We start from the raw sequence: 67,825 nt of genomic DNA, 5'->3' as shown, positions 1-67,825 counted from the left end.
CTCGGCCCGGATCTGGCCCCGCAGGCGAGCCAGGCGGCCCGGGGCGCGGGCTTCTTCAGGGCCTGGCCCGTTGGGCTGCGGCCCGTTGTCCCGTCGGCGGCCAGCGGCCCGTCGCAGCGCCTCGCTCGCGCCGTACACACTGCGCGCCTGGGCCCACGGGCGCCCGGGTTCCACCGCCATCCGTGCCGCAGCCGCCACCGCCACCGGCGCTGGGCCTGGCCGGGAGCTCCAGCCCGCAGCCTAGCGACCGCTGGGGCCCCGGCGACGCTCCGTGGAGAGGGCCCCCGGGATGGCTGTGGGAATGACTGAAGTCTCGTGGGGGTGGGGGTGGGGGGCGAGCAATCTGGCCTGGGCTCGGGGAACTCCGACAGGGCGAGAGGGGGTGGTAGATGGAGCGCCAGGGAACGCGGGGGTTTGGGCAATGCAGGCAACCTTGAGTGTGCTAGACCTGCCCAGGGGGACTGTGCTGTCGGTGGGTCCCAGCGTGGGTCGAGGAGCTTGGACCGGCTTTTGAGCAGGAGGTGACAGGACGTGGAATGAAGGCTGCAGAAGCCTAGGCGCCCAGACCAGAGTCAGGAAACAGGCTCACACCATATACTCCAAACTACTGTCCTGATCACAGTCAGGGGAAGGCAAGTGTGGTTATGGACCCACCTGTCCCCAGTCCTCCTCTCTGGCTAGGGCCACCACCTCCATACTATAGTTCAGGCCCCCCACCCCCACCCCCCACAGCTGCAGGAATCCATCCTCCTCACAGGTACCTCCATTCAAGCCCTTCCTGGTCTGGGTATCTCCCTGCTGAGCCCCAGTCCTCAGGAAGCCACTGGATGACCTGGCCCACCCCACACTATTCTGGCCATGTCTTCTTTTACCTGCTCTAATCCAACAACCTCCACCCCTCTGGGCCTTTGCTCAGGCCGTTTCTCTGCTGGGAATGCCCCCCGCCACACACACACACACACACACACACACACACACACACACACCATATACCTGGCAGCTTCCACTCATCCCACTTCTGCAGGGCAGCCTTCTTTGGCCACCCCAGCTTCCAGCAGGTGACTCAGGCCCCACACCCACAGCCTGTTTAAATGGCTTTCTGTTCTCTGTCCACCTGGATTCACAGTAGGGGCCCTGAGCACAGGATGACTAGGTCACTTAGTTCCCAGAGATACTAAACATGCCAGATGTTGGATGCAGGAGTAAATGAGTGAATGAGTCTGGGGCTGAGCATCCTGGGTGGGGCAGGGCCGTTACCACCCACCCTAGTCAGCCAACGCACCTCCTCAGGCCTGGCATTCAAGACCCTCATGGTCACCTGTGCTGGCTTTTCTGTCCCTGCCACCTTTTCCATTGTGTGGGAGCTCCTCACTACTGCACTCCAGTCTTTCTCACCCTGGTGCCTTCACACATGCTGCCTGTGTCCATCTCAGGGTCATGGGCAGTGCACTGTGGGCCCCTCTGGAGGGCAGTATCCCTCTACCCTGCATGTTGTTCTCACTGAACCCTAGGGGCTAGTTAGGACTCCGGGTGCCCTGGGAGCCTCCCCAGTGAATTGTGGGGAGGGAGGGTCTGGCGTGGGTCCTGGCTGGGCTGGGAGGGAGATGGCAAGGCAGCCACTGGGACCTGTGTCCCTAGATCCCACAGGGGCCTAGCCTCTATGCAGCTCTGTGCCTGTGTGTGTGTGTGTGTGTGTGTGATTGAGGATGCTGCCAACCCTGTTCTTTGGCAGTCCTGGCCCTGGCCACCATGAATGCTCCTAGATCCCCTCTATTCATTAATTCATTCATTCATTCGTTTGTTGATTGCAGCCTGTCTCTCTGGAAGGTACAAGGAGAGGTGAGAATTTGGCACTCTGTCAACCCCAGACAACCACCCCCCCATTCCTGCTGAGTCACCGGGCCCCCTGGGACCTCTAGCATCTGTTTCTGGTCCCTAGAGCCTCGTTAACGGTACTCTTGCCCTCCTCCCCTTAGTAATTAAAATACTGCAGGCCAAAATACCCTGGATTCCTTCCCCAGGCCTGCTAGAGTCAAGCTGTGTGACCCAGGGGCTCTGCCTTCTCTGAGCCTCACCTATGAAATGAAGGAGACCCCTAAGGTCCCTGGGAGGGGACAGCAGGAGGGCTGGAAAAGGCTGGGGAGAGCAGAGGTAGACAGACTTCAGATTGGTGATGTGGTATGAGAGCCAGGAAGGGCAGAGCTGGGCTGCCTGGGCGGGCAGGGCTGGGCTGCCTGGGGAGACAGGGGCTATGAGGTTTTCCCTGACTGTTGAGGCTGATGGAGAGATGTGATATGAACAAAGCCTTTGCTGCGGCGAGGAGTTCACGATCCTACAGGTGCTGCAGGATGAGGTCATGGCTGGTGGTAGAGTCCCAGAGTCAGGTTGTGAAGCATGACAGATTGCACAGGAGCAAGTGTAGAGTGGGAAGGGAGGCCCCAGGGACCCCGACGAGCCCTGAGGAGGGCTGCAGAGGTATTGGTGAGGAGTGAACAGGCAGCTGTGGTCAACATGACCCTGAAGCCCCTGAGGTCAAATCCAGCAATGGTCAAGAAATAGGTTGTGGTGGGCGCCTGGGGGGCTCAGTCGGTTAAGCGGCCGACTTCGGCTCAGGTCATGATCTCGCGGTCCATGAGTTCGAGCCCCACGTCGGGCTCTGTGCTGACAGCTCAGAGCCTGGAGCCTGTTTCAGATTCTGTGTCTCCATCTCTCTGACCCTCCCCCACTCATGCTCTGTCTGTCTCTGTTCAAAAATAAATAAACGTTAGGGGCGCCTGGGTGGCGCAGTCGGTTAAGCGTCCGACTTCAACCAGGTCATGATCTCGCGGTCCGTGAGTTCGAGCCCCGCGTCGGGCTCTGGGCTGGTGGCTCAGAGCCTGGAGCCTGTTTCCGATTCTGTGTCTCCCTCTCTCTCTGCCCCTCCCCCGTTCATGCTCTGTCTCTCTCTGTCCCAAAAATAAATAAAACGTTGAAAAAAAAATTCAAAAATAAATAAACGTTAAAAAAAAAAAAAAAAAAAAAGAAAAGAAATAGGTTGTGGAGACCCCAGCCCGAGCTTCATGGGTGGAGGGGCCAGCAGAAGCTGAAGATTAGAGGTGGGGGAATAGGTTGGAGAGCCCTTGCCCCAGGCTGGTTGGTCAGAACAGAGGTAGCTTCAGAAGGAATCGGCCAAGAAGGGACAAAGCTACTGAGCCAAGGGGACCAGCACACAGGCCTGCTTTCTGCTTCTGCTTTCTGGAATATCCTAATAGCCCAGCCTGCCCAGCTCCCTGCACTGTGCAGGGCCCAGCTTCTTCCCCACTCTGGCCCTGTCTGTGTGCCTGGGCCAGGGGCCAGGTCTGCTGGGGGTGAGGAGGCTGGCTGTGACCGTGGGAACACCAGCTCCAGACACTGTCCCCATCTAGGTTCTGTGCATTCAAGTGGGCCCTTCTGCACAGGCAGAGTTGGGTGATTCGTGGGCTTTGCCACTTATTAACTCATTAATGGTTCGGGGCCCCTGCAGAGCCTGGGGAGGAGGGAAAACCCTGAGGCTCTGCCTCTGCCTGGAGAAAGGGGGCGGCCTCCATGGGACTTAACTGCCGTCACCTTTACACTCTGTTACCATTAAACCCTGGCAGCCATCCAGAGAAGACGTTTTATTTTCCAAAGCCCGAGGACCAGGTGGCTTTGTATGTGGGAGGGGACCTGATGGCCTCAGAGGGGGCAGGGGAGCCTCACAGTCATCACGGGAGTGTCTAGAAATGCAGATGCCCAGGTCGCCCGCTCCCCTGACCCTGTTAGGTAGAACTGCTTCAAGGCAGGGTGGTATTTGTCTTTTTCCACCACTGTCTTCACACCAAGTTCTGGCCCATCTTGGGTCTCAGTGAAGGGGGCACACGGAAATGCAGGTGGGGGTCCGTGAAGCTGGCTCTGAGGGTCTGTGTGGGGAGGGAGACCCCTGAGCCACCAGCCATCCTGGGAAGAAAAGGGGTTAGCTTTGGAGCTGGTCCTGGAAGGGGCAGTGCAGGCATAGGGTCCAGGGTGTGGGCTGCTACTTTCCTTTCTGGTCACAGACCCTGGGCCTCAACATAGACTCCAGAACATAGGTGCCCACCCATTCTCTACTCCAGCTATGGCGCTTGCTCTAGGAGCCAGACTGACTAGGCCTTTGGCTGTGAGCAAGCAAGGCCAGCTTGGCTGGGACCTGGACCTTGGGCCCAGGGCGCTTAGGAAGGGAAGGCCGTGGTGCCTTTTTGGCCCCCAAAGTGCAGGCCATGTAGTAGAGGTTCGGTGGACTAAGCCAGCAGGTCTGGCTTGGGCCATTGTTCAAGACACCATTCTGGGCTGGTTTGTTCTGCCTTATGGGCTTCTGGTGGCCCTATTGCCTCGCCTCAGTGTTCCCCTTATCAGAGCCCAGGTAGAGTCTTTCCTGGCCAGGAGATGGTGAGGGTGTCAGAAGTGACAGATGTTGGGAGGTGTGCAGGCACCATGGGAGGCCTGTAGCCTAAAGGGCAGATCCGTCTACTCTGGGGCCCTGCTGCCCAGACCCCTGAGCTGCAGCTGTCTCCTCATTTAAAGAAGGGGCCAGAGGGTCCGGGGCTTCCTGTGGGGACTGGACTTGGGCACACTTTGCCCCTGAACACCCCCTGGCTACCAGGCCCTGGAACTGTGCCTTGGCCTGCTGGTGGCTCTGGCTACCTAGACATTCCCTAGGAACTGTCCTGGGGCAAGTGGCTCTGCAGGGGACAACTCATTACCCAGTAATGACCTTGTCTGACCTCAGTAATGGCTCATTACCTGGTAATGACCTTGTTTGCCTCATCCTGGCGTCAGCAGCCCTAGAATGTCTGGCCTGGGTTGGCTCTGACAAGTCAAGACCGTGGCCTTCAACCTCCCAACTTGCCCCAGATGAGGCATCAGGCCTGCCAGCATCTGTGTGCCCTGCAGGCCCAGGCTTGGCTTCCAGTGGGAAAATTCTGGGTTCCTGACCCTACCCCCACCTCAGCTGCACAACCTGGGCAGGTGAGCCCTTTAACCTCTGTGCCTCACTCACCCACAGGTGGGGCAAGAGGGTCCTCCTGGGGCAGTGAGGCGGGCTGCCTCTAAGGGACACGCTCTGCTCACACAGGGCTCCTCAGGGGCTCCCCTTCTGCCAGCTGGCTGGGGGCTCCAGTCAGGGCCATCCTCACAACAACTGGCCCCTGGGATGGCCCCTCGTCTTGCCATTCCTGGTATAGGAGACTATGAGGGGGGTATGAGGGGTGGGTCAGCCTGCTCCATCAGGGTCCCCTCCACCCCCTGTGGCCAAAGGTCACTTTTCTGTCCTCATCTTTGATCTTTTAGCAGCACTGACACAACTGGCTATGCCCTTCTCATGCCCTCCTGGTGACCCCAGACCCCGGCAGACACCTCTCACTCCCATGCCATCCCCCTGGACTCCCATACCCCCACCTGCCTCACTTCTCCAAGCCTCAGGTTTCGCCCTTGCCTTCTCAGTGGGAGCCCTTAGCCTTCTGGTTAAGACGCTCCTCTGCCCAACATGAGCTCCCACGTCACTCCTGCAGAGCCTGGGGTCCTGTGTGCCCCCAGGGTTTGGACCGGCCCCTCAGTGATCTGCTTCCTCTTGTCCACCCAGCCAGCATCCCACCTCCAGGCCATGCACGTCCTGCTCCCTCAGCCTCAGGTCCCAATTTACACAGCCTCCTAGAAAGGCCTTCCCTGACCCGGGGGCCCTTCTCCATGCTACCCTTGCATCTGTCTAGCTGGCACTCACCAAGCTTTGCAGTTCCACCTGGAATGTTGGGTCTCTGGTCTCTATCTTTCTTTGGGTTTGACTTCCAAGAGGGCAGGGGACACCCTTGCATCCTCAAGGTCCAGAAAATTGCCTGGCACAGCGGGCACAGCATAAATCCACTACCAGTGAGTAAAGGTGTCTGTACTGGGATTGGCTTTGAGTAAGCACTCAGTGTTGGCTTTATTATTTCCAGGCCTGCAGGGCTAGGGGTGCTCATGGCAGTGCCAGCTGTCAGGGCTGGCTGTGTCTCTAGTGTTCCCTGTCCAGGACAGGGTCCTTGCTCAGCTCAATCCTAGGGCCTGGAGTTGGCCCTGGCCAGGCTCTCTGCCCTCACCTTCCACATATAGAGGCTGTGTCCCACTTCTGTTCTGTGGCATGGTGGGATGGCAGGGGAGGGGATAGGGAGCACATAAGTGGGGGGTTTGCTGTTGGGGAGCAGGCCTGGGACACATAGGGGGAAGCAATTCAGGGTGCTATTCAAGCAGGGAGAGAGTGTCAGGGCAAGGAAGAGTTAGGGGAAACATGAGCTGGAGGGATGAACTGAGGGCAGTATGGGAGGGTGTATGTCACAGGAGGGGAGCCCTGGCTCCCCACCTACCCCACTGAACCCCCTCTGAATCCTTTCACAAGTCTAGCTGAGGGAGGGAGAAATGGGACTGTAGGTATAGACTACTTTCCAAGATTTGAACCGGGTCGTGTCTGACATTTATGTGTATCCTTGTAAGTAACACCCACATCAAGATCTTCCCCCCTACACCTTCCTGTCTCAAAATTAAGTTTGAAGGAAATAAATTTTCTCTTTATTATGTGTTTAATGTACTGTATAATAACACAAAATACCATGTAACGTATATACACTAGAAGCATCATAACAGAACAACTACCTGTGAATCAACTACCCAATCCAGGAATTGCTTCAGTACAAGTGACTCATCTCCTTGTCTCCAAAGGCACCTTCTGTCCTGAATTGTGTGTTTCCCTGGATTATATATATATATATTTTTTTTCATGTATGTACATTTTCATGTATATCATTTCATGTATATACGTATAAACTTTGTGCCATTTGGTTTTGCTTGTCTTTAAATGTCATAAAAATGACATTACACTGGGTGTGCTCTTCTGGTATTCATTACTAACATTACTTCTGAGATTCATTAGGTTGTGTGGTGTGGCAGTCATTCATTCTTTTTCAGTGCTGTATAATATTTCAATTGATTTATCCATTCTCCTGTCAATGGATATTTGAATCATTTGTGTTTTTTGCTATTAGTAACTGTGCCTCTGTGGACATTTTTGTACCTGTCCCCTGGGACCCATAGACAAGAATTTCTCAAAGGAATGTATTGGAGAATGGACCTGGTGTAGTACCATGCAAATATTTGAGAAAATGCCAAATTGTTCATGAATACCCACCCTCACCAGCCACATGGGAGGATCTCTGTTGGTTCACAAGTATCTAACACTTGGCCCGGACAGGATTCTTGTATTTTGCCAATCAAGTGGGTGTTAATTGATATTTCACTTTGTGCTTCCTTCATTACTGGTGAAGTTGTGCAACTTTTCATATGCTTATTTGCCATTTATGGTCCCGATTCTGTGAAATGCTTGTTCATGGCTTTTACCAGTTTTCCTATTGAGTTGTTTTGGGTTTCTTTTTTCTTATTGAATTATAGGTGTCTTATTTAATTCACTTTTTAAAAAAAAATATTTGTTTATTTTTGAAAGAGTGAAAGCGGGGGAAGGGCAAAGAGGCACAGAGGATCTGAAGCGGGTTCTGTGCTGACAGGCTGACAGCAGCAAACCTGATATGGGGCTAATATGCACAAACTGCAAGATCATGACCTGAGCTGAAGTCAGACACTGAACTGACTAAGCCACCCAGGTGCCCCTTAATTCATTTATTTTTGTCAAAATACGATTTGCAAATAGTATAGTGCGCATATCTTAGATGTACAGGTGTGTTTTTGTATTCATGTTCTCTCATTGTCTTTGTTCAGGCAGCTATAACAAAATACCATACAGCAGGTGGCTTATAAACAACAGAAATTTATCTCTCACAGTTCTGAGACTGGAAAATTTAAGATCAGGGTGCCAGCATGGTTGCCTTCGGACAAGGGCCCCCTTCTTGGTTCATAGCTCATGCTTTCTGCCTTGTTCTCACTTGGTGGAAGAGGCTAGAGATGTCTCTGGAGCTTCTTTTGTAAGGCACTAATCCTATTCATGAGGGCTCCCCCTTCATGACTTAAGCACCTCCCACAGACTTCACCCCCGTAATGCCATCACACTGGGGATTAAGATTTCAACATATGAATTTGGGGGCAGGGCACACAAATATTTAGACCATAGCATCCATGTAACTAACACCCAGATCAAGATGTACAACATTTATAGCACCCATAAGTCTCCCTCTCAGTCAGTACCCCCAAAAAGCAACTGCTTTTAAGTCAATAAACTTTAAGTATTTGGAATGCTCTTTTGTCTACTATGTGTATATGTGCAACTCTCTTTTCTATAGCAAATGATTTTGGAACTTTCTTTGTGGTGGTGTTTGATGAACAGAAATTTTAAGCTTTAATGTAATTATCAACCGTTTCTTTTATTGCTAGTGATTTTGTGTCTTGTTTAATAAAATTTTTCTTACCCAACAGCAATAAGATAGCATTCTATATTTTCATTTAAAAATTGAAAGTGTTGCTTTTAGGGGCGCCTGGGTGGCGCAGTTGGTTGAGCGTCCGACTTCAGCCAGGTCACGATCTCGCGGTCCGGGAGTTCGAGCCCCGCGTCGGGCTCTGGGCTGATGGCTCAGAGCCTGGAGCCTGCTTCCGATTCTGTGTCTCCCTCTCTCTCTGCCCCTCCCCCGTTCATGTTCTGTCTCTCTCTGTCCCCAAAATAAATAAACGTTGAAAAAAAAAAAGAAAAGAAAGTGTTGCTTTTAACATGTAGTCTCATATCTGTATAAAATTGATTTTTGTGTTCAGTGTGAGGTTGGGATTCAATCCTGCTTTTTTTCCATTTAGATAGTGGATTATCTCAGCAGTGTTTATTTGATGTACTACTTCTGTTATATGTACTTGTGTCTATTTTCAGGCTCTCTGGTTTGTTCTATTGGTCATTTTGTCTATCCCTGCATCACTATCAGCGTGTCTTAATTATTATAGTTCTATAAAATGTTTTGTTATCTGGTAAAACAAATCTTCCTATCCTATTTTTCTTCATGGATGTCTTGCTTTTCCATATACATTTTGAGTCAGCTGATCAAATTACACACATGTACACACCCACACTTGAAACTTTTATTGGAATTTTTTATTGGAATCATATTAAATCTGCAGACCAATTTGGGACAGCTTTATAGTACTGAATTCCCCAATCCACAAACATGTTATATTATCTCTTTCATTTAGGTCTTTTAAATATCTTTAAACTAAATTTTATAATTTTTCCATATAGTTTTGCATAATTTTTTCAGTGTTTTACTTATCTTTAGTTTCTGTTGTTATTGTAAATAGCATATTTTAAAATAGTATTTTCTACCTGCTGTATAATTAGTATATAAAAACTTAGCTTATTTTTATATCATAATATTATAGCCAGCTGCATTATTAAACTCTCCTGTTAGTTCTGGTAATATGTAAATTATTTTAGGCTTTGTAATAACAGTATAAAGGAGAGAAAATAGAGCTGTATGAAAGTTTTTGTATACTACTGAAATTAAATTGGTGCTGTATGATTGCTATAAATTAAGATGTGAATTATAATCCCCAAGGCAATCACTAAGAAAACAACTAAAATATTTGTGGTAAAAGAAACAAGACATTAGAAAATATCTGTTTAACATTAAAGAAGGCAATAATAGAACTGAGTAACAAATAAAAACATACAGGATATAGAAAACAAATGGCAAGATGGCAAAAGTAAGTTCTTCCTTATCTGTAATCTCATTAACTGTAAATGGATCAAACACTTCCATTAGAAGGCAAATATTGATAGAATGGATTTAAAAACATGATCCAACCATGTGTTGTCTCTAAGAGACTCAATTTAGGGGCACCAGAGTGGCCCAGTCAGTTGAGCATCTGACTCTTAATTTCATCTCAGGTCATGATCCCAGGGTTGTGGGATCAAGCCCACGTTGGGGTCCATGCTGAGTGGGGAACCTGCTTAAGATTCTCTCTCTCTCTCTCTCTCTCTCTCTCAAATAATCCAAAAAAAAAAAAAAAAAAGGAAAGAGAGACTCAATTTAGATTCAAAGACACAAATAGGTTGCAAGGAAAAGTAGGAGGAAAAGATATTCCCTGCAAACATATAACCAAAAGAGAACTGAGTGGCTATACTAATATCAGGTAAAATAGACCTGAAGATAAAAGTTGTTACTAGAGACAGGACATTATAGAATGATAAAAGAGTCAATCCATCAACAAGATGTAACCATTTCAAACATATAGACACACAATAAATACACCTAACAATAGGCACCCCCCCAAATACGTGAAGCAAAACCTGACACAGTTGAAGGGAGAAATAGACAATTCAACAATAAGACTTAGAGATTTGACACCCCACTTTCAATAATGGACAAAATAACTGGACAGAAGATCAGCAACGAAAGACTTGAAGGAGAATAGAAAGCAACTAAACCTCACAGAAAACTATACAGTGTTCCACTCAGCAACAGCAAATGCATATCTTCTCATGTAGACATAGAACAGTCTCCAGGATAAACCATAAAACAAGGTTCCATACATTTAGAAGAAATTAAGTAGGGGCGCCTGGGTGGCTCAGTTGGTTGAGTGTCTGGCTCTTGATTTTGGCTCAGGTCATAATTCCAAGATCATGGAATTGAGTCCCATGTTGGGTTCTGGGATGAGTGTGGAGCCTGATTAGGATTCTCTCTCTCTCCCTCCCTGTCTCTCTCTCTCTCTCTCTCTCCCTCCCTCCCCCACTCATTCTCTCTCTCTCTCAAATAAAAAAAAAAATGAAGTAATACAAAATATGTTCTCAGAACACAAAGGGATGGATTTAGAAATAAAACCCAGAAATTTGGAAAATTCACAAATATGTGGAAACTAAGTAACAAATTCCTACATACCCAGTTGGTCAGAGAAGAAATCACAAGGGAAATTAGAAAACATTTTGAGGTTAATTAAAATGAAAGTTCCAGATACCAAGACTTAATCGATGCAGCAAAAGCACTGTCTAGATAGAAATATATAGCTATAAGCACCTACATTAAAATAGAAGAAAGCTCTTTTTTTTTTTAAGATTTAATTTTTAAGGGGCGCCTGGGTGGCGCAGTCGGTTAAGCGTCCGACTTCAGCCAGGTCACGATCCCACGGTCCGTGAGTTCGAGCCCCGCGTCAGGCTCTTGGGCTGATGGCTCGGAGCCTGGAGCCTGTTTCCGATTCTGTGTCTCCCTCTCTCTCTGCCCCTCCCCCGTTCATGCTCTGTCTCTGTCCCATAAATAAATAAATAAATAAATAAATAAACAACGTTGAAAAAAGAAAAAAAAGATTTAATTTTTAAGTAATCTCTACACCTAATGTGGGACTTGAACTTACAACCCTGAGATCAAGAGTCACACGCCCACTGGCTGAGCCAGTCAGGCACTCCCCCCGCCAGCAGAAGACTTTTAAATCAGCAACACAAATTTATACCTTATTAAACTAGAGAAATTAAATTCCAACTAAATCCAAAACAAGCAAAAACAAGAAAATAATACATATTAGGGTGAAAATAAGTGAAATGGAAAATAGAAAAACAATAGAGAAAACAATGAACACAAAAATTGGTTCTTTGGAAAGATCAACAGAACTGACAAATCTCTAGCTAGACTGGTTAAGGAAAAAAGAAGACTCAAACTGCTAAAATCCAAAATGAAAGAGGGTACATTAATACTGACCAAATAAATGAAACAGACTAATTCCTAGAAAGACACAAACTACCAAAACTGACTCAAGAAATAGATCACCTGAATGGACCTAAAATAAGGGATTGAGTTAATGATCAAAAAACTTTTTACAAAGTCTATGCTTATTGTAATGAGCACTGAGTAATGTATAGAAATCTTGAATCATGGGGCGCCTGGGTGGCGCAGTTGGTTGAGCGTCCGACTTCAGCCAGGTCACGATCTCGCGGTCCGGGAGTTCGAGCCCCACGTCAGGCTCTGGGCTGATGGCTCAGAGCCTGGAGCCTGTTTCCGATTCTGTGTCTCCCTCTCTCTCTGCCCCTCCCCCGTTCATGCTCTGTCTCTCTCTGTCCCAAAAATAAACGTTGAAAAAAAAAAAAAGAAATCTTGAATCACTATATTGTACACCTGAAGCTAATATCACACTGTATGTTAATTTTAACTTAGAAAGAAAGAAAAAGAAAAGGGTGGAGGGAAGGAAGGAGGGAGGGAGGGAAAAAGAGAAAGAAAGAAAGAAGAAAGAAAGAAAGAAAGAAAAAGAGAAAGAAGGGAGGGTGGAAGGAAGGTAGGAAGGAAACTGGAGGGGGAAAAAACACTTCCTGCAAACACAAGCTCAGGATGAGATGGCTTCACTGGTGAATTCTACCACCTGTTTATAGAATTACTTCCAATCCTTCACAAACTCTTCCAAGGAATACAGGGGAGGGAAACACTTATCAACTCATTGTATGAGACCAATATCATCCTGATACCAAAGTCATCACAAGAAAAGAAAACTATAGACCAATATCTCTTATGAGTATGACAAGGGGCAGGGGGAAGAGGGTACTATCTTTCCAGAATGTCTCTTAGCTGATAGGGGGAGAAAGAAATGTTAGTTTAACTGGCAAGTGATTATAAGTATGGATGTGTTATAGATTACAAGGAAATGTGTGTGATTTTAAAAGAGACAACAGGGGCGCCTGGGTGGCTCAGTCGGTTAGGCGTCCGACTTCGGCTCAGGTCATGATCTTGCGGTCCGTGAGTTCGAGTCCCGCGTCAGGCTCTGCTGACAGCTCAGAGCCTGGAGCCTGTTTCAGATTCTGTGTCTCCCTCTCTCTCTGACACTCCCCCGTTCATGCTGTCTCTCCCTGTCTCAAAAATAAATAAATGTTAAAAAATTAAAAAAAATAAAAATAAAAAAAATAAAAGAGACAACAAACACTGGAAAGAGGTTTTCAACTTGCAGACACACATTGCCTATGGATCCTTAGAGGCCTGTGTGCAGCTTTCTTTGACAATAGGGCTAAACAAATGAGGAATCAACTTTCTGTTCTCTATCCAAAATTTGAATACTGAAGCCTTGAGGCCTCTGACTCATGGTACCATATTTTGATGTTCAGAGATCAGAGTCTTCTGCTCCCTGGGACATGTCACCATTCATTCATGTTGTAAAGGACCTAAAGGCACAAGAATGGAGGCAGGGCCCTGGGCTGACACATGCCACCAGCCCCAACACCTAAGACTCTTGTCTTTCCCTAGCAAGATATCAGGATTCCAGGCCTGATGTGATCTCCTGGTTGGACCAAGGCAAATTCCCATGGATGCTATGAAGGACATCTCTAGGGGGCCTTCTCCAGGTGAACAGGTGAGAAGAAGTTCTGAAGACTTACACACAAGGCCGTCCAGCAAGCCAGTGGTTTCTAGACATGTGGCCACAGAGCGTTCTTCCAGGGAAATTTGGGGCTGCTTCAGGAACACCAAGTTGCCTCAGCCTTGCCTCTGGGTGCCACTTTTTGAGCATGAGGTTTCTCATGGTCCTATTTGCTCTGTTCTACAATGCACATCCTTCCATCTGTGCTCTATAAATGGTGTCTCTTCCAGACTGCGCTTTTCTTCCTCTTGCATTTCTCTCAGGTCCTACTGTCATACCTTTGCAGACTGTCGCAGACTTTGAGTCTGGAGTTCTCTCCTGTCCAGCAAGAGAGTGGATGCAGAATTGAATATGAGAGAGGCTAATGTCCTTGTCCAAAGTAAGGGTCCTTGTTCTGTATTTATTAGGATCAGAAGGCTAACAAACCTGATGAACGTGCAGAGACAGTAAAACAGTGATCATTAACTCATGTTAGAGAAAAGGGCTAACGTGTGAGAGAAAAGGGCTTTCAAAGGTATGCAGTGTCAGGGGTTAGGGTGAATACAAGTCAAGGTCCCAGCGCCAAGCAGATGGCCATTTACTGCAGGCACCAGGCACTATGTCTATTCATCTTAACTTTTCTAGGAGCTAAGTCAGATAGAGCATGCTACCTCAGGGTTAACAAGGCATTTTTCTTGCTAATTAGCTCTGGGCATTTTCGCCCTGCTGTAGCGGTTTTTCACCTCTACCTGTTCTCGTACACTTTTGTCCTAAGTGGCTTTCTGCTCTAAGCCTTGTTAACCCATTGGTGCAAGTTCAGGGAATTCTTAAACTTATTCCCCCCAGCAGACTTGCTTAACTGTGCTGTCATCTCTCTTTGTGTTGGTTGGGCTGTGCCCTTCTCTGCCTTCTCTGTACTTAGTTCTTTCTGCAGTTCCCCCTTCCCCTGTCACAAATGTCTGTTTCCATGGCCCCAATTGTTGCCCTTCAGTCCTCCACGAAGTACTATTTTTATTTTCTGCCCCCATCTAATATACTTATTGGACCCTCTGTAACCACTTTTTATCCCTTGCTCATGTATCACAATGGCTCTCATTCTCAGTGCTCAAAATTCCAGATGTAACTCATATAGGTTATTATTTGAAAGCTGACAAGTCCCACTAAACTTACACATGTTACAATTAGTTTATGCTTCAGTTTCTCCATAGAAGTTTCTTCCATTACAGAGATTTTGCATGTGTAATTTCTTTCAGGCCAAGAAATAAGAACTTGAACCAAAGATTCAAGTCTGAACTACATTATTTCTGAAGACTTTTCCCCATAGAATAGCAGAAAAATTCAAGTCAGATGGCATTTTGTACTCCCTAAGTGAAGTCTCAGATTTTGGAGATTACTTAGGGTATCACTGGAGAATCCACCTGGTAAGCAATTTTTATTCATAAGAAAAAGCCTGATTCAGAATGTACTTAAATTTAATGAATTTGGGGAAGACTTTAGTCTGAATTCAAACCTTATTTAATGGAAGTGTACACCTGAAGGTTACATAGTGCACAACTGTAACAATGATAGCAATAACTTCACACAACCCAGAACCTAATCAATCAACAGAGAAGCTATACAAGTGAAAAACAAATATAGTGAACATGGGAAACACCTCAGCTGCATTACATATCTTCCTCAAATTCAGAAACATACTGGACTTGCAGAGATATACCGCCTCACACTGGAGACAAAACCTGCAATTGCAATGGTATAGGTACACATTCAATGATAGTGCATATCTTATCTTATTGAACATCAAAGACTCTCTCTATATATATACTAGGATATATATGTATATCTTATTATTGAATTATAATTAACATACAATGTTATATTCGTTTCAGATGTATAATATATCGATTCCACAATTCTATATATTACTCAGTGCTCACCACAATAAATGTAGTCACCATCTGTCCTAACCATATGTTATTATGATATTATTGACTATATTCTCTATGCTGTGCTTTTCATCTCTATGACTTATTTATTTTATACCCAGAAGTTTAAACCTCTTAATCCCCTTCACCTATTTTGCCTATCCCCCCAGCTCCCTTCTCTCCAGCAGCCATCAGTTTATTCTCTATATTTTTGAGTGTGTTTCTATTTTTTGGTTTCTTCATCTGTTTTGTTTTTTAGATGCTATATGATTTTTATATGCTATTTTTTAGATGCTATATGATTTTTTATGCTATTTTTAGATGCTATTTTTAGATGCTATATGATTCTACATAGGTGAAATCATATGGTATTTATCTTTCCCTGTCTTACTTATTTTGCTTAGGATAATACTCTCTAGGTCCATCCACCTCATCTCAAATGGCAAGATCTCATTCTTTTTTGATGGTTGAGTAATAGTACATTGTATATACAGTAAAACCTTGGTTTGCAAACATAATTCATTCCAGAAATATGCTGGTAATCCAAAGTACTTGTATATCAAAGCGAATTTCCCCATAAGAAACAATGGAAACTCAGATGATTTGTTCCACAACCCAAAAATATTCATATGAAAATGATAGCAATACTGCAATATAATGCAAAATAATAAAGAATATACAAAATACAAAGAAAAATGAACAAATTAACCTGCACTTACCTTTGAAAACCTTCATGGCTGGTGTGAGGGAGACAAGAGAGAGGAGGGTTATTGTGTAGGACAACTTTCACTAACACTAATGGAATCACTGCTGTCTGTTGGCTCAATGGAATGTTTTTCTTTTCATGAAACTTTAACAAGGAACCCATCCAATGACACTTGCTTTTGCCTCCTTTTGAGGATTTCACAGAAATGTGACATTGCATTGTCATTAAACAGGTTTATGGCTCACACTGCTACAGCCTTATTCGGGTGGTGCTTTTCTACAAAATTTTGCACTGTTTCCCACATTTTACACATCTCCCTAATCTCATTTGAAGTGAGGGAGTCCTCTGCCTTGTTCTCCTCCTCCTCTGCAGATGAGATCTCCTCCATAACCTCTTTTTGTTGCCCATGATGCAGATCCATCAGTTCATTGGTGGTCAGCTCTTGGCCATGTTCCTTCACCAGCTTTTGAATGTCGTCCTCGTTCACCTCCAGTCCCAAGGTCTTCCCCAAGGTCACAATTTCATTGACAACTGGCGGCTCCTGTTTATAAGCAAGCCCTTCTAAGTCATGTCCAAGAACACAATCAGGCCACAGTGTTCTCCAAACACTATGGCCTGAGACCAAGCATCAGAGATGATCACCCACTATCCTACAGCAAGAGAGAGTGAGAACCATTGGCTTTAGTTGTGATCGTGTAACTTTCGGTATAATATACTACTTGTATTGCAAGACATCACTCATTTGTCAAGTTAAAAATTATTAGAAATGCTTTCTCATCTTGCAGAACACTCACAGAACAAGCTACTCACAATCCAAGGTTTTACTGTATAATATTTCCTTTATCTATTCACTTATTAATGGACAATTAGGTTGTTTCCATATCTTGGCTACTGTAAATAACACTGCAATAAACACAAGCGTGCATACATCTTTTTGAATTACGGTTTTTGTTTTCTTTTTTATTTTACTTTTTTATTTGAGTCTAGTCAACACATAATGTTACATTAGTTTCAGGTGTAGGAATGAAATCTTATTAATGTAATAAATGTGAGAGAGCCTTCAGTAATAACTTCTCCTAATTAACATCAGAGAATTTGTACTGGAAAAATGTTCTACAAATGCTGAAATGGTGGGAAATCTTTCATAGATTTCACACATTATACAGCACACATGCAAAGAGACACCATATGAGTATAATGTAAATGAAAATCATTCAGCTGGCTGGGACTTATCCTTCATCCAACTTCAGAGTCATAGTAGGGAGAAACCCTATGAATGTAATGAGTGTGGCAAAGCTTATAATCAAAACACATCATGCAACATCAGAAGGTTCACAAAGTGAACGCCTATTAATATAATCAATGTGGGAAGGCTCTTAACTAAAGTACCTGTATTACTGTGAATCACAGAGCTCATACCGGGGTAAAGCTCGATCAATGTCATGAATGTGGCAAAATCTATAATCATAGGTTATCCCTTATTCAACACAAGAAGATTCGTACTGGAGAAAAACTATTTGAATATAAAAAATGTGGGAAAGCCTTTACTCAGAGCATTCAACTTACTTTATATCTGAGAGAAGTCCTATGACTGAACTATGCAGCCAAGCCTATAGTCATAAATCATAGGTCATAGGTCATAGGATCCTCAACTTAAGAGGATCCATACTGGAGAAAAACCTTTTGAATGTAATGAATATGGGAAAGTTTTCTGATGGAATACACATTTTACTCAACACCAAGAATTCACACCAAGAAAATCCTTATAATTGCAAAATGTGGTAAATCTTTCAGAAGTACATACCTTAATCAACATGAGAGAACTCATACTGAAGAGAACCCCTACAAGTGTAGTAACTGTTGTAAATCTTTTGGTCAGAGTGTGTATCTGACTCAATGCCAGAGGATGCATACCAGGGGAAAACCCTATGAATGTATGAAATGTGGGAAAGACTTCATCATAAGTGCCACCTTGGGGCACCTGGGTGGCTCAGTCAGTTGAGCGTCTGACTTTGGCTCAGGTCATGATCTCACAGTTCATGAGTTTGAGCCCTGCACTGGGCTCTGTGCTGACAGCTCAGACTGAGCCTGGAGACTGCTTCAGATTCTGTGTCTCCCTCTCTCTCTGCCCCTCCCCCACTCGTGCTCTGTCTCTCCAAAATAAAATAAACATTAAAAATTTTACAAAAATAAGTGCCACCTTATTCAACATCAAGGATTCATAAGAGGAAGAAGTCTTAAGAATGTACCAACACGAATTCAGACAAGAGAAATTCAACAAATATATTTTTTTTTAATTTTTTTTTCAACATTTATTTATTTTTCGGACAGAGAGAGACAGAGCATGAACGGGGGAGGGGCAGAGAGAGAGGGAGACACAGAATCGGAAACAGGCTCCAGGCTCTGAGCCACCAGCCCAGAGCCTGACGCGGGGCTCGAACTCACGGACCGCAGATCGTGACCTGGCTGAAGTCGGACGCTCAACCGACTGCGCCACCCAGGCGCCCCTCAACAAATATATTTAATGTGAGAAATATTTCAGCTACAATGCAAACTTCTCAACATCAGTGAAAGATAAATCCAAGAGAGATATTCTATGAATAATGATTGTGAGAAGTACTTCATAGTATGTCATTTATACAACATTATCTGTTTCTAATGAAGGATTCCTATGAATATGTCAAATTTGTAAAATATTGTAATGAATTTTTATCTCTTACTAAATATTAGGTAATAAACACTGGGAGAAACTACAAATAACATATTTTCACCACAAAATTAATCAATAAAGTGAGTCCTTTCTCCCAGTACTTTTGATTAACTTTCTAGAAAAATGTAAAAATAATGTATTTATATTTTTATAACATCTAGAAACAATGTTATAAATGAGGAGGGAGTTTAGTGTTACAGATATGATGCCCAGTTTTTAAGAGAAGTAACTTTGAATTTGGCAAATATTAAAACTGGCATGTCAAAAGCCTATACAGTGCCCATCTCCAACATTAATCTAAAATTAATTACTCTAGACACTACAGTGATCAACCCTATTATCTTGGATTTACCTTAATATTACAGTGTACTACATAGAGTTCTTTCCTATTTGGCAATTCCCAAACTATGCTGCAAAAATTAGAGAAGGGATTTTTTTAAAGACAATTTAATTCAGATGTTTTTCTTTGAAAATTATAAGTGACCCTTTGATACCATCTGGAATTGCCTTTTCTGGTTTTCTATGTTTGCTATTATGTTTAACAAACACAAGAATAAAAAAATCAAACTTCCTTTTTTCCAGCTGATTGGAGGGGGTAAGTTTTTGTCCTTTTTAGCTAATCAGATTAGCATTAACAGGTGTAGCTCAAAGAGATCTGTATGCAAATTTAATGAGACTTAATAGCTAAGATTCCTTTACTGCCCTTATTTCTTTTTTGCTTATTACTTAACAAATTCAAAACTCTTACAACTCCTACATTCAGCAAAAACAATTCTCTTTCTCACCCCAGGACTTTTTCCTTAAAAATAACATTTCAACTATTTGTAGAACATGGTTGTTTTTCCTTTATAAGCTTTTATTTTTTATATTTTTTATGTTAAAAAAATTTTTAATGTTTTATTTTTGAGACAGAGAGACAGAGCACGAGCAGGGGAAGGGCAGAGAGAGAAGGAGACACAGAATCTGAAGCAGTCTCCAGGCTCTGAGCTGTCAGCACAGAGCCTGACGTGGGGCTCAAACTCACGGACTGTGAGATCATGACCTGAAGCTGAAGTCGGATGCTTAACTGACTGAGCCACCCAGGCGCCCCTCCTTTACAAGCTTTTAAAAATTAATGTCTATGAGTTACATTATAAGGTAATTAAAACAATTTTCTTAACTCATACGCTGCATTTTATGCATCCAAATGGACTATATCCTTCCAAATGGCCGAGATAAAAGGGTCTGTATCAAATCCTGGGTTATATCCATTGCTCAAAATGCCTAAAATTCTCTTTGTTTTTAAATTGCCCTGGAGTACTTTTCAGGCCAAAAAACCAGCTAATTTCATTTCATGCCATGGATGCTTTCCAATGGTGCTTTCCAGATTTTCTCTTCCTGAGTCTCTTGACCCTTTAGCTACTCAGCTGAGGACAATTGAATAGTTTAATTTTGTTGGTGTGAATAACAAATGAATTCTCCCAGAGTTAACTGGAGTTGTATCAGTCAGCTAGAGCTACCATAACAAAATACCACAGATTGTGTTGCTTAAACAACAGAACTTGCTTTTTCTCACAGATCTGGGGGCTGGAAGTCCAGGAGCAGGGTGCCAGCGCAGTCGGACTCTGGTGAGAGAACTCTTCCTGGCTTGCAGACAGCTCCCTATTTGCCATGTCCTCACATGTCTGGTGTTCCTTCCTCTTCTTATAAGGGCACTAATCCCATCATAGACCCCACCCCATGACCTCACCTAAACTGAATTACCTCCCACTGCCAAATACCATTTCACTGGGGGCTAGGCTTTCAACATACGACTTTTGGAGGGAACACAAGCATTCAATCCATAGCAGGAGTGCTTCACTGTGTCCATGTTAGAGCTGACTAGCCCAGGCACATAGATTGTTAGTGACTTGTCGACACCATAGACACAGCATGTGGAGCCCTGAGGGTGTGCATCACCATAAGTCAGATTGTTGTGTGCCCCGAAAAAATGAACAATTAATGGACAAGATTTCACAAAGCCCATGTCTTCCAGGCACTTGGCTGCACATTGTCACTTCTTTTTGGCCATAAATTAAAGGGCAAATAGTCCTTCCAGACATTACGACATAGGGTTTATCATTTTATTATGAAAATGCTTCTAAAATTTGATAAGAAAGTAGTGAGGGGAAGACGGTGGTGGAGTAGGAGGACCCTAGGCTTACTTCCTTCCATGAATACAACTAGACAACTATGAAATCATTCTAAATGCCCTAGAAATCAGCCAGAAGACAAGCAGAGTAAACTCCACAACAAAAGGTAAAGAAGAGGCCACATCAAAGAAAGTAGGAAATACAGAGACAAAGTTTGAGAAACAGATCGTGGCCCCACAAGGGAAGGAAGTGAGGTCATGGAGTAGGATGAGAGACAGACTAGCACACAGGGGAACACAGGAAGAAAGCAAATCCCCACAGCAATTGGCTTGGAAAATGAGAGGGGCTGAATTTTGTGATTCTGGAAACCAGTGGAGCTTAAAGCCTGGAGTTTTAAAGGTCAGCAGAGTTGGCTGGGATAGAGCCTTGAGGGCATTGGAGCTGCTCTTGGGGAGAAGGCAGGCAGACAACCCAGAGATATACAGGGCAGAAACAGCAATCTGAAGAATGCCTTGGACACACAGTGGAAAGGTCAGTTGCTCATCTCAGAGTGTGTCCCAGAGAGGCAGTGTTCATGGAGAGACTCCTCCAGGAACAAAGGAAATAGCCAGTGCCATTTCTCTCCATGTCTCAGCATAAACACAGGGCCACTTGCAAGAGCTAGCTACCACTGACACTTGCTACCTATCTTGCTTACACCAAGCCCTGCCCTCCACACTCCAGTGGAATCGCCTTTCCCACACTTGCCTCAGTCCCAGTGTAGTGGGCTCCCTCCCCCAGAAGACTGGCCCAAACCCCTGCCTATACCACATCTCCAACCAGGGAATTTTGTGGGGCCTCGGTCTGGGCAGTGGTGGAAATAGACCCACACAAGCAGACCAGAGCACACATCATTAAAATGCACCACATTCAGGCCAGGTACCAAACACTGCCCACAACAAGCAAAGAGCTTCTGCAGACGACGGGCCTGAAGGATAAAGTGGCCAGGATAAAACAGCAGAGCACACACAGCACATGTTGGGGACACTCGCTGAAGTGCCAGGCCCTGGGGAACAGGAGACATTACACAGTAGGGTACTACAGGACCTTTCCTCATAAGGTCATTACCCTCAAGAACAGGAGATATAGCTGACTTTCTTAACACAAAGAAACAGGCACAGAGATTAGACAGAAGAATTTGTCACAAATGAAAGACCAGGACAAGGACAGGGCCAGAAATCTAAGTGAAACATATAAATAACATTCTTGATAAAGAATTTAAAGTAATGATCATAAAGGTACTCACTGGACTTGAGAAAAGAGTAGAAGACATCAGTGAGACCCTTAACACAGAGATAAGAATAACATAGCAGAGAAAGGGCTCAATAAACGAAATGAGAAAGATGCTTGATGGAATTAATTACAGTCTGGGAGAAGCAGAGGAACAAATTAATGACCTAGAAAACAGAGTAATGGAAAGTAATCAAGCTGAACAAAAGAGAAAAAAGAATTATGCAAAAACAATAATAGACTTAAGGAACTCAGTGACTCCATCAAATGTAATAACATTTGCATTATGGGAGTTCCTGAAGAAGAGAGAGAAAGGGGGTAGAAAATGTATTTGAAGAGATAATAGCTGAAAACTTCTCTAATCTGAGGAAGGAAACAGATATCAGATCCAGGGTGCACAGAGGACCCCCAACAAAATCAACAAAATCAGATCCACACCAAGACATATTATAATTAAAATGGCAAAATATACGGATAAAGAAGTTAAAAGCAGCAAGACAAAAGAAGACAGTTACACACAAGGGACACCCTATAAGGCTATCAGGGAATTTTTCAGCAGAAACCTATCAAGGAACTCACAAAATAAAGGTATATAAAATAAGACACCATATACCTAAAACATGGGGAGAGCTGGAGTAGAGAATGGGTTCAAACTTAAATTACCATAAATTTAATATAGACTTCTATATGCAGAAAAGGTTATATACAAATGGTAACCACAAATCAAAAACCACTAATAAATATGCAAAGAATAAAGAGAAAGAAATCCAAATATACCACTAAAGAAAACCAGCAAACCATGAAAGAGAGAAAGACAAGAAAGGATCAGAGAAAATCTTCAGAAACAACCACAAAACAGGTAATACAATGGCAATAAATACGTATCTATCAATAACTACTTTGAATGCAAATGGACTAAACACTCCAATCAAAAGATATAGGATGACAGAATGGATAAAAAACCAAGACCTATCCATATGCTTCTTACAGGAGAACTCATTTTAGACCTAAAAACACCTGCAGATTGAAAGTGAGGGGGCTGGAGAAACATTTATCATGCAAATGTATATCAAAAGAAAGTCAGAGTGGCAATACTTATATCAGACAAAATAGACTTTAAAACAAAGACTAACAAAAGACAAAGAAGGGCATTATATAATGATAAAAGAGATGGGAATGCAAGCTGGTGCAGCCACTCTGGAAAACAGTATGGAGGTTCCTCAAAAAACTAAAAATAGAACTACCCTACGACACAGCAATTGTACTACTAGGCATTTATCCATGGGATACAGTTGTGCTGTTTTGAAGGGACACATGCATCCCCATGTTTATAGCAGCACTATTAACAATAGCCAAAGTATGGAAAGAGCCCAAATGTCCATCAATGAATGAAGGATAAAGAAGATGTGGTATATATATACAATGGAGTATTACTTGGCAATCAAAAAGAATGAAATCTTGCCATTTGCAACTACGTGGATGGAACTGGAGGATAGTATGCTAAGTGAAATTAGAGAAAGACAAAAATCATATGACTTCACTCATATGAGGACTTTAAGAGAGAGAACAGAGGAACATAAGGGAAGGGAAACAAAAATAATATAAAAACAGGGAGGGGGACAAAACAGAAGAGACTCATAAATATGGAGAACAAACTGAGGGTTACTGGAAGGGTTGCGGGAGGGGGGTTGGGCTAAATGGGTAAGGAGCACTAAGGAATCTACTCCTGAAATCATTGTTGCACTATATGCTAACTAATTTGGATGTAAATTTTAAAAAATAAAAAAGTAAAATTAAAAAAAATAAAACACACACACAAATTTTAGATTAGACACTGTACAAGAAAGCTAGAAAATTTCCCGAAATCATATAGCTGATATATGAATGATAGACTTCCCCAGATTTGACCATAAACCTCAATATATACATGACATTACAAATGAATTGAGAAGCTGAGGAAAATTCTTCTCAACTATCATTAGTAAATAAATTTTATTGAGCCATGATGGAAGAAAATGTGAATTATCTTTCTATTTCTCACATAGCAAATATTACAAAATCATTTTTTATGCAGAGACAAATAATTGTTTAAATGTTGGGGAAAAGTGTTAGAGAGGTGTGTGAGATAGTTAATTAATAAAAAAAAAAAACTTCCTTTTGAAAAAATAAATAAATAAGCGAGATAATCCAAGAAGATATAACAGCAAAAGTGGTTTGCTGGTTTGAGATGCAGCAAAAGTGGTTCTAAGAGGGAAGTTCATAGCAATACCAGCCTGCATCAAAATGTAAATATCTATGCACCCAAATACATGACACAAATAATAACAAACAAAAAGGAACTAATTGATAATAATGCAATAATAGAAGGGGACTTCCATACCCCACTTACATCAATAGACAGATCATCTAAACAGAAAATCAACAAGGAAACAATGGCTTTGAATGACACACTGGACCAGATAGACTAAACAGATATAATCAGAACATTCCATCTTAGCAGAATACACATACTTTTCAAGTGCACATAGAATGAAATAGATTGCATAGTAGGCCACAAAACAAACTTCAAAAAATTTTAAAATATTGAAGTCATACCATGCATCTTTTCTCTAACCACAATGCTATGAAACTAGAATTCAAACACAAGAAAAAATCTGGAAAGGCCACGAATACATGGAGGTTAAATGACATGCTACTAAAGAATGCATGGGTCAAGTAGGAAATACAAGAAGAAATTAAAAAGGAAACAAATTAAAATGAAACCTTTGGGAAGCAGCAAAAGTGGTTCTAAGAGGGAAGTATATAGCAATACCAGCCTGCATCAAAATGCAAGAAAAATTGTAAATAAACAACCTAATCTTACACTTAAAAGAGCTAGAAAAAGAACAACAGGGGCGCCTGGGTGGCTCTCTCACAGTCAGTCATGAAATCAAGCCCTGCGTCAGGCTCAGCACTGGGTGTAGAGCCTGCTTAAGATTCTCTCTTTCTCCCCCTCTACCCAACTCCTGCTTGCTCTCTCTCTCTCTCTCTCAAAAAAAAAAAAAAAAAAAAAAAAAAAAAAAAAAAAAAGAACAAACAAAACCTAAAACCTGGAAAAGGAAGGAAACAATAAAGATCAGAGCAGAAATAAATGATGTAGAAACTGAAAAAAACAACAATAGAACAGATGAAAACAGGAGCTCATTCTTTGAAAACAAACAATGAAGGGGCGCCGGGATGGCTAAGTCAGTTGAGCATCCAGCTTCAGCTCAGGTCATAATCTCATGATTCATGAGCTCCAGCCCCACGTTGAGCTCACTGCTGTTAGTGCAGAGCCCACTTCGGATCCTCTGCCCCGCCCCCACCCCACTCATGCTCTCTCAAAAATGAATAAACATTTATTTAAAAAAAGAAAAAAAATCAATGAAAATTGATAAACCTCTAGCCAGATTTATGAAGAAAAAAAGAGAAAGGACTCAAATAAATAAAATCACGAATGAGAGATGAGAAATAACAACCAACACCATAGAAATACAAACATGAGAATATTATGAAAAACTATATACCAACAAATTAGAAATGCTAGAAGAAATCCCTAGAGACATACAACCTACCAAAACTGAAACAGGAAAAAATAGAAAACTTTTAACAGCCTGATTACCAGCAAAGAATTGAATCAGTAATCAAAAAACTTTCCACACAAAAAATAAAAAATTAAAAAAATTAAAAAAAAAACTTTCCACAAACAAAAATCTGGCTACACAGAGAAATTCTACCGAACATTTAAAGAAGAGTTAATATCTATTCTTCTCAAACTATTCCAAAAAATAGAAAAGGAAGGAAAACTTCCAAATTCATTCCATGAGGCCAGCATTACCCTGATACCAAAACCAGATAAAGACACCACCAAAAAGAGAGAGAGAGAGAGAGAGAGAGAGAGAGAGAGAGAGAGAGAGAACTAAGGCCAATATCTCTGATGAATTTAGATGAAAAAATCCTCAACAAATACTAGTAAACCAAACCTAACAATACATTTTAAACTTGGGGAGCCTGAGTAGCTCAGTCAGTTAAGCGTCTGACTTTGGCTCGGGTCATGATCTCACAGTTCATGAGTTCGAGCCCCAAGTTGGGCTCTGTGCTGACAGCTCAGAGCCTGGAGCCTGCTTTGGATTCTGTGTCTCCCTCTCTCTCTACCCCTAACCTACTCGCACTCTGTCTCTCTCAAAAATAAGTAAACATTAAAAAAAATTTTTTTAATCATTCACCGTGATCAAGTGGGATATATTCCTGGGTTGCAAGGGTAGTTTGATATTTGCAAATCAATCAATGTGATACATCACCTCAATAAGAGAAAGGATAAGAACCATATGATCATTTCAATAGATGCAGAAAAAGCATTTGGCAAAGTACAACATCCATTCAAGATAAAAAAAAAAAAAAACCCTCAATAAAGTAGGTTTAGAGGAAAGATACCTCAACATAAGAAAGGCCATATATGAAAAACCCACAGCTAACACCAGGAACAAGACAAGGATGTCCATTCTCACAACTTTTATTCTTTTTAAAAATTTTTTTTAAATATTTATTCATTTTTGAGACAGAGAGAGTGGGGTAGGGGCAGAGAGAGAGGGAGACACAGAATCTGAAGCAGACTCCAGGCTCTGAGCTGTCAGCACAGAGCCTGACGTGGGGCTCAAACCCACAAACCACGAGATCATGACCTGAACCGAAGTCAGACACTTAACCGACTGAGACACCCAGATGCCCCTCACCACTTTTATTCAACATAGTACTGGAAGTCCTAGCCACAGCAATCAGAAAACAAAAAGAAATAAAAGGAATCCAAATCAGTAAGGAAGAGGTAAAACTTTCACTATTTGCAGATGACATGATACTCTATATTGAAAACCCGAAAGACTCCACCAAAACACTGCTAGAACTGATGCACAAATACAGTAAAGTTGCAGGATACAAAATCAAGACACAGAAATCTGTTATATATTTTTTAATGTTTATTCATTTATTTTGAGAGAGAGAGTGTGCAGAAAGGGGCAGAGAGAGAGGAAGATAGAGAATCCCAAGCAAGCTCTGTGCTATGTCAGCACAGAGTCCCATGTGGGGCTCAATCCCACAAGCTGTGACATCATGACCTGAGCTGAAATCAAGAGTCAGAGGCTTAACTGGCTGAGCCACCCAGGCACCCCTGTATTTCATTATTTTTTTAATGTTTGTTTATTTATTTATTTTGAGAGAGAGAGTGTGTGTGTAAGTGAGGGAGAGACAGACAGAGAGGGAGAGAAAGAATCCCAAGCAAGCTCCACACTGTCAGTGCAGAGGGCCCAATCTCACAACTTCAAGATTACGACCTGAGCCAATATCAAGAGTCAGATGCTTAACTGACTGAGCCACCCAGGCACCCCAGAAATCTGTTGTATATCTATACACCCATAGTGAAGCAGCAGAAAGAGAAATTAAAAAAACAATTCCATTTATAATTGCACCAAAAATAATAGAACACCTAGGAATAAACCTAACCAAAGAGGTGAAATACCAGTACTCTGAAAACTATAAACACTGATGAATGAAATTGAAGATGACACAAAGAAATGGAAAGACATTCCATGCTCATTGATTGGAAGAACAAACACACACACACACACACACACACACACACACACACACTACCCAAAACAATCTACAGATTTAATGCAATCCCTATCAAAAGACCAACAGCATTTTTCACAGAACTAGAACAAACATACCTAAAATTTATGTGGAACTACAAATGACACCAAATAGCCAAAGCAATCCTGAAAAAGCAAAGCTTGAGGCATCACAATTCTGGACTTCAAGATACACTACAAAGCTGTAGTAATCAAAACAGTATGGTACTGGCACCAAAATAGACACATAGGTCAATGGAACAGAATAGAAAACCCAGAAATGAACTCACAATTATATGGTCAATTTTCAACAAAGCAGGAAAGTATATCCAGTGGAAAAAAAACAGTCTCTTCAACAAATTGTCCTAGGAAAATTGGACAGCAACATGGAAAAAAAATGAAACTGGACCACTTTCTTACACCATACTTTCTTACGCCATAAATTCAAAATGGATTGAAGACCTAAATGTGAGACCTGAAAACATAAAAACCCTAGAAGAGAGCATAGGCAGTAACCTCTCTGACATCAGTCATAGCAACTTTTTCCAGATAGGTCCCCTGAGGCAAGGGAAACAAAAGCAAAAATAAACTATTGGGACTACATCAAAATAAAAGGCTTCTGCACAGCAAAGGAAACAAGAAACAAAACTAAAAGGCACCCTATGAAATGGGAGACATATGACATGTCTGATAAAAGGTTAGTATCCAGAATATATAAAGAACTTATTTAAAAAACAACTTATAAAACTCCCAACACCCAAAAAACAAATAATCCAATTTCAAAATGGGGAGAAGACATGAACAGACATTTCTCAAAAGATACACAGATGGCCCATAGATCCATGAAAAGGTGCTCATTATCACTAATTATCAGGGAGATTCAAATCAAAACTACAATGAGATATCACCTCACACCTGATGGAATGGCTAAAATAAAAAACTCAAGAAGTGAGAGGTGTTGGCAAGGATGTGGAGAAAAAAGTCACCCTCTAGCACTGTTGGGGGAATGCAAACTGGTGCAGTCGCTGTGGAAAATAGTATGGAGTTTCCGCAAAAAGTTAAAAAAAAGAACTACCCTCCAATCCAGCCATCATGCTACTGGGTATTTACCCCAAGAATACAAAAACAATAATTCGAAGGAATACATGCACCCCTATGTTTATAGCAGCATTATTTACAATAGCCAAGATACAGTTACAGCCTAAGTGTCCACTGATTGATGAATGGATAAAGAAGATATGGTGTATATATAATGAAATATTATTCATCCATAAAAAGAATAAAACCTTGCCATTTGCAATGACATGGATGAAGTTGGAGAGTATAATGCTCAATGAAAGAATTCAGTCAAAAGAAAACAAATACCATATGATTTCACTTGTATGCGGAATTTAAGAAACAAAACAAATGAGCAAAGGGAAAAAAGAGAGACAAACCAAGAAACAGACTCTTAATTATAGAGAACCAAACTGATGGTTATCTGAGGGGAGGTGGGGGGTGGAGGGATGGGTTAAACAGGTGATGGGGATTAAGCAGTGCAGTCAATAATGAGCAGCAGAGGATGTATGGAAGTGTTGAATCACTATATCGTACACCTGAAACTAACATAACACTGCATGTTAACTTATTGGAATTAAAATAAAAGTTAAAACAAATAAAATAAAATATGATAAGAAAAATCACGAGTAGATAAATGGGAAAACCACAAGGTGAACAGAACTCACAAAACAGAAAACTTGAGTGGATCATGTTTGATAACATGATTATGAGGCCTTAGTGAGGGTGTTGTAAAAGGGTCAAATAAACCTATATTCCCTATCCAAAAAGTATTTCTCTTAAATGCAAAAATGATTTATGCACAAAGCTATTCATCAGTACATTATTTATGGTAGTTTCGAATTGGATCTAATGTCACATCTAACTATAAGAGAGTGGTTCATGTAGTTATTAAACCTTAGGATATCTGGGACACCTGGGTGGCTCAGTTAGTTAAGCGTCTGGCTTTTGGTTTTGGCTCAGGTCACAATCTCACAGTTTCATGAGTTTGAGTCTCATGTTGGGCTGTGTGCTGGCAGTGTGAAGCCTGCTTGGGATTCTCTCTCTCCCTCTGTCTCTGCCCCTCCACCTCTCATGCTCTCTCAATAAATAGATAGATAGATAGATAGATAGATAGATAGATAGATACTTAAAAAACAACCTTAGGACATCCACTTACTAGAATGTCCCAAGGCTGCCATTAGAAATTACATTGATGAAGAGTAGGAAATGGCAGAAATGGCTTATAGGACAAATTAAAAGATTATATATTAAACTCTGCCTATCTCTTAGGTCTTGTGTCTGCCTTGCTAGCTCTAGTTTAGCCAGACTGGCCTTGTTTCTTCTCCTGGAACATACCACCCTCAGCCTCTGAGTAGCTGCATCACAGTCCTTCATTTTATTCAGGGCTCTGCTCAAATGCTACCTCTGCTCTGCCTACCCTGACTAAACTCTCCTCCATCCATCAACTATTTATCTAGTTCCTCTCTTAAGTGCCCCTGACCTTGCTTTACTTTCCTTTATTATCAGACATTACATCGTAATATTTGTTTTTGTTTATTTGTTGTCTGTCTCGCAGACAAGAAGGTAAGTACGTGAAGATGAACACTTGACAAACTAGCGTCTGCCATGCATATCACAGGAGTTTAGTGGGTATTTGTTCTTTGCCCTTTTCTTGCTGAGTTATGTGTTCTTCATAGGTTCAGAATCTTTTCTCCTATGCTGCAATATCCCCAAGTTTATCATTTGACTTTCAACTTTCTGTATGGTTATTTTAGATCAGTATACATTTTAAGTTCAAGAGAGTCTTTTATTCAATAAATTCCTCTTTAATCTAAAGATAATATAAATATTTGCTTATATTTTTATTGTTTCCATTTGTCCATTTAACTTTTTAATCCATATGGGCTTATGATGTCAGATAATGAGTCTTCCCCCGCAAATTTAACAATTTTCATTTATGCTCTGTGGAGAAATTCTTCCTGTTTATTCATCCATCCATCCACCCATCCAATGTATGCCTTATTACCACTATATTTTATGAATTAAAATATCATACTCTTCATTTGGTTTTCTGAAAAACTTTAGAGTCAAATTACCCATCATGGGGCGCCTGGGTGGCTCAGTCGGTTGAGCGGCCGACTTCGGCTCAGGTCATGATCTCGCAGTCCGTGTGTTTGAGCCCCGCGTCGGGCTCTGTGCTGATGGCTCAGAGCCTGGAGCCTGTTTCAGATTCTGTGTCTCCCTCTCTCTGACCCTCCCCTGTTCATGCTCTGTCTCTCTCTGTCTCAAAAATAAATAAACATTAAAAAAAATTTTTTTTAATTAAAAAAAAAAAACAAATTACCCATCATGACAAAAACATCCCTATGAATTTTATTGGAATTGCTTTATATTTATGTATTAAATTAGGAAGAGTGATGGCCTTTTCTACATAATTCTTCTCATCTACTACTATTTATTTAGGTCCTCTTTTAAGTTTGTGTTGTTTTCTTCCTATAGGTCTCATTCATGTTTTTGTTAAGATTTCTATTTCTTTGTGTGATAGATTAAAGATGTCTAAAGGTGTTATTTTCACTCCTCCTGCTATCACTGCTTTTCTTGCTGTCTTTTCACTCACTTGACCAATAGAACGCAGTGGAAGTGATGCTTTTGGACTTCAGAGATTATTAGTTCATGAGAGGACTTTCAGATGAGTTTCTTAGAATGCTCATTCTTTGGGCAGAATGAGGGCTATAGGGAATCAGCACCAGGAAGGAGGATTGGACCTCGATCAAGAAACAACAGGGGCACCTGAGTGGCTCAGTCTGTTAAGCAGCAGACTCTTGATTTCGGCTCAGGTCATGCTCTTGTGGCTTGTGGGATGGAGCCCCAAGTTGAACTCTTCGCTGACAGTGCAGAGCCTGTTTGGGATTCTCTCTCCCTCTCTCTCTGTCCCTCCCCTGCTCACACATGCATGCACTCTCCCTCTCTCTAAATAAAAATAAATGTTAAAAAAAAGAAATGACAACATGTGTTCAGCTGGATGTTAGAGTCACTATTGTGTGGTTGCTATGGTGAGTGTCGTGACCCACCCTTTACTTTATCAGAATGGTAGTGTTGACTGCATTTATCCCATGCCTGTCCCTCCATCAAAAGCTGGGGGGGGGGGGGTACAGCTAACACATCTCTTTCATTTACACATCTTCAGATCAAGAGAAGTCACACCCAAAGTCAAATGAAGAACTACATCCAAGGAGCCTTACCTGCACTTGTACCTGATTTAGATACTGGATTTAGATTCTGGACCTTGAACCTGAGCCCAGTGCCATAGTAGGATAAGACTTGGGGGCAGAGCTTGCAAGGGGTGAGTGTATTTTGCATGTGGGAAGAATGAATGTAAATACTTTTTGGTCAAAGAGCAAACTGTGGTGGTTTTTAAAAATGGCCCCAGGGGCGCCTGGGTGGCTCAGTTGTTTGAATGTCCAACTTCACCTCAGGTCATGATCTCATGGTTTGTGAGTTCAAAGCCCCATATTGGGCTCACTGGTGTCAGCAAGGAGCCTCCTTCAGTTCCTCTGCCCCCTCTCTCTCTGCCCCTCCCCTGCTTGTGCTCTCTTAAAAATAAATAAAACATTTAAAACAATAAAAAGAAAATAAATAAAAATGGCCATAAGCTTTCTGACAAACCTCACATTGAGAGGTAGACTCTGTGCCCTGTCCCTCTGAATCTGGGATGGTTTATGACAGCTTTCACCAACAGAATGTGGTGGGAGTGATGCTGTGTGGCTCCCAAGACTGAGTCAGAAAAGTCTGTATGCCTTCTTGGGATACTTGCTGTATTGCAGGACGCTCCCCAGAACCTGGCCACCATGCTGGGAGGAGTCCACACCACATGAAGAGACCGTGATTAGGTTCTCAAGTTGAAAGTCCAGCTGAGCCCCATCTTTGCATCTTCCCACCCAAGTGCTAGTCATGCAAGCGATAAAGCCTCCAGATAATTCCAACCCCCAACCATTTGAGTCATCTCCAACTACGACAGTCTACCTGGCTGAGACCTCAGTCATTGTGCAGCAGGGATGAGCCCCCATGCCCCATCTTAATTCCTGGTTCACAGAATCCACAAACACAATAAACTGCTAGTTGTTTTACATCACTGAATTCGGGGTGGTTTGCTTACAGCAACAGAACGCCCTCCTGCAGGGAGATGTAGCCTGTATATATGGAGATAGGAGGAATCGTTGGTAGCTGTCTTGATGATCTCCCACAGAGCTCTTTAAGTCTCAGCCTAGTTCAAGACAGGCACAGTTCACTGTGGGGGTTCAAGAGAGGATCATAGAATTCAGTGGCGGGAAGTAGAGCCAAGGTACGCGGGCGGCTGGAGCTGAGAATGGGGCCTGCAGGAATTAGGGCTGTGCCGACCTGCTCTCTCTGGGACTGCATGGGTTCTCCTCCCCCATGTGCCTTGTGGGAGCCTGTAATGGCTCCTGGCCCCACTGTCCTCTAGGACACTCAGTCCAACTGGGCACACTGGCTGCTCCCATGAGAATTCCCAGTCCATGGCTGGGGCAGGGGGGTTGGCTTGGGAACCAGGCCTGGCTGTCTTTGACCAGGGGTCCACTCTGGCCCCCAAAGCCAAAGCCAAGAAAGGGGGTCCTCTCCAGGTGTGGGCAGGGCAGACACTCTGACATATGTCAGTCATCCAGATGGGCGGACATATTTTTGATCAGGGAGAAATAAAAATAGGCATTGTTGGCTGTTAACCGCTTTTTTGTGATGTCTGAGGTAACTAGACCTTATTCTCCAATCTTTCTCTTCCTTCCTTCCTTCTTCCCTCCCTCACTCTCCCTCTCTCTCTTTCTCTCTTGTTTCATTCCTCCCTCCTTTCCTCCCTTTCTCTCTTTCTTTCTTTCTTTGTTCATTTTTGAGTTGCTCCCAGGGAGAAGGGGAGTAGAGGCTGATCCCTGAGCCCAGGGAGGATCTTTCTCACATGGGGCTTACCCCAAAGTGTTCAGGTCAATAGGACTTGTGGAAAAGAAGACGAAACCGGGAACTGCCTGGAGACCTGCCTGCCCCTCACCATCATGTCCTGGCCCTGATGCTTGAGGGACTTGAGGGAGAAAAACAAAAGACATGCTTCTGACATTCTCACTGAACTTCACTTGTCCTTGGTCAGTAAAGCAAGAGAAGCACCTTAAACACTGTCTGGAAACTTCTTTAGCTAGATCACCCAGTTTATTAGGTACATTTTCTACTTTCTGAGTTACTGCAGGTGACTGTGTAGCTAAACTTTCTGCCACTATGCAGAATGGATTCCTGTCTCTGACTTTTAAAAGACATTTTCCTCCATTTCCTTTAAGCTCTCATCTGAAGTATCCTTAAAAAAAAAAAAAAAGTATTTACTTATTTAAGTAATCTCTACTCCTAATGTGGGGCTTGAACTCACAACCCCAAGATCAAGAGTCACATGCTCTTCTGACTGAGCCAGCCAGGCGTCCCATCGTCAGAAGTATCCTTAAAGACCATCAGACTTCATCTAACAGATTCTTCAAAGGCAATCATGATTTCATTACCACTCATATCAATGTCCTTCTGGCTTCTGACCTTTGCTGGTTCCAAAACTTCTCCCACATTCCAGTTTTTGTTTCCACAGCATCCTATTTCTAAATAGTGGATATAATTATCTGCATTAATTATACATACAGTAAAACCTTGGTTTGAGAGCATTAATTTCTTCCAGAAACATGCTTATAATCCAAAGTACTTGTATATCAAAGCGAATTTCCCCATAAGAAATAATGAAAACTCAGATGATTCGTTCCACAACCCAAAAATATTCACATAATTCAAAATACTGTAATATAATACAAAATAAAGAAAACACAAGATATAAAAAAATAAATTAACCTGCACTTACCTTTGAAAACCTTCATGGCTGGTGTGAGGGAGACAAGATAGAGGAGGGTTATTGTGTAGGACGACTCTCTTTCTTTCCTTTTTATAACTGCTATCCATTGGCTCAATGAAATCTTTTTCTTTTTGCACAACTTTAACAAGGAACCTATCCAATGACACTTGCTTTTGCCTCCTTTTGAGGATTTCGTGGAAATGTGACATTGCATTGATGACCGCTCACAATCTCACACAGAGACAGAGAGAAGAACCATTGGCTCAGTTGTGATCATGTGACGTTCAGTGTCATGTACTACTCATATTGCAAGATATCAATTGTTTATCAAGTTAAAATTTACTAGAAATGTTTGCAAGTTTGGGGGAGTACTCGCAGAACAGTTACTCGCAATCCAAGGTTTTATTGTACCACTCTTATCAGTATGTGTTATCTATTGCTGTACAACACATTACCCCTGAATTAGTGACTTAAAACAATAAACCTGTGTTATTGTACCCCATATCTAGCTATTCCTGTGTTGTTCTGGTTCAAGGTCTTTTATAAGTTTGCAGTCAAGATGTCACCAAGGGCTGGAGGGTCCACTTCCAAGAGCATTCCTTTTGTGGGTGGCAAATTAGTATAGGCTGTAGGCAGGAGGCCAAAGTTTCTTGCCATGTGGAACTCTCCACAAATTGCTCAAGTATACTTAAGATGTGATGTTGGCTTCCCCCAGAGTGAGTGATCCAAGACAGCAAGGTTGAAGTTTCAATCAATGTCTTTCATGACCTAGCTTCATAATCCATATACCAGTATATCCACAATATTATTTTTGTTACATATGTCCGTCCTACTCAGTGTGGGAGGTACTACACAAAGATGTGACTACCAGGAGACAAGATTTATAGAGGTCATTCTGGAGGCCAACAACCACAGCAGGGAGGCCTGGGCACAGCTGTGCTGTGCTGATGCTGGCTGGGTAGAACTTGTAGCCAAAGCTGCAGCTGGGGTTCAAGTCAAGGAGGGTGAAATTGTCAGAGCACTGTGTCAAGGGTGGGCCACCACCCAGACTCCTTCCCCTGCTCCTGAGGGTGGACCAGCATCAGGATCACTGGGTCTGAGAACAGGGCTGAGGATTTCCCTACTTCTTCCCCCGTCCCTTCCTGGGACCCCAGGTTAGGGACAGCAGGGGCAGGAAGCCTAGTAAAACTCTTCAGTGCCCACCCACCACCACTAGTATCCTGAGGGCGAGGTGAATGAGCCTTTCCCGCAAAGATGAACATGGGCCAGGACCTACCCAAATCCACCTGGAACTGACAGGATAATTCCACGTTCCTGGGTACCACCCTCTGGCTACCCCTGCAGTTAGACACACAACACACCGGCCCAGCATGATACCGGAACTACACTTCCCAGAAAGCTGTGCTACAAGATCGTCTGGATCTGGAGGTCAGAGCGGCTCCGGGACCCAGATGCCTTCTGGGAAGTGGAGTCGTCTGTCTGCGCAGCACAAAAGCTCCCGGGACTTGTAGTTCGTGTCCGGTCCGCGCAGGCGCACTTTCCCGCGACGGTGTTTGGCCTGTTCCTTTGTGGTGGTCGTTGGATTTCTGTGGGAGGCGGGTCTGCCCAATCTGCGAGACAGCTCTCTGTACCCGCTAGTTCCAAACCTCTGAGCCCGAAATTGGCCTTGGTCCCCTCACTCGGAGCCCCGGGAGGAGTGTGGAGAGCGCGGGTGATGGAGCGTGAGCGCAGGCTGGAATGTGGGACGCTTGCTGAGCCTACCTGACCCCGACCCTGGAGGTGCGCAGGGGGCTCCGCGTGCGTGACCGTGAAACCGGAAGTGCGTGTGTGACCCCACGGGGCTCCCAGGCAGGCTGTCCCTTAGCCCCAGGAGCAGGACCCGTGCCTCTGGGCCTAGCCTGGGGCCGGAGGTTGCAGAGCTGCCCACGCGTCCGGGGAACGCTGCCGAGGGGCGCGATGGAGACCCCTGCCCCAAAGCCCCAGGAGACAGGCACAGCGTCTCTGTCTGTGGATTTGTATTGGAAGAGACCGAAGGTGAATTTTGCTGCTGTGAAATTCTATACAGAGAACCCAGAAACGAGAGCTGTATGAACGTTGATGAATCTTACCTACCCAAAGTTAAGCAAAAAGACTAACAAAATGATTACGTTTATACCGAGTGCAAACACTGGCAAAATAGAAACTATTGTTTCAGATGTGACTGTAAAGTTAAGCAAGGAAAATACTGTAAAGGCCAGAGAGTGTTTAGCTGGGGAGTGTAGGAAGGTGAGGGAGAGAGATGATAATAGAAAAGGTTACCAGGACAAGGGCCCGGGGTGTTTCTGGGACACCATTAGTATTTATTTCATGACCTGTGTCAAGAATTCCCTGGATGTTCTCTTTACAACTGTCCGTTCCAATATTAGGTTCTTGCACGCCCTCTGTGTGTGTATCACAATCAGAATCTTTTAAAGATAACCACAATCCCATTAGGCTGGCTATTACAAAAAAAAAAAAAAAATTTTTTTTTTTTTAATTAAAAATAACACGCTAGCGTGGATGTGGAGAAATTGGACCCTTTGCATTGTTGGTGAGAATGTAAAATGGTGCAGCCACTGAAAAACAGTTGGAAAATTCTTTAACTTTTCTTTTAAAAATTAGAAATAAAACTACCATATGATCGCTGGGTATATATCTAAAAGAATCGAAAGCAACATCTGAAAGAGATACAGACTATGTTTATAGCAGTATTAGTCACAAGAGCCAAGAGGTGGAAGCAACCCAAGTGTCCATCCACAAATGAATGGGTGAACAAAACTGGTTTATCCCTACAAGACAATATGGTAAAGCCTCACATGGTGTGACATGGATGAACCTGGAAGGCATTATGCTAATGGAAATGAGCCTCGTCTCAAAATAACAAATGCTGTATGATTCCACTTATGTAAGGTCCCTAGAGTAGTCAAGTTCATAGAAAGTGCAATGGTGGTTGTCAGGGGCTGAGTGGAGGAGGTATGGGAAGCTGTTGTTTAATGGGTCCAGAGGTTTGGTTTTGCCAGATGAAAAAGTTCTGGAGATTGGTTCCTCAACCATGTGAATATACTTAACACTACTGAACTGTACCCTTAGGAATGGTTAAGATGGTGGATGTTTTGTTACGTGTGTCTTTACCACAATTTTGAAAAAGTTAAAGAATGTTAATAAAATAATGATTAAGGTGTTAGTGCGAACAGAAGTTGAAAAGACCCTGGGAGTCCAAGGAACACTGAGTCGCATGGCCTTTTCATGCCCTGATGGGTCTGACAAGCTCTCCTCGTCCAGGAAGGGCATCCCTGAGAAGCCTACCCCTAAAACCCCTGCCTTGGGGGGCCTGGGAAGGAGCTCAGATTCAAAAGTGTGTCCAGGTAGTTGGAGCAATGGTCCAACACTTGGGTCACAGGACACCATTTGTCCATTTGTCCATTCCCTGAACACTTGTGTGGTGCACTGTGTTGGGGGCCTGCCCTCAGGGCCATGGTTCTGAATGACCAATGGAAAAAGTGTTTGGGTCTTGGCCTGGCACACACTAGGCCCACAGGGAGAGGGAAGAGCTTGTGCATATCCAAAGACAGTGTCAGCATCTGTGTAACAGCATAAGTAAGGGGGTCTCATGAGCTGTGATGAAAATATCTCTCCTTTATTGTAAAGAAGCATCCAGTACAAGTAACGTACAGGTGCTAGAGAAGTGTTAGAAAATCGAAACAAGCACAATAAATATTAATCCCCCAAGGGGCACCTGGGTGGCTCAGTTGGTTAAGCATCTGACTTTGGCTCAGGTCATGATATGGTTCATGAGATGGAGCCCCGCATCAAGCTCTGTGCTGACAGCTCAGAGCCCAGAGCCTGCTTCAGATTCTGTGTGTCTCTCTCTCTCTGCCCCTCCCCTGCTTGATCTCTGTCTCTGTCTCTCTCAAAAATGAATAAACATATAAAAAAAAATTTTTAATATTAATCCCCCAAGCCCCAGAGAGAGCTCCTCTTAACTTTTTGGCAAACATTCTTGTGGGCTTTCCCAGCCATATTATGCTAATTATTTTAGTAACTATATTATGTAATACTTTGAAACTGGTAAGCCCAGTGGAATGTTCACATAGAAACAGTACTAATGGAAACCAATTTGACAGTAAATTTCATATATTGAAAAAAAAAAAAACAACAATTCCATACATTAAAAAAAAGAAAAAAAGAAACAGTACTAAGCAAGGATCTAAAATGATCTCAGATGTCAGGTTGATAGTTACTAATTTGAAAGTATTATTTCTCCCTATTTTTAACAGATGTTTATTTATTGGTGCGCTTGGGTGGCTCTGTCGTTAAGCGTCCGACTTTGGCTCAGATCATGATCTCACAATCGTGAGTTTGAGCCCCTTGTTGGGCTCTGCTATCAGCTCAGAGCCTGGAGCCTGCTTCAGATTCTGTGTCTCCCTCTCTGCCTGCGCTTCCCCTGCTCACACTCTGTGTCTCTCTCTCTCAAAACTAAGCATTAAAAATTTTTAAGAATGTTTATTTATTTTTGAGAGAAAGAGCACACACACATCAGTGGGGGAGGGGCAGAGAAAGAGGGGGACAGAGGATCTGAAGCAGGCTCTGTGCTGACAGCAGTGAGCCCTATGTGGGGCTCGAACTCATGAACCATGAGATGACCTGAGCTGAAGTCAGATACTTAACTGAGCCACCCAGTCCCTTCTCCCTATTAATAAATCCCTCTTGTCCCACTTTCCACCAACCACCCATTCCTTTTTTTTTTTTTTTTTTTTTTTTTTTTTTGCCTTTAAACCAGAACTCCTCCAAAGAGTTATTTTTGCTGTTCCTAATTACTCTCCTCCAGGTCTGTCTTGAACCCATCTAAGCAGGTTTATGCCCCTGCAATGGTAACACAACTATCTTTGTCAAGTCCATCAGCAAATTCTATGTTGTTTGATCTGTCATCACTGTCTTCTCTTGGCCGTGGGACAGCGCCTCTCCTGGTTTTCCACTTGCCTCTCCAGGAACCTCTCAGTCTTCCTGCTGGTCCCCCACAGCCCCTAAGATGAGAGACCTCTCTCCCCAAGACCAGAGGGCCTCAGGGCTGGGTCTTCAGAAGCCTCCCCTCTTCTATAGCTGCACCGACTTTGAGGAAGCATCATCCAGTCTTGCAGCTTTCACTGCCACACATGTGCTGATAATTCCCAAATTTATGTTTCCTGCTCAGATTTCTGCTCTGAACTCTGGGCTCACTACTCGCCTGCCCACTTGGCACTTCCCCTTGGATATCTAATACCCCTGGAACTTAACATGTCTATAAGGACTCCTGCTCTCCACACAGACCTCCTCCTCCCCCTGTACTCTTTCCCATCTTAACAAATGATCATTTCTTTCTTCCAGCTGCTCAGTCCAAAAATCTTGGAGTATTTCTTCACTCTGCGTTTTTTCCTCACATCCTGCCTTGGATCCATTCACAAACCCTGTTGGCTCTTTCTTCACAAGGTATCCAGACTGTGCCCCTTCTCAGCTTCCCCCCTGGTCAGCACTACCCCTCCCTGGATCACTGGATTAGCCCCTACCTAGTTTCCCTACTTCTAGTGGTTCTCCTCTAATAGCCAGATGATCCTGTTCCAGAATGAGCCTCACCATGGCCTGTGAGGTCTTGTGCCATCTGGTCTCCAGTTCTGAGTTCCAACCTCATCTTCTGTCACTGGCTCCTTCACTCTGCTCCGGCCACACCGGCCCTTCTGCTGTATCTGAAACTCAGTAGGCACACTTCTACATGATAGTCTGTCTGCTGGCATCCTTTTCTCCCAGATACCCACGTGGCTTGTCTCCTCATGCTTTGTTACCCTCTCATCAGGAAACCTTTTCTGGGGCGCCTGTGTGGCTCAGTCAGTTAAGCATTGGACTCTTGATTTCAGCTCAGGTCATGATCTTACAGTTTGTGAGTTTGAGCCCCACGTCGGGCTCCATGCTGATGTTGTGGAGTCTGCTTGGGATTCTCTCTCTCTCTCTCTCTCTCTCTCTCTCTCTCTCTGTCTCTCTGCCCTCCCCTCCTTGTGCTCTCTCTGTCTCTGTCTCTGTCTCTCTCTCAAGATAAATAAATAAAAGAAAAAAAAAAGGAAACCTTTTCTGGACCTCATCTCTAAAATTGTATCCCCTCCCCCACATTCTTTATCTCTCTACTTCATTCGTCCCTTTCTCTCTTCACTGTCTGTGTTAATTATCCCTGCATAATAAATTACCCCAAGATTTAGGGACTTAAAGCAACAACAAACATGTATTATCCCACACTGCTTTTGTGGGTCAGGATTCACGTGGATCAGGATTCACGAGCAGCTTAGTTGTGTGCTTCTGGCTTGGGTCTCATGAGATTGCTGTTAGACCGTCTGCCAGAGCTGTGGTCGGCATTAGTAGTAGGAGGGCCAGGAGGGCCTGAACTGTAGTAGTTCAGGTAAAAGGAGACTCAAACTTGAACTCTGGCAGTGGGGGAGGTGACAGGGAAGAGGGATTTGGGTTGATGAGACTGTAGGGCTTGATATCAGAGCACCGGAGGTGAGGCTGAAGGCCCAGCCTTGGAACCTCCCATTTCCAGCCTGAGCAGCTGGACAAATGGAGGTGCCATGTCCTGAGATGGGAACACCCAGTGAGTGGATGATGTGGGTGAAATGTAATGAGTCAGATGCTGGCGGGGTGCGGAGGAGGAAATCCAGGCCACTGCAGACTCAGAGCACCAGGGAGGGGACTGGGGTGGAGAGAGGATTTGGTAGCTGCCCTAGTACCAGCTGAAGGGTGAGGCTGTAGACTCTGATGAGGTTCTTTCAGGAGACGGTGTGACGGCGATGGGTGGGACAGAATGAGAAGAGCAGGTGCAGGAGACAGAGAGGAGCTAATTTCTTTTTAATCTACTTATTGCCTTATAATTTAGATGCAATAAAATGGGATGTGATGGGATTTGGCATATAAATCTGTGTACCTACCACCCCAGTTAAGGCAGGGAACATTTTAACACCCCAGGAAGTTCCATTATGCCTCTGTACTCAATTCCTAGTGTTCCTCACCTCAGGCAACCCCCAGACTGACTTCTGTCATCATAGAATTTGCTTTAGAACTTCATGGATTGTCCATCAACTATACTTCAATTAAAAGGAAGGAAAGGAAGAAAGAAAGAAAAAGAGAGAAGGAAGGAAGGAAGGTAGGCCAGGAAGGGAGGGAGGTTTGTGTACCATTTTTCATCTGGCTTTTTTTTTTAATTATTTCATTCAACTAAGTGTCTCTCAGAGTCATCCATATCATGTGTGTGTATTAGCAGTTCATTCATTTTTATTGCTGTGTGTTATTCCTTGTATGAACATGCCACAATTCATTTACCTGTCAATGAGCACTAGTTTTTAGCTCTTAAGAGTCAAGCTACTATAGTCATTTGCATACAAGCTTTTCTGTGAGCATATATTCCTATTTCTCTTGGGTAAACACCTAATAGTGGAGTAGCTGCTGCCTCATAGGATAGGTATATGTTTATCTATGTAAAAAAAAAAAACAAACAAAACTCTGAAACTTCCAAAGTGGCCAATCCATTTTACATTTCCACTAACAATGTGCAAGAGTTACATTTGCTCCAGATCTTTGCCAGCACTTGGTATTGTCAGTCCTTTTAATCTTGGCTCTTCTAATGGCATGTGGTGCTGCCTCACTATGTTTTTCATTTGGATTTTCCTGTTGGCTAATGATGGTGAGCATATTTTCATATGCTCATATCACCACTTTTATATCTCATCTTATGAAGGTCTAAGTCCCTTGCTCGTTTTTTTTTATTAGGTTGGTTGATCTCTTGTTTTGATCTATAAGAACTCTTTCTTTACTCTAGATGTAAGATCTTTACCATGTATGTGTTATATGTGTATAGGTATGTGTTATCATGTATGTGTTCTGTATGTGTTATATTTGTATATTTATATGTATTGTCTGCATTACCACATATATAGTGAATATTTCTTTGCAGTCTGTGGCTTGCTGCCTTAGGATCCCCAGGGCCACCCTCAGGCTTGATGTTTCACTAGAAGGGCTCTAATAGGACGCAGAAGTTATTGTCTCATGCTTGGTGCCTATTACACCAAGAGAATACAGAGTAAAATCAGCACAAGGAAAAGGTGCATGGGGCAAAGTCTGAAGGAAACCACACACAACCTTCCATGCATCCCCCACCAGTGGAGTGGCAAGGGATGTCCCTAATTCCCTCAGCAGTGAAGCGTGACGACATGCGTGAAGTGTCACCAACCATGGAAACTTAGCCAAGTCTAGGTGTCCAGTGTCTGTATTGGAGGTCAGCCATGTAGACATACTGCATGACTGACCTGTCACTAAAGCTCCGGCCTCCCAGATGGGAAGTAGGTGTCCACCATGAATCACACTGTGAGTGTAAGCTATCTAGACAATCTGGCAAGGCCAGGGTGCCTGAAGGCCTCAGGCTTGCAAAAACACTTTTCTTACCCAACAGACCATTTTAGGAGCTCAGTTCCCAGGAGCTATTCAAGGGCCAGTTCTGAAAACATGCCTTCCATGGGAATATGCAGGGTGTGAGCAAACCAGGCCCATAGAGTTAACCCTTTCCTACATGCCCCCCTTTTTATTTTCTTAAGGATGTCTTTTATAGAGCAGACATTTTTTAAATTTTGGTGAAGTCCATTTTATCAACTTTTATAGCTAGTGATCTTTGTGTCCTACTTAAGAATTCTTTGCCTACCACAAGGTCACAATGATCTCCTCCTATATTTTCTTCTAGAAATTTTATAGTTTTAGCTCTTCTGTTTATAGCTACAATATAATTAAAATTAATTTTTTTGTATTTAGTAGAGGTCAAGGGTAATTTTTTCTTCTGACAGTTTTATCAGGAAGTATCCAACCAGGAGACAGAAACTGCACAGTAGTATAAACAGGGAAAGTATAGTATAAAAAATTTTAAGTATAACATGGGATTGGAGTATTAAGGTTAATAAGAAATAAGAAGACTGTCACATCCTATGACCTTGCTTAGTTTATTTATTCAGTTTTAAAGTTGTATTGTGGATTCCTTAGGCTTTTCTATGGAGAAAATCACATTGTCTGCAAATACAGTTTTACTTCTTCCCATCTAGTATTTATGCATTTTATTTTTTCTTTTCTGTTTTATTTCACTGACTAGGACCTCAAGTACAATGTAAAATAGAAATGGTGAGAAGAGACGTCCTTGCCTAGTTCCTAGTTACCCTATCAGGGTAAAAACATTGATTATTTATTTAAACATTATTTATTATGATACGAGTTATAGGTGCTTTTTGTAGATGCCCTTTATCAACTGAGTAACTTCATTACTGGTTTGCTGAGCATTTTCATCATGAACTAGTGTTGAATTTTATCTAATGATTTTCTGCATCTGATAGTACAATTTTTCTCCTTCATTCTCTTAATACAATCTTAATGTGATTAATGACATAAATGTTCTAATGTTAAACCAACATTTTGTTTCTGGGGTAAACTCCACTGAGAGATGTACACACACATACACCCACACATACACTCTTATGCATATATATACACCTACTAGTGATTTGCTAATATGTGGTGAGAATTTTTGTATCTATGTTCCTGATATTGGTGTTTAATTGTCTTGTAATGATTTATCAGGTTTGGGTATCAAGGTTATGTTGGCCTCATAAAGTGAGTTAGGCAGCATTCCCTTCTTTTCGATTTTCTGACAGAGTGTATGTATTTTGCCCTTAAGGGTTTGATAGCATTCATTCATCATTGAAAATCGTTTGGGCCTTGAATTTTCTTTATGGGAGGGAAGTGGTCTACACTATAAATGCCTCGTAGAGATCAGAAAAGGTAAGAAACCCAAGGAAAAAGCCCTGTTGTTTCTTCACAATACAGAGCCACAGGTGCACAAGTGGTCGTGTCCTTTGTGCCCCTGTTGGGGTGCTGGGGGAGAGGTGAGCGATCCTCTCTGGACAGATTTGAGCCCCACAGGAGCAGGCACTCATGTGTCCTCTCTCTCTCTCTCTCTCTCTCTCTGCAGCTCTTCCTGGAGCCAAGGCACAGGTGACGCTGAGGACTTCGCTTTCTGTGCAAGTCAAGGAGGTGTCTATTCTTTCATGAATTGACTTCTCTGACCTTTGCATGTATATTTATTGGGGTCATAATGTTTATTTAAAACCTACTTCGGCAAGGATGTGGAAAAAGGGGAATATTTTTGTACTCCTGGTGGGAATGCAAACTGGTGCAGCCACTCTGGAAAACAGTATGGGGCTTCCTCCAAAAATTAAAAATAGAACTACCCTACGACCCAGCAATTGCACTACTAGGTATTTATCCAAAGGATATAGGAGTGCTGTTTCAAAGGGGCACATGCACCCCAATATTTATAGAAGTGCTATCAACAATAACCGAAGTATGGAAAGAGTCCAAATGTCCATCAACTGACAAATGGATAAAGATGTGGTACATATATACAATGGAATATTACTCAGCGATCAAAAAGAACAAAACCTTGCCATTTGCAACAATGTGAATGGAACTAGTATATTATGCTAAGTTAAATAAGTCAGGAGAGAAAGATAAATATCATTTTTTCACTAATATGTGGAATTTACAAAACAAAACAAATGGACAGAGGGGAAGGGAAGGAAAAAATAAGATAAAAAGAGGGAAGCAAACCATAAGAGACTCTTAATTACAGAGAACAAACAGAGTTGCTGGAGGGGAGGTGGGTGGGGAGGGATTCTTGGTAGCCATTATTAATATTCTCCAGATGAGCCTATAGTCAAATATTTGGAAAAATATATGTTCAACAAAATATTTTTCATTATATTACCCAATTACTGAAAGTTTCTGTTCTTTCATTCCATTTTTTCTTAAGGAAAAATCAACACATAAATATACAATGTCAGTCTCCCTCTGTGATCTTTCCTGAAGACTTTATTCTTCAAGTATATGGTTAAGGGAGTAACCTCTACCTTTAAAAGTGCCTTTCTATTTCAGATACTGAACTTCTGAAAGGAATTATCATGAACATGAAACCTAGATGAGAGAAGCTCTTACTCAATAAGATCTGGGTAAATTAATTCCCGAACAGATCTGCATTTTCTCATCATATTTGTCTTACATATTCAACCAGAAACAAAGAATCAATTTACAGCCAAACCAAGTGGCTGTGTCTCCATTTAAAACTTTAAATGGATTTATTAACTTTCAAAGCCTCCTGCCCGCATGGGTAAGGATTTCATTTGAAGAACAGGTGGTTTTTTATAACATTTATGTTGTATACTCATCCTTTCTTGACTCATTCCTATTAACTAAAATGATTTAGAACTTTAATAGGTAACTTGTTACTTTTGAAAAATCAGGTTGCAAAATTTTATTACAAATTAAAAATATCTTTTAAAAATTCTCAAGTTGAGGGGCACCTGGGTGGCTCGGTCAGTTAAGCGTTCGACTCTTGATTTTCACCCAGGTCATGATCTGACAGTTTGTGATATCAAACCCCATGTTGGGTTTTGTGCTAACATCATGGAGTCTACTTGGGATTCTCTCTCTCTCTCTCTCTCTCTCTCTCTCTCTCTCCCTCCCTCCCTCCCTCCCTCCCTCCCTCCCTGCCTCTCCCACACTCACACCCTCTCTCTCTCAAATAAATAAACTTAAAAAAGTCTTAAGTTGATTATCTGCAAAATTTTAAAGTTGTAAGTATTTAGTTGAGTTCATTCTCATTACTGGGATTACATTTCAGCTTGTACTTGTTGGATGAACTAAACCAGATGAAGGAGAATGTGGTGTTTACTCAGCCATTGTCTGACTATCCTGGGGGGACATGTTCTCAGCTGGTGAACAAGCTGTCTTTGTCCCTTTGCCCTCGTGCATTTTGGGATTATGTGGGTGTCTACTACAGTGACTGGGGCACTGAGGTAGCTGCTACCCTGGTCAGATCTCTCAGGCTTTGTCCCCTCATGACTTTGGTGAGGATGCCCTGCAATGATGTGGCTCAGCCATCACACCTGGTCTGGCCCCCTGGCTTCTGCTGCCTTAGGCCATGGGCAACATCAGTGGATCTGCTTTGGTGAGGAGGCTCCATTCATGGCAAGGTGGGCACCACCACTTGTGGAGTCTTTGTCTCATGGAGAAGAGACCCCCCACCACTCATGGGGTCTCCAGCTGTGGTGATGAGCACACTATTACCTGGGGAATTTCTGCCTGTGGGGTCTCTACCTCTCTGGGATAGGGCATGTCCTCCAGTGGTGAAAATGATGCTGTTTAGCCCAGCTTTGCCCTTGACCTCCTCTTTCCCTCTCACTCTGTTCTGACAACTCAAGTATTCAGACCTGAAAGCCCACACTGGGAGTTGGGGGGAGGAAATGGTCCTGAGGTCCCAGGAGTGGATGAGCACAGGGAGACCCCAGGGAGGGGAAGAAAGGGATCTGGGTGAGTGCAGGACAGAGGACTGTGGACCCCAGTTATTCAAGGAGGAGAGAAATGGGGAGGGCCCAGGGGTCTGAGCAGGAGGCCAGGAGAGGGTACTGCATGCAGATGGAAGAGTAAGAAGGAAGACCCACACAGTTGAGGTGCAGAGCCACAAACAAGCTGTCCTTTGGCATCGTTCTGCACATCACAGCACAAAGTCCCCTCTTGTGTGCTGTACCACCAACTGTGCAGCTTAAACAACAGAAATTCATTTTCTTGCAGTTCTGGAGGCTGGAGGTCCAAGATCAAGATGCCATCAGGGCTGGGTTATGGTGAAAGCTCTCTTCCTGGCTTGTAGATGGCCCCCTTCTTCTTGTGCCCCCACATGGCTTTTCCTCTGTGTGCATACACTCCCAGTGTCTCTTCCTCTTCTTACAAGGACCCATCGGTTTAGGGCCCCAGCCTTATGACCTCATTTAACCTGAATTGTCCCCTTAAAGGCCCCATCTACAAATAGTCACATTGTGGGTTGGGACTTCCACATATGACTTGGGAGGAAGGGACACAATTCAGTCTGTAACACTGAATAAATGCATATTCCATGGATTCGTCTACAATTTGCTGTTTTTCCCCTGACCTTATAGTCCAGCAATTCTCACAACTGTCTAGCTGTCATTACTCTCCTGGAATTTCTTACTGCACAGACTAGAACTTCTAGGAGAGTATCGTCGTAGACTCAGTGTTGGTGTCTTGCTCTTGCTTGAACCAGACTCACTAAATGTGTGGTGTTCAGCACAATATAAGCCAGTGGTTTGTGTGTATATATCTTCCTCTGCCTGCGGGATGCTGCATTCTGTGGTATGCTGAGCATGGCATTCCCACTGCCTAACACTTCCATGTGTAACACCTCATGACCCAGTGGCATTCCAGGACGTGGCTGTAGAATTCACCCAGGAGGAGTGGGAGCATCTGGGCACCACTCAGAGGGCACTGTACCAAGAGGTCATGCTGGAGAACTATAGGAGACTGGCTTCCCTGGTTAAGAGTGGCCCACCATCTGCACTGGCCTGGGGGGCAGCACCAGGCAGCACCCTGGGAAGGACAGGGGACACAGTTGTCATCTGCTCAGGTTGTCTGCCTAGCTGATGGGAAGAGGGGAGATATCAAGTAATTTAAATGATAAGTGATTTTTTTATATTAAATAAACAGGGGTATAGTAGATTATAATGACAATATGTATGATTTTTAAAGATGCAACAGAGACTAGAAAGGGGTTTTGGACTCTCAGAGGCACAGTCTACTAACGATCCTTGAAGGCCTGTGTGCACCAACTCTGCCAATATGAGTTCGTGGATGAGGAGTGTGTTCTCTCTTCTCTATCCAGACCTGAGGCCTCTGAACCATGGAGCCATATTTTGATGTTCAGAGGACACAGACCCAGGGCATTTCTACTGTGTATCCTCTGCGTGGTAGGAAGCAAGAGGCTGAGGCTGCCCCCACCCCCACCCTGGCGTCACCCATCTTTCATGCTGCAAAGGTCCTGAAGACAGGGAAAAGGGGGCAGGGCCCTGGGCACACACTTGTCGCCCCAACACCTGTACATCTTCTCTTTCTCGGGCAGGGTACCAGGATTTCAAACCTGATGTGATCTCCCAGTTGGAGCAAGGCGAATCGCCATGGATGCTGTGGAGGGACATTCCTAGGGACCCCTCTCCAGGTGAAGAGATGGGAAGGAGGCCTGGGGGCTCACACAGAAGGCTGTCCAGGAAGCTGGAAATTTCTAGAATCACAACAGAGAAATCCCCAGGGGAAATCAGAGCTGCCTCCAAAACAGTCCCTGCACAGAAGCTGCCTCCTGCCCCTCCCGCTTCTCTCCTGTATGAGCCCTGCCCTTTCAGGGGGTTTACTGTCTGTCTAGGCCCCTCCCACCCTGCACTGACTTTCTTCTTCCCTCTTCTTGGATGTGCCCCCCCCCCCGCCCCCCGTGCTGCCAGGCATTCTGCCCTCTCAAGAGAAGCCCATCTATGGTCAGTGATGCTGCTTTCACCTCCCTCCCTTTCCTGTCATCTGTTTGGTCACCATCATTTCCCTCTTAATCTACCTTGAATGTTAGGTAAGTCTACTAGGAATGTCCACCACCTGCCAGCATCCACACCATGGTTTTCTGCTTCCTGCTGCATTAATTTCAGCAAGACTTTATAATCACTCCCCACTTCGCCCGGCTCCTCTGTTTCTTTTCACACCTCCTCACCTGTGTTGGATTCTGCATGAGTCCTTTTTGCCCATAACTTGCTTACTCTGTGACCTCCGTAGTCAATTCAGCAGTGATCATGGGTTGCCTCTGAAAGCAGCAGGAGAATGGGTGCAAGAGAACTATCCTTACAGACCTGGTGAATTGGTGTTTCAGGGAAGTTAACTGTGGCAGCTTACCAGATGGACAAATAAGGAGAAGAGGCTGAGAGATTAGTGGTGACATTTCATAATGACCCAGGCACACAGTGACTTCAGGTTATACCTTGATCTGCTTTTCTTCTGCTGGTCCTTATTCCCATGATTCCCCTAATTGCTGCCCCCTTGTCCATTCTCAGTCCCAGTTTGCCCCCTTTAGTCATTCCAGAACAGCAGTCCTCATTCATTTCACTTACCAGCACCTCTGTAACCATGTGTGTGTCCCTATTCACTTCTTCCTTGCTCCTGTGTACAGTGGCTCTTGGTTCACATAACATTTGAAATCAGTCAAAGCAACATACCTCTGGAAAATCAAAGTATAAAAGTAATAGTAACATATGTAGCTTTGACTAGGTCACACTTTTTGTCTCTCTAAATAGTCAAGTATCCTCCATTTTTAAAAATTTCTTTCAGGCCAAAAGACCAGATATAGAACTGCAGAGTCAAATCTGAAGCAAGTAATTTCTGAAGAATTTTCCCAGGGCATGATAATCAATAAAAGTAAAAGAAATAGAATCTGTTACTCCACCAGAGAAGTCCCAGAATTGCTTGGCTGTTTAGAAAGCCATCCAGGGCAGATGGCATTTACCCATAAGAAAATCCTGACTCAGGAGACCATTCGTGAAGATAATGGATTTGAATTTATTTATTTTTTTTTTAAATTTTTTTTTCAACATTTATTTTTATTTTTGGGACAGAGAGAGACAGAGCATGAACGGGGGAGGGGCAGAGAGAGAGGGAGACACAGAATCGGAAACAGGCTCCAGGCTCTGAGCCATCAGCCCAGAGCCTGACGCGGGGCTCAAACTCACGGACCGCGAGATCGTGACCTGGCTGAAGTCGGACGCTTAACCGACTGCGCCACCCAGGCGCCCCTATGGATTTGAATTTAGACAGCAATCAAACTTTGTTACTCAAAGTACAATTCCTTCAGGGAAAGCAATGTGTAAAGATGACAGTTACAACAGTATCTTTTCACATAACCTAGATCTAAGTAATCATCAGAGAATCTACACAAGTGAAAAGCCATACAAACGTGATCAATGTGGGAAATACATTAGCTGTGGTTTGGATCTCGCTCAACACCAGGGTAGTCATGTTTTATTAGATATCAGAAATTTGGTGCTAGAGAAAAGCCCTTCAAATGCACAGATTGTGATAAATCTTTTAGCAGGGGAACACACCTTATACAACATGAAAGATGTCACACAGGAGAGCGACCATATGAGTGTAGTGTATGTGGGAAGTTGTTCAGCTGGGACTCATCTCTTATTCTACATCAGAGAACTCATACTGGAGAAAAACGCTATGAGTGTAGTGAATGTGGAAAGGCTTTCAGCCAAAGTACATGCCTCACACAACATCAGAGGATTCATACAGGAGAGAAACCTTATGAATGCAATCAGTGTGGGAAGGCCTTTAGCCAAAGTTCACATCTAACTCTGCATCAGAAAACTCATACTGGGGAGAAACCCTATGAGTGTAATCAGTGTGGCATAGCCTTTATTCAGAGCTTTCAACTTACTCTGCATCTAAGAACTCATTCTGGAGAGAAACCTTATGAATGTACCGAACGTGGTAAAACCTATAGTCATAGCTAATCTCTAATGCAACACAAGAGGATTCATACTGGAGAAAAACCCTTTGAATGTAAAGAATGTGGGAAAGCCTTTACCCAGAGCATTCAGCTTACTTTACATCTGAGAACACATACTGGAGAAAAACCCTATGAATGTACTGAATGTGGCAAAGCCTATAGTCATAGGTCATCCCTTATTCAAATAAGAGGATCCATACTGGAGAAAAACCCTTTGAATGTAATGAATGCAGGAAAGCTTTCTGATGGAACACACATCTTACTCAACACCAGAGAATTCATACTGGAGAGAAACCCTATAAATGCAAAAAATGTGACAAATCTTTCAGCAGAAGTACACACCTTAATCAACATCAAAGAATTCATACTGAAGAGAAACCCTACAAGTGTAAAGAGTGTGGGAAAACCTTTGGTCAGAGTGCATATCTGACTCAACACCAGAGGATGCATACTGGGGAAAACCCCTATCAATGTAAGGAATGTGGAAAGGCCTTCACTGTAAATGCATATCTTGCTCAACATCAAAGGATTCATAAGAGAAAGGAACCTTTATTATGTGCCAATCACAAAGAAATTCTGACTGGAGAGAAATTCAGCAAATGTTTTTAATGTGGGAAATATTTCAGCATAAACACAGGTGTTCCTCAACTTGAATATATATATATATATATATATATTTATTTTTTTTTTAATTTTTAATTTATTTATGTAAATTCAAGTTAGTTAACATACAGTGTAGTATTGGTTTCGGGAGTAGAACCCAGTGATTCATCACTTACATATGACACCCAGTGCTCACTCCAACAAGTGCTCTCTTTAATACCCATCACCTATTTAGCCCATCCTCCCCACACACATCCCCTCCAGCAACTCTCAATTTGTTCTCTGTATTTAAGAGTCTCTTATGGTTTGCCTCCCTCTCTCATTTTATCTTATTTTTCCTTTCCTTCCCCTGTGTTCATCTGTTTTGTTTCTTAAATTCCACATATGAGTGAAATCATGATATTTGTCTTTCTCTGACTGACTTATTTAGCTTAGCATAATATACTCTAGTTCCATCCACATTGTTGGAAATGGCTAGATTTCATTCTTTTTGATTGCCAAGTGATATTCCATTGTATATATACACTATATCTTCTTTATCCTTTAATCAGTTGATGGACATTTGGGCTCTTTCCATAATTTGGGTATTGTTGATAGTGCTGCTATAAACATTGGGGTGCATGTACCCCTATGAATCAACATGAATATATTAATAAAAGAAATCATACAAATACAATTATGGAAAATATTTTACTTCATGTATTCAATACTAATATATTCATTATAAAACTAAAAAAGTAGGGGCATCTGGTGGTGGAATCACTTCAGCTTCTGACTCTTGATTTGGGCTCAGGTCATGATCTCATGGTTCGTGGGATTGAGCTCTGTGTCAGGCTCTGCACTGACAGCATGGAGTCTGCTTGGGATTATGTCTCTGCTCTCTCTCTGTGCTCCTCCCACTTTCTCTCTCTCTCTCTCTCTCTCTCAAAATAAATAAACATTAAGAAAAACTAAAAAAGCAAAAAATGTGTGAAATGTTTTAATGTAATATGACCTCTTACTAAAAGCTAAAGGAAAAATACTGAGACAGGACCTTATAAATAATATCTTTAAAACCACAGAGTTACGGGACACCTGGGTGACTCAGTCACTCGAGCGCCTGACTTTGGCTCAGGTCACGATCTCACCATTTGTGGGTTTGAGCCCCACATTGGGCTCTGTGCTGACAGCTTGGAGCCTGGAGCCTGCTTCAGATTCTGTGTCTCCCTCTCTCTCTGCCCCTCCCCCGCTCATGCTCTGTCTCTGTCTCTCAAAAATGAATAAACGTTAGGGGCGCCTGGGTGGCTCAGTCGTTGAGTGTCCGACTTTGGCTCAGGTCATGATCTCGTGGTTTGTGAGTTCGAGCCCCGCGTCGGGCTCTGTGCTGACAGCTCAGAGCCTGGAGCCTGCCTCAGATTCTGTGCAAACCCCCCCTCTGTACCCGCCCCACCCCTGCTTGTACTCTGTCTCTCTCTTTCAAAAATGAATAAACATAACAAAAAAATTTTTAATGAATTAACATTAAAAAATATATATTTAAAACCACAAAGTCACACATGAAAGTTAAATCTTTTTATACATCATGCTGAATTTCTAGAAAAGGTGTAGAAGTAATGTCTGTTAAATCTATAAATGATGCTATATTTATTGGAGGAGGCCTCACATTTCAAATCTGATGTCCCCTGTTATATATATGGAGCTTTATTTATTTTTTATTTATTTATTTAACGTTTATTTATTTTTGAGACAGAGAGAGACAGAGCATGAACGGGGGAGGGTCAGAGAGAGAGAGAGGGAGACACAGAATCTGAAACAGGCTCCAGGCTCTGAGCTGTCAGCACAGAGCCCGACGTGGGGCTCGAACTCACGGACCACGAAATCACGACCTGAGCCGAAGTCGGCCACTCAACCGACTGAGCCACCCAGGCGCCCCTATATATGGAGCTTTAAATACCATAGATCAGGGGACAGCAAACTGTGGCCCCTGGGCCAAATCCAGCCTGTACCTGTTTTTATAAATAAAATTTTATTGGAACACAGTCACATCTATTTGTTTATATATGGTCCATGTCTGCTTTCGTTGTATGAAGGCAAAGTTGAGTAGTTGTGACACAGCCTGTATAGCTTGTACAGCTTTTAGGGCTGCTATAAGAAAACATCACAGAATGGATCAAACAACCGAAATTTAATGTCTCACAGTTTGGGAGGCTAATGTCCAAGATCAAGGTGCCAGTGGGTTTGGTTTCTTCTGAGTCTCCTCTCCTTGTCTTAGAGATGGCCATCTTCTTGCTGTGTCCTTACATGGCTTTTCCTCTGTGCACTTATCCTTGGTGTCTCTTCCTCTTCTTATAAGAACACTGGTCCTTTTGGATTAGGGCCCCACCTTATGACCTCACTTAACTATAATCACATCTTGAAAAGCCCTGTCTTTAAATATAGTCACATTGGGGTTCAGGGATTTGTTTTAATTTGTTCAGATTGCTGTAACAGATATACTGTAGACTGGGTGGCTTAAAACAACAGAAATTTCTCACAGTTCTGGAAAGTGGAAAGTCTCAGGTCAAGCTATTGGCAGAGTCAGTGTTTGGTGAGAGTCCATTTCCAAGTTCATAGGTGGCCATCTTTTTGTTGCGACCTCACATGGTGGGAAAGATGAGGGATCTCTCTGGGGTCTCTTTTATAAGGGTACTAATCCTATTGATGAGACTTTACTTTCATGACCCAATCACCTCCCAAAGTTCCCCACTTCCTAGTACCATTACTTTTGAGGTCAGGATTTTTTTTTTTAAGTTTATTTACTTATTATTTTGAGAGAGAGCATGTGCAAGTGGAGGAGGATCAGAGAGAGGGAGAAAGAGAATCCCAAGCACACTTTGCCTGTCAGCATGGAGCCTGATGCAAAGCTCAAACTCATGAACCTTGAGGTCAGGACCTGAGCCAAAGTCAGATGCTTAACCAACCGAACCACCGACATGCCCAGAGGTCAGGATTTCAACATGAGTTTTGTAGGACACAAACATTCAGACCATAGCAGGCTTCAACATGTATTTGGAGGGAACACAATTCAGATAATAACAAGCCTGTGAAACCTAAAATACTATCTAGCCCTTTACGGAATAAATTTCCTGAACTTGAGGGTGTGCATAATAAACTATAATATGTCAACATTCTACACTGTATACAAATATCTTTTAAAAAGCAAAGCTTGTAAATTAGGCAACACAATAGTCCTAAACTGTACCATATAGAGAACTTACTTGTTTTGTAATTGAATTGTTTTGCAAAAACTAGAGAAGGTATCTTTTTCCTGAAAAATAGAAGGCAGAAGTGTTTTTCTGAAGATAATTTTATGTCTTCTCTGATTGATTATTTTTGTAGCAAACGCTGTTAAGGTAACCTCCTATTTCTCCCATTGGTGAAAGTGAAATCCCCCACCCTGCATAATATAAGACAGCTAAATGCATGACACCTGACACTGGCCTGATGCCTGAAAGAAGTTTATTACTCACATATATTCACAGCTGAGGGAAAGAAACCACACAAACACCACGCGTAGGTTGCACTCAGGAACAGAGCAAACCATTAGGAGTAATGGGAGGCAGCAAGAGAGTGAGCTGTTACCTGGTTTCTACCAGAGAATGTGATTAGCTCCTGTGAATAATTCATGGGCTAGCAAGGTGAGGTGAGGATAGGACAATGATAGTGAAACTACAACACCTTAAATTCATATTATACTACTTTACAGAAAACAAAGTTATAATTTCATTTACTCCCCTTTACCTGGATTTACCTGGATTAGGAGCCTTTCCTGTCGGACAAGGAGCATGTTGGCAAGAGTAGAGGAATCCACATTTTGGCCTGGGGGGCCCTGTGTGGCTCAAAGATGTTCAGGCAATGTGTGAAATTTTGATTCTTACACACAACATTAGAAACAAAGTTTGTCAGGGGAAACTTTCAGTCTTAGACTACCAATCTAATTTGCCTTACCACTAGCAAACCCTCATTACACCAACTTTTTCACATAACTTTTTCAACTTCATTCTTCTTCCAAATAATCCCAACCTTTTTTGATCCTTTGCTTTTCTGTTAAAATTTTAAAGTGAGCCTGTCCATGTCTACCCATAAAAAATGTCTTATTTTCTCAAATGATTTTTTTCCTTATCGAGGACATTTTTTTTCTCATTTACTCTGTTAATTAAGCTAATTACATTGACTGATTTTGAAATGTTAAACTAATTCGCATTCCTTGAATAAACTCCACTTGGTCATGATATATTATCCTTTCTAAAGTATTGCTGGATTGGATTTGCTAATATTTGAAGACTTTCACTTCTGTCTTCTTGCGTCATTGTTCTGTAATTTTCTTTCTTTGCAATGTTCTTGTCAGATTTTGGCATTAGGATTATTTAAGCCTCTGAAAATGACCTAGGAAGTGTTCCCTCCCCCCTTTGTTTTGTAAAATACTTTCTGAAAAACTAGTATAATTTAGTCCTTACATGATTAGTGGAATTCACCACTTGAGTCTGAAATTTTATTTCTAAGAAGGTTTTAAATTATAATTTTAGAGGGTTTCTGTTTGTTTTGTTCTGTTTTATAGGGCTATTCAGATTTTTTTTTTCTCTGATTTGGTAAGATCCATTTTTCAAGGAATTGTTAATTTTATCTAAGTTGTCAAATTTGTTAGCAATTTGTTGTTAAATTTGTTAATAATACTCCCTTATTATCCTTTAAATGCCGAAAGTATAGGTATCTCTTCTCTTTCACTCTTTATATTGGTAATTTGTGTTTTCTCTCTTTCTTGGCCAGTTTTACAGAGGGTTACCTGTTTTATTCAACTTTTGAAATAGTCTGCTTTGGCTTTGTTGATTTTCATTATTCATATGTTTTCTATTCCATTGATTTCTGCTCTTGTTTTTTACTTTCTTTGGGTTCATTTCTTGTCATTTTTAGTAGCTTAAATTATGTTTTCTAACCTTTTTTTTCTTTTCTAATATATGAGTGTCCTCCAAGTACTGTTTTAGCAGCATCTCATGAATTTTGAAATATATTTTCATAATTTATCTTAAAATATCTTATTTCCTGGGGTGCCTGGGTGGCCCAGTCGGCTGAGCGTCTGACTTCAGTTCAAGTCATGATCTCACGGGTTTGTGTGTTCAAGCCCCATGTTGGGTTTGTGCAGATAGCACAGAGCCTGCTTTGGATTCTCTGTCTCCCTCTCTCTCTGCCTCTCCCCAACTTGTGCTCTCTCTTTCAAAAATAAACCTTAAAAAATTTATATGCAATTTTTTGTCAGGTTAGCTAAGATACAGCGTATATACAGTGTACTCTTGGCTTGGGGAGTAGATACCCGTGATTCTTCACTTCCATACAACACCCAGTGCTCATCCCCAAAAATGCCCTCCTCGATGCCCATCACCCATTTTCCCACCCCACCAAATTGTTTTAACTAAAAAATATTTTATTTCCCTTACGATTTCTTCTTTGACACATGGTTATTTGTAAGTGTTATTTAATTTCCAAATATTTGGGGATGCTTTAAGTTATTTTTTTGCCTTTGATATCTATTTTAATTCCATTGTGCTTTGAGAAAATCCGCTGTATGATTTCAATTATTCTGACATTATTAAACTTGTTTAACAGGACAGCATTAGTCTATCTTGATGTATGTTTCATATTAATTTGAAAAGAATGTATCCTGCCGTTGTTGGGTAGGGTGCTCTGTACATGTCAATTAGGTCAAGTTCATTAATGGTATTATTTAATTCTCCGAATTCTTTTGTATTTGGCCTATGTGTTCTATCAGTTGCTGACAGAATTTTTCAAATCTCCTTGAAATGTTTGCAGATGTGTCTATTTCTTCTTTTACTTGTGTAAAATATTTATTTAATGTACTTATTACATTTTAATTTTTGATTTAATGTATTTTGAAGCTATATTTTTAGCTGTATAAACATTTAGGATTATGTCTTCAGGAAGAACACACTCTTTTATCACTATTAAATGTCCTTCTCAATATCTGGTAATACTCCTTATCTTTAGGTCTACTTTTTCTGATCTCAGTAGCCACTCCATCTTTCTAGTGATGATTGTTTTTCACAAAATAATTTCTTTGCATCCTTTTCCTTTCTATTTCTCTGTGTCTTTATAACTAGAGGGTATCTTTTCTTTTTTTTTTTTTTTTTTTTTTTAATTTTTTTTTTTCCCAACGTTTTTATTTATTTTGGGGACAGAGAGAGACAGAGCATGAACGAGGGAGGGGCAGAGAGAGAGGGAGACACAGAATCGGAAACAGGCTCCAGGCCCCGAGCCATCAGCCCAGAGCCTGATGCGGGGCTCGAACTCACGGACCGCGAGATTGTGACCTGGCTGAAGTCGGACGCTTAACCGACTGTGCCACCCAGGCGCCCCGAGGGTATCTTTTATAAAGAGCCTATAATTGCATCTAATTTTTCTTGCAGCATGATAATCTCTGCCTTTTAAAAAGATTTTATTTTCAAATAATCTCTACATCCTTTGTGGGGCTTGAACCCACAACCCTGAGATTAAGACTTGTATGCTCTACCAACTGAGCCAGCCAGACACCCCAGTATTCTATGCCTTTTAGAGAGTGTGTTTAGTCCACTAACTTTAATTATTGGAACAGTTTGTTTCATGTTTACTATCTTTGTTATGTCTTTGTCCCTTAGCTTCTTTGTTCCCTTTGCTTCACCTTTTATACCTTCTTTGGATGAATCAAGGAATTTTTAAGGTTCAATTTGATCTCATAAGTATACCTCTTGCATATTTCTTAACAGTTGCATTACAATATGTGTTTTTATTTTATCACAACACCTTAAATTAATATTATACTACTTTACAGAACCCTTTATGCTATTATTGCAATTTATTTTACTTCTTCATGTGTTATAAATCCAACAATACTTTATTATGTTTTTGCCTTAAACAATTTATAGATTTTTTAAAAACTTTAATTTTCTTTCATCCAAAAGAAATTCATTGACATCTGCATACTGCCTTTAATGAATTCTCTCAGGTTTTGATTTTCTGAAATATCTCAATATATATTGCTTTTAACTTTTAAGTAAGTTTTGTTGAACATAGAATTCTTAGTTGACAAGTAGGGTTTCTCTGTTTTTCTTACACCACTGTGAAGATTTCATTTAATTGTCTTCTGGCTGCCATCATTTCTGATGAAAAGTCATCTGTAATTATTTTTTATTGTTTCCCTACTGGACTGTCTCTTTGTTGTTATTTTTGCTTTCCATCCTTTGTTTTCAGCAGTTTCACTAGGTTTCACTAGGTTCTTTTTTTTTTAATGTTTTTATTTATTTTTGATACAGAGAGAGAGAGACAGAGCATGAGTGGGAGAGAGGCAGAGAGAGAGAGGGAGACACAGAATCTGAAGCAGGACACAGAGCCCGCTGCGGGGCTCGAACTCACAGACTGCGAGATCATGACCTGAGTTGAAGTCGGACGCTTAATAAGACTGAGCCACCCAGGCGCCCCTTCACTAGGTTCTTCTTTATGTTTGCCCTTTCTGGAATTCCTGAAGTTTTTGGATTTCAGGGTTAATGTCTTTCCTCAGTTTGGGGGAGTGGGGAGGAATATGGCTGCTATCTCTTAAGATAATTCTTCTGCTCCATTCTTTCCTCTCCTTCTAAGACTCCAATTACATATGCATTAGATCAATGATTCTCAAAGTGAAATGTAGTATAAGAACTTCTGGAATTCTTCAAGACCCTTTTAAGAGATCCACAGGATAAAAACATTTATTATAAGAATATTCTCATAAGCATTCAATGTAGTTTTCTAGAATCTATATGATGTGTGATATCACAAAAGATTGAATGCTGAAGCACTTTTGAAGATCCAGCTGTCTTCTATTATATTAAGGAGATTTGCATACACACACACACAAGTCAAATGGTGCCACTCTTCTCACTACTTCTGTTTTGGAAAATATAGTATTTTTATTTCATTTTTAAAATATGTCATTTATGTTAAAATTTGTTATTGGCTGTGTGCCCCCTCCCCAATTCATATGTTGAGATCCTAATGCCTGATCTGTGAGAATGTGACCTTACTTAGAGATAGGGTCTTTGTAGAGGCAGTCAAATTAAAATGAGGTCTTTAGAGTGGGCCCTAAGCTAACATGACTGGTGTCCTTATAAGAAAGGGAAGTTTGGAGACAGACACACACACAGGAAGCATGTCATGTGAAGATGAAGACAGAGATTGGAATAATACTTCTATAAGCCGAGAAATGCAAAAGATTGAAGTAAGCCACCAGAAGCTATGGAAGTCATAGAACAGATTCTTCCTCATAATCCTCAGAAGGAACCAGACCTACTGATAACTTGATCTCAGATCTCCAGCTTCCAGAGCAATGAGACATTATGGTATTTTGCTACAGCAGTGCTAGGAAACTAATACAGCATGTATTTGGCTTATTGTTTTTTAATGAATTAACAAATATTTCTAAAATTCTTCAGTGAACTGAAGAGCTCTTTATACTCTTAAAATTACTGAGAACTCCAAAGGGTTTTTGCTTATGTGAGTAATATAAAGATCTCTTCATACAGATATATATATATATATATATATAAACTGAGCCAACTGAGCCACCCAGGTGCCCCTAAACATTTTTTAAAATGTATTTAAATAATAGAACCATTCTGGAAGCCCTCAAACTCTGGACTATGTGTCATTAGCCCACTATCTGCTTGAGATTCATTCCTCTGTGCAAGTTTGTAGCTGCTATTGGCAAGAGGATTAGTCTGACAACAAGCTACCTATACAGGTACTTAGAGAAGGTATTTAGGTTATAACACCAAACATTAATGTAATAAGACATTATTAATGTGTTTTTGTCTGTAAAATCTCCCATTTTAAAGAGTTTTTTTAAATTAAAGTATTATTGACATACAATATTATATTATTTTCAGGCATATAACATAGTAAGTTGACATTGGTATACGCTGTGAGATTTTTACCTTTAAAGTGGCATATACACCCATATTTCTTTGGAATTTCACATGGCCCTGCTAATCAGCCCTCAGGATTTCACATGGATGACCCTCAGGAGTCAGAAAGTAACCTAGGATATCTCTCTATCTAAGAGTCTTACAGTACCTATTCTCTGTTAAATGCCTTTCACAGCTCCAGAATTCTACAGTCAGTAGAAAGCAATAACTGCATCCTCCAATCCACTTCTTTATTTTAGACTGGACACATCCCTGTAGCTACTGTCTTGTTACTTTTCAGGACTGGTAGGCAGAGATATGAGTGGACAGCACACTTAATATGGAATCCCTGGGATGGTACTGATTTACAGTCACACAACCAGATCCATGAGACCCACAGTGACATAAATATGTACACAGGAGCAAAGATACATAAAGATACACACACCGATGAGCACTGCAGGTACACACAGACACACTGAGTGACATACAGAGTAACATATACAGCATACACACACTCATAACTGGACCTGTGAAACCCACAGATTTACAAAGGTGTGTATCTACCCAGACACAAACTAGAATTGTGAGAGAACAGCCACACACATACAGGTTTACAGATTCACCTGTACAAGACATACACACACTGTTACACAGAACACAGGCACAGATGATTCTCTGAACCATCCACAAATAGTTACAGGCAAAAACACACAGAGGGGCACAGGAGCAAATACACACATAGTCATTCACTCAGACCTGTGAGACATACACACATACACGAGCACATATCTATACAGACTCAGACCAGACCTGTAAGTCAACAGCTATATGCCATCACATACAGAATCACACCAGACTCACAAGTCCACAAGTGCAAATTACATTTCCATGTACAGAAAGCTTACACACATACACACATCCAGACACATACCAGAACTGTAAGAGAGCAGCAGATACAAGCCCGCAGACCAGATTGCATGCATACACTCTTTCTCAGAGGCACACCCATATACACACACACACGAGAAATGAGGCAAGAAACACACAGAGTCAAAATGAACATAGGGTGATTGTGCAACAGATACAAAGAAACAAGATCTGTAAGACCCACAGAGACACAAATATATATACACAGGTTCACCTATACACAAGGACTCACACGATAACCAGCCCTATAATACAACAACCACTCACCACCACACTCACAGATTCACAACCAGACTTGTGAGATTCAGATACACACAGTCTCACACCCACCCAGGCTTTTGCCCTGGGGTTGCTATTGAACACGGTATGCACTGAGCACAGCTCGCTGGTGTCAAATGAAACCCTGTATGTGGCCAAGCCTACCTGTAGTCAAGGTAGGGGTCTGAAAAGTTTCCAGTCTGCCTCACCCCAAACTAGCTCTCAGGAACCTGGTAATAAACTTCTTTCTGGAGTTACTCGGCCTGGGTTCAAAGCCTGGCTCTTCATCCTCCTGGCTGTGTGACCTGCGACAAGTTACCCCACCACGCTGTGCCCAATTTTCCTCATCTCTAAAACGAAGGTAATAATATTTACCAAACCTCACTGAGCTGTTGTGAATGTTCTGCCAGAAAATACATGTCAAGCTCTTTCCAGGCAAGAAAGGTGCCTGGCATGTTGTTGGTCCTCAATAAATATCGACATCATCACTGTGATAAAGTTACGGGACTGTGCCAGAGCTGTGCCACAGCCCAGATCCTCCTTTCCAAGCTCCTAAGGGTGGGCAGTCCCACCAGGGCTCGGGGTCTCCCATCTTCGGGGTCCAGGGTGCAGGCCACCACCTCTAGGGTCCCTAAGACCAGAGGCCTGAGGATTCGCAAAAATGAATGTGGGTCGGAGCCCACCCGACGCCATCTGGAGGCATGGACGAACTGATAGGATATTTCCACGTTTCTGGGTACCGTCCTCTCACATCCCCAATGAGAGAGAGAGAGACACTCACTCCCCTCATTCACTCACGCACCCACCCACCGAGACACAAGAGCCTTATGCAGCAAAGAGTGGGAGGAAGAGTGGGGCGGGGCCAGAGAGTTTAGTTGCTGCGCTGGGAACTACATTTCCCAGAAGCCTGTGCTTACAAAGCCGGTTCGCGTCGAGGTGCCAGGCAGCTCCGGGACCCCGACTGCATTCTCTCAATGGAGTCCGCGCCAGCGCGACGCAAAGGCTACCGGAAGTTGTAGTTCGCGTCCGGTCCGCGCAGGCGTACTTTCCCGCGGCGGTCGCTGAGCTGCTCCTTTGTGGTCGTGGGTCCGCTTTTGTGGGAGGCCGGCCCGCTTGCTCGCGCATCTGTCCGAGCGTCGGTCGGTCTGTCAGTCCGCGGAGGGGCCGCGTTCTACGCCCGCTGCCTCCAGACGGCTGAGCTTGAGACCGGCCCTGGTCCCCCAACGCAGTGCCCCAGGTCGCGGGTGATGGGGCGTGAGCGCAGCCTCGGGTGTGTGGCGCTTGCCGAGCCAGCTTGACCCCGACCTTGAGGGGAACTCAGGAGTCTCCGCGTGCGTGACCGTGCAGCCGGGAGTGCGCGTGCAACCCCACGGGGCTCCCCTGCAGGCTGTCCCTGAGCCCCAGGAGCAGGACCCGCGCCTCTGGGCCTGGCCTGGGGCCCAGGAGGCTGCAGAGCTGCCCACGCCTCCGGGGAACACTGCCGAGGGGCGCCATGGAGACCCCTGCCCCGAAGCCCCAGGAGACAGGTACAGTTGACTCTTCTAGTCACTGGGTCTGTGGCCTTGCGCTTGAGACTGACACCCAGAGATGTCAGCCTAGTTTCCCAGAAGCACCTAGCAGAGTCAGGCCCCCGTGCGCACCCGTTTACTTCCACGTCTCAAGCATGCTGAAGAGGAAGGGAATGGCAGTATTCTTCCTTCTTGATTGGAGTGCCTGAGACACTGGCAGAATTAATCCCTGATGCCTGTCGGATTGTGTTGGATATTAGGGCTCCCTCCCTACCCCATCTATATGGGCTGTTCCTGACTTCTCTCTGATCCTCCCCCATGCCAGGGGTGGAGTGGGCTCTATTTAGTTCAGCCATGCGCCTGGTGGCTATGGGCAGAACAGCCCCTTTGACTCATTTCTCCTCCTCAGCTCTGCCCTCCCAGGAGCCTGCTCTTACCCTCAGAAAGAATCCAGAGGATAAATTGGGTCAGGGTCTCCTGGAAGCCAGGTCCGAGGTGAGTGGTTGTCTTTTTTTCCTTCTGAACATCTCGCTCTTTATAAAGGGGGTTGGCACTTTTCTTCTGCCCAGGATCTTCAAGTCATTCAAGGACCACCTCTCTCCCTCTCCCAATCTGGGGTGCCTGCTCTCCCGTCCTTAGGAAGCTCTGGGCAAGGGAACAGCTCTGGTAGAAGAGTCCAAGTGTGCCCTTGAAATGAGTGTCCCTTCCAGCCTGATTCAGCCCAGTGGGTGGGTCATTTGCCCAGCATTATAGCAGGAGCTCAGAGGAGTGGTTTTAGTGGAACCTAAGCACGTAGATGACAGCTCACCCAATCACTTCAGTCACCTTCACATGCAGACCTGGGGGATGGCCCTCCTTGGGGAGAATTTTCTGGGATGGAATCAGGTAGGGGGGTGTGGAACAGTTGAAGGAAAGGCTGCATTGCAGCACCAGGGTAAGAGTGTTGGTAAGGGGGTGCGTCCCTGTCTGCATTTCCACTGTACGGACCCTGAAATGGGGTTGTCAAGGAAAGACCTGGAGTTTTAGCAGATTTGGGAGCTCAGCGAGGAATTGGCCCTGGGGCCACTTCTGCAGCTAAGTAGGGCCCAAATCCCTCCTTTCACAGACTTTGGGTTTTGTTTCTCATTTTGTTCTACCACCTAAACCACCCCCATCCTTCACAGTATTTAAAAGGGTACAGTTGATAAAGAGAGTGTTCAGTAGTGAGAAGGGCTGGAGGATGGAGGGTCCTTTGACTTTTTTAGGGTTTTGTGATTCTGTTAACCTCCCACTTGAAAGGGGTCTGATTACAAAAAAAATAGAAGTAACTATAAAAACCGCATTATGAGATGTGCCTAGCTTCTGTAATGTGTTAGAATGCTCTTTTGTTCTATAAAACACTCAAGATTGAAATGACTGTCAAATGCTGTATGTGATCTTTGATGGGTCAGAGATCCAAAAAATTCAATCAAAGGAAGTTTGGGACAATTGAGGACATTTGAAAATGGATTTATCTTAGATCATATAGTATCAACATTAAATTTCTTGGGTGTGATGATAACACTGTGATTGGGTAAGAGAGTATCCTTAGAATATACAAGGTGAAGCATGTGGGGTAAGATATGATGTTTGCAACTTACCTTCGAATGGTTCAATAGGAAGTGTGCATGCACCTGTGAGTGACTCCCTCAAGGTAGTACCTTTCTTGTTCATAGGTGTTATTCCTAAAGGATCAGCTTGTTAGATCCTTGAGTAACTGGTCCTCCTCTCCTGAGTACTCTTCTCTCCCAGCAGTCCCACTCAGACTCACAGTCAAGTGTTTTGCTCTCCTGGGACATCCCCCCCACCCCCACAGTCTTTTCTGACTTCCTTGCCAGTTTCAGTACCACACATTTGATTCCCACATCTTCCCCCTGGGATTTGTTTCCTATTCTACAGAATGAATGCACACCAGACATGGGCTTCTCCCAGTGGGTTGGGAATACCCCCTGATGGGCCTTCACAAGGCTCAGATCCTATCTTGCCCTCGCCTTTTGACACCCTCACACAGAAGCCTTGTAGCCTCTGATAGCCCCCTTTCTCCAACACCACATTCTGTTGTCTCTGGAGCTTGTTTCTGCCTATGTTTCTCCTTTCTTCTGCTAATGCCATGACCATTATGCTTCATCCCTGCCTGCCTCAGTTATGGGCATGTTCTCAGCATGTGTCCTCACCCCCACTTTCTCATCTCCATGAAATCCAGTGGGTTTTCTGAATCACATTTATTGAGGTATAATTTATATAAAGTTCTCCAATTTTAAGTACAGGATTTGATGAGTTTTGTTAAATGTAACCAGCACCACAATCATAACATAGAACATTTCCATCACCCAGAAAGTTCCTTCATACCCCTTTACAGTCAGTCCTCTCCCCCAATCCTGTGGCAGCCACAGTTTTGCATTTTTTAAGAATTGTGTATGGAAATACATAGTATGTAGTGTTTGGTTTCTTTTTAAAAAGATTTTTTTAATGTTTATTTATTTTTGAGAGAGAAACAGAGACAGAGACAGAGCATGAGTAAGGGAAGAGGGAGAGGGAGACAAAGAATCCGAAGCAGGCTCCAGACTCTGAGTTGTCAGCACAGAGCCCAATACAGGGCTTGAACCCATGAACTGTGAGATATGACAGCTGAAGTTGGACTCTTAACCAACTGAGCCACCCAAGCGCCCCTAGTTTTGTTTTTTAAAGATTTTATTTTATTTTTTTTTAAGAGGGAGACCCGTGAGTAGGTAGAGGGGAACAGAGAGAAATCTTAAGCAGGCTCCACTCTCAGCACGGAGCCCAACGTGGGTTGCAGTCCCATGACCCTGGGATCATGACCTGAGCCAAAACCAAGAGTTGGACGCTCAACCAACTGAGCCACCCAGGCATCCCTAAATATTTTATTTTTAAGTAATTTCTATACCCAACATGGGGCTCAAACCCATAACCCTGAGATCAAGAGTTGGGTCTGCCAACTGAGCCAGCCGGGTGCCCCACATAGTTTTTAGTTTCTAATTTCATTTAGCGTAATGCTTTGAGTTCATATCGTTATGTGAATCAATAGTTTGTTCCTTTTTATTGCTAAGTAATATACCATTTGTATTAGTTTACAAGGGCTGCCATAGCAAAGTGCTACAGATGGCTTAAACAACCAATTTATTGTCTCAGTTCTGGATGTTCAAGATCCACATTTCAGCAGGATTGGTTTCTTCTGAAGCTGCTCTTCTTGGTTTGTAAAGGTACCTTCTCCCAGTGACTTCACATGGTCTTTCTCTGTACATGTCTGGGTCCAAAGTTCATTTTATTATCAGGACACCAGTCCTGTTGGATGATGGCTCACTATAATGACCTCATTTTGCCTTTATTATCTCTTTAAGGACCCTCTCTCCAAGCATGGTCATTTTTCTGAGGTACTAGGGGCTGGGACTTCAACATGTGAATTTGGAGGGGTCACAACTCAGCCCAAAAGACTGTATGGATATTTACAATTTGTTCATCCATCTACTAGCTGAGAGATATTAGGTTGTTTCCAAGTTTTGGCTATTACAAGTAAACCTATCAATATTTGAGTACAAATATAGATATTTGTACTCTGTTTTAAATTCTCTAGAATAAATTGTTTTAAATTCTCTAGAATAAATACCTAAGTGGAATTGCTGAGTCAAATAGTAAATATATGTTTAATTATCAATTTTATCGATCATTTCCAAGAGCCATCTTTTGATTTGATTTTCTCTATTGAATTTCTGTTTCCTATTTCATTGATTTTAGATCCATATTATTTCCTTCCTTTACTTATTTTGGTTTCTTTTTTTAAAATTTTAAAAAAATATTTATTTATTTTTGAGAGAGAGAAACAGAGACAGAGAGTGAATGGGGGAGGGGCAGAGAGAGAGGGAGACACAGAATCTGAAGCAGGCTCCAGGCTCTGAGCTGTCTGGACAGAGCCCAATGTGGGGCTCGAACTCACGAACCATGAGATCATGACCTGAGCCAAAGTCAGTTGCTTAACTGACTGAGCCACCCAGGTGCCCCTACTTATTTTGGTTTCTTAAAGTTGAAACTCAGATATTGATTTGGCACCTTCCTTCTTTTCTCATATACCATCCGATGCTATAAATTTCCCTCTTAGCACTACCTTAGCTACATCCCACAAACTTTATGTTGTATTTTCATTTGTATTCAGTTCAAAATAGTTCCAGTTTCCATTGTGATTTCTTCTTCAACCATGTGGTATTTAGGAATGTGTTGTTTAATGTCCCAATATTTAGAGGATTTTCCAGATATCTTTCTATTATTGAGTTCTAGTTTAATTCTGTTGTAGTTAGAGAAGGAACTTTTGTATGATTTGAATTTTTTCAAATTTACTAAGATTTATTTTATTGCTCAGAATGTGGTTTACCATGATAAATGTTCTATATGCACTTGAAAAGAATGTGTCTTCTGCTTTTGTCAGCTAGAGTGTTATGTGAATGTTAATTAAGTTGAATGATGTGTTAATCAATTGTTTTATGTCCTTACATATTTTTTGCTTATGTGTTCTATCAATT

The 67,825-nt window shown here is 42.7% G+C and overlaps 1 protein-coding gene and 1 long non-coding RNA gene across 5 annotated transcripts in view; both read left to right on the top strand.

Moving 5' to 3' along the window:
* Nucleotides 1-12,840: 12,840 nt before the first annotated feature.
* Nucleotides 12,841-34,462, top strand: LOC121023281 (uncharacterized). Of its 3 annotated transcripts, XR_005787333.1 has the most exons (5): nucleotides 12,841-13,308; nucleotides 14,547-14,714; nucleotides 20,189-20,238; nucleotides 31,879-32,034; nucleotides 33,607-34,462. It is a non-coding gene; the product is annotated as an uncharacterized LOC121023281 (long non-coding RNA). The 3 variants fall into 3 exon arrangements; XR_005787334.1 differs by lacking the exon at nucleotides 33,607-34,462 and having other exon boundaries at nucleotides 12,849-13,308; nucleotides 31,879-32,093; XR_005787335.1 differs by lacking the exons at nucleotides 31,879-32,034; nucleotides 33,607-34,462 and adding an exon at nucleotides 31,320-31,409 and having other exon boundaries at nucleotides 12,849-13,308.
* A 28,304-nt stretch (nucleotides 34,463-62,766) lies between these two features.
* The window catches only part of ZNF74 (zinc finger protein 74), a 16,208-nt gene continuing 11,149 nt past the window's right edge, over nucleotides 62,767-67,825 (top strand). The window contains exons 1-2 of one of the 2 annotated variants that reach the window (XM_040465047.1): nucleotides 62,767-63,293; nucleotides 63,685-63,770. In XM_040465047.1, the coding sequence (XP_040320981.1) occupies nucleotides 63,260-63,293; nucleotides 63,685-63,770 (120 nt within the window). In that variant the 5' untranslated portion in view covers nucleotides 62,767-63,259. The remainder of the gene's footprint in view (nucleotides 63,294-63,684; nucleotides 63,771-67,825) is intronic. The other variant, XM_040465046.1, reaches the window with a different exon arrangement.

Source organism: Herpailurus yagouaroundi, unplaced genomic scaffold, assembly GCF_014898765.1.
Source record: "Herpailurus yagouaroundi ecotype Mexico unplaced genomic scaffold, PumYag 545, whole genome shotgun sequence".
NCBI lineage: Eukaryota > Metazoa > Chordata > Mammalia > Carnivora > Felidae > Herpailurus > Herpailurus yagouaroundi.
The sequence above is the reverse complement of the archived record's forward strand: the minus strand, read 5'-3'. Positions and strand labels throughout refer to the sequence as shown.